Genomic DNA, 72,089 nt, shown 5'->3' with positions numbered 1-72,089 from the left:
GGAATTAGTAATTTGTAAATTATGGCACTCTAACATAACATTGAACGGAGTCTAAAGGAAATGAATCATTGTGACATCTTTGACTTGTAGTAAGATGGCTAGTGTCTTTTTTTTTTTAATTTTTTTTCAGCATTTTATTATGTTTAACCATTCTATACCTCATTGTTATGTAGCATAATCATCAACCAATGGATAAGAGAAGGGAATTGCCATCTCCGTCGATGACCAACATGGACGACGGAAGGCTTAGTTCATTGAGGATTGGTAGAGTTCCTCCTTCTGAGATAACTCCAGAGATGCTGAAAAATTCCCACATGGTTCGTGGACGGAGTTGCTTACGAGATGAGAGTCCAAAGACATGACGAAAGACACATTTCTTTTGACGACAAGGTGCTAATAGATTAACAAAGTTTAGAAAATGAGTTCAATGATTCAATAAGTTCCCCCAATTAGATATTGAATGCCTTTTATAAACAATTTCTTCACTAAATATGCATTCCTAATCTTTTATTCGATACTCAAATTGAACTTCCATGGTCTGCTGGTCGATGAAGAGCTTCAAACAGCTCAAACTGAAGGATGCACCAGACGGGAACCAAGACCTTTCCTCTATGGATCATCCGAGTAATCGAGCAGATATTTAAGCTCAATTCTTCGGCCATGAATGGACGGCCCCTGAACTAGACCGCCATTGCAATGGGGACATTGCCGACACCCCCTCCAGTACAATGGCTCCCGTAGAGAAGTGTAAAGAAGTGGCCGATTTGAATGGGGAGCTGCGGGATACTGTCTGCGGAGGTAATGCCGATGATGGCATTCAGGTACAGAGTAACAATTTTGCTGGCATTGCAGGTCGGATTCGATCTCTGAGTAGGACCATAAACACCGGTCGTATGAGTTGAGTGACTTGTCTGGCGATGAAATTGGGAGCTCCATGGATGATGAGGATGATCAAGACTTCACTCTGGCGAGGAGGAAAAAACGGAAGAATCAGAAAAGAAGTGAAACTAAAAAGGTATAAATTTACCTATAACAATCTCGTTACATGATAACAGAATACTTAATGCAAAGGACAGTCATTTAGGAACAATTAATCGAAACTTAAGTGAACAAAAATTACTCTTTAACTGTTTTCCAAGATACAAGTGTTAGTATAAAAGATGAAAATATAGGAGAGACTTTAACATTACATATTAAAGTACATAGAGATGATCTAATGAAAGATAATAGTGAAATATTTACAATACATTATTCAGGATTTTACAGCTATACAAATAGCAATCTAATTAAGCCTTTTAATAACAAAAATTACATAGAGATACATGAAGATTGTAATATAATAGCCGAAGCAACTTTACCAAACGAAGCCTTACCTGAAATAAAAGAAGATTGGGAAATAAATTTAGAAGAATCCAAAGAATTAGTAGAACCAAGCAACATAGAAAGAAAGACTATTACCTATGGAAGAAATACTATAGGATCTAGTAGTAGAAAAACAATACCCTTTAAGCCTAATAGCCAGTACATAAGCTTACCTAAATACAAAGATAAGACATGGTTAGCTAGAATATCTTTCTATAATGGCCAGAATTGGAATAACGAATATAAAGTCCTAATAGACACAGGAGCATATTACAATCACATAGCAAAAGGAAGTATGACCGATAACCTAGTAGTATATAAAGCAGAGAAACCTTACATATATCAAACTTTTGAAGGAACAATATATAGATGTGAAGAAATAACAGAAGTAACCATCTTAATAGAAGAAACCCAGTTTAAAATAGAAGCATTTATAAATAACAACAACAATGATGGATACAACCTAATTTTAGGAAATAAATTCCTAGGAATGATAAAAGATTACAAAATAAAAGAAGAAGAAATTACAGGAATATTAAATGAAATACCCATTAAGATAACTAGGAATCCAGAATGAAGACCTTTAAAACCCCTAATAGGATATTTATAGAAATCACTTTAAAAGAAAGTAATATTACTACTTGTGCATTAATAGATACAGGAAGCGACATAAGTTTACTACAAAAATCCTTAACAACATGGAATAAAAGAAAAGAACCAATAAAAATGAGTGGAATAGGAGGAAGCCAAGTTACTCAGGATCACAAAGAAAATTTTGAAATAATTTTAGGAAATAAGATTTTAAAAATAACAGAAATATACCCCTTTCCTAATGAAATTAAGCATATAGATATGTTCTTAGGAATGGATTTCATAAACTTATTTCAACTAACAACATTTACAATATATCAAGTAATATTAAAAACAAAATGCAATCATTTTTTAAGAATACCTAGAATATGGAAACCTTACGGAGTGCTGCGAAATCGTGGTGAAATAGACAAACACTTTTTACTAACTTATGAAATTCAAATTTTACAATGTTACCTAAATGATGAAGTACCAAACTTTTTGATTCAAGAAACAATAAAATATCTAAAAGAAACATATGGAGAAAATCCTATAGAACATTGGGATAGGAATAAAATATACGCAGAAATAGTTATAAAAGAAAACTTCAAAGATACAAAAATAAGATCTCCACCTATGATGTATAGTCAGGAAGATAAAGAGGAAATGAACAAACAAATCAAAGAACTAAAAGAATTAGGAGTGATAAGAGATAGTAGTTCACCAGCCTTTTTAGTTAGAAACCATAGCGAACAAAAAAGAGGAAAAGCAAGAATGGTTATAAACTATAAAAGACTTAATCATATTACACAATTTGATGGATACTTTATACCTAATAAAGAAATACTAATAAACCTAGTTAGAGGAAGAAAATATTATAGTAAATTTGATTGTAAGAATGGATTTTGGCAGATAAAATTAAAACCCGAAAGTATACCTTACACAGCATTTAGTGCACCTAGTGGTCATTATGAATGGATAGTTATGCCATTTGGAATTAAGAATGGACCACAAATGTTTCAAAGAAAAATGGATAATATTTTCAAAAATGATAAGAATATAATAGTTTATATAGATGATATTTTGATAGCTACAGAAACATTAGAAGAACATTACCAAGTCTTAAAAAATTTTAGTAAAAAATGCAAAGAACATGGATTAATACTTAGTGAAAAGAAAGCAGAGATTCAGAAAGAAAAAATAGAATTTTTAGGACTAATACTTAATGAACATGGAATAGAACAACAAGAACACATAGGACACAAGTTAATTAATTTTCCAGATCAATTACAAGATAAGAAACAAATTCAACAGTTTTTAGGAATACTAAATTTTAGTGAAGGATTCATAGAAAAATTAGCAGAAAAGGTTAGACCCTTAAGACTTCTTATAAGAAAAACAAATAAATCAGGATGGAAAGAAGAGCATACTAACATAGTTAGAAATCTAAAAGAAGAAGCAAAAAATTTACCAAAGTTAAGAGTACCAGATAAAATGAAAGACAAACTTATTCTAAACACAGATGCAAGTGGTTATTGCTGGGCAGCAATACTTAAAACAGATTTAGGTGAAATTTGTAGATACACCTCTGGAACCTTTAAGCAAGCAGAAATCAACTACACTACCAATGAAAAAGAAACCCTCGCAGTAATACGAGGAATTACTAAATTTACAATTTGGCTAATAGATGTTCCATTTAAAATATTAACTGACAATACGCAGGTAAAAGCATTATTACAAAATAACCAAGGAAATGGACCACAGTATCGGAGGATACATAGATGGCAGTGTTTACTATCTTGTTACAATTTTACTATTGAACATATAAAAGGAACTGATAACTTTTTGGCAGACTTTTTGAGCAGAAATCCAGATGGACATTCCTGAGGATCAAACTCTCATTGATGTTATCATTGAGAAACTCACGGAATTACGAATGGAGAATACGCAATTACGATCAAACATCACACACATTAAACAGCAACTTTCTCTGGCCGAGGAAAAGCTGGTACACTCAGATGATTTATTCATCAAACTACACACACTGATACTTGACAACACATATATCGTGGATCTCTCAGATAAGAGTGAACATGATGAGACTGAGGAGGATAAATCCCCTCTTTCAAAAAATACGCAAACTACGCAATCATCGGAGGATAAAACCCCGAAAGTGGAGGACGAAGTCCCCAAAAAAGTCAGATTTGAGGAGGCTAAAACCCCTCAAGAAAATACGAAAAATACGCAAATACCAAATGTGGATCTAAGACCCGGATCCAGCCATCCTACAAATACCCACAAAATACCAACATCAGAAATGTTTGAGCGTGAACTACCTGATAAGCCTGAAAAAATCCTACTCAAAGAAAGCTATTTCAAAGCCAAAAACTTTATTGAACAATTACCACATGGCCCAACTTTCAGAACCACTAACCAGAGAGGAGTGCACCCAAAAATTACCACCTTTATTGGATGTGAGCCCACATTCATCTCTACCTATTTATATTTTGGATACGTGAGAGAGATATACCTTAGCATTACAAAATTTGAACTTAGCTTTTGGACCGAGTTACAAAAAACCCTTTCACCTTACATATCCAAACTACAAATATGGACTATCAGCCCAGATTTCGAAAATCCACCATTCCATCTAATATGTCCCACTACAGATAAAGCCCATACAGCTCCACCTGAACCACCAAATACTATGCCTAAATTTGACAGTGCAAATGACCAGTACGTTTACTTTAGAAGAGCAATCGGACTCAGAGCGGTACATGAACAGCTAAAACGAATGCATAATCAAGGATACGGAGTAGTTGATGATGGACCGAACTTCATACTTTGTCAGAAAGCTACAGATACTAAACTCAAATCCGGAAAAATTGGGACTATGATTGTGAAAATGAACAATAAAGATTTCCCAAATGAAAGACGGACAATTGAGCTATGGACATCTGCAGAAGAAAAACAAAAGCAAAAAATTGCACAACAAGGAGTTCAAGCCCGGATGATGTAAAGATGACGTAAGCAATGAAGTAAGCAATGACGCAAGAAATGACGTAAGCTATGAAAAGACTGAAGACTAAGTCACAACCACTCAAAAACGCCAAAATCAAGACGCCAAATTCAAGACGCCAAGACGCCAAATTCAAAGACGCCAGTTTCGATATCTATATATAGGTTTGCATATTGTAATGAAGAGGCAGTTCGAATCAACATATGATAGAATCCTCTGTCTAGAATAGAATGAAAGTGTGAGAAACTTCTTAGGGTTCTAGCAAGAACCTCTGTATTTCAATCTCTTTTAGAGTGTTTCAATATATCTTACATATTATCTTTAAATCTGAAAAACTACTTTCCAAATCCAACCTATACTTCACACAGTGAGTGCCTGGAGTTGCTAAGGACAGATCCGCTAAGGCAAGGTGGCCGTCAAGGAAGAGTCCAGAGAAGCAATTGGCCGAAGGTGACCAGAAGCTATAGCAAGGAAGAGGTAACAGTTTGTTTATCAGAGTTTTAGATATATGGAAGCGTGTTGGGCGCTATAGAAAGATTTGTTTTACATGTTCATAGCTAGATTACCCTTATTCATAACAATTGAAATCACCTATCTGAAATTATTTATATGTCATCTTCATCTTCAAAAAATTATACTAGAGGTCCGTATAGAACTAAAATTAACAACCCAAATAGTGAAGACTTTAGGAGTATAGAAGAAATTCATAATTATCTGTTAGAGTTCAGAGAAAATTTCAATAACAGATTTAAGAAAAGCCATTATAAATCCAAGGTTTTAGAAAATATACAAGGACTTATAGATTGCATAAACAAAGCAATAAAAAGGAAAAATTCTAAGAAAGACAACGAACCCTTGGCACAAAGACTAAAAGCTTTAGAATCTGAAAACGAATTACTCAAAGAACGAATAGGTATTCTTGAAGAACAAAACTACAATTATCCAACCAACTCAACTTTTAGTTTAGACGATTTAGACATTTTTGAAGTATAAAAGATCTTCTCTACTTTTGATAATTCCGCATTAAAGTAGACACCCCTAATTGGTATCAGAGCGTTAGGATACTTTAAAAATGATAAACACTATTAGAATAATAAAATTATTAATTAATTGGATGATACAAAAAATCTATCAACAAATATATACAGAAGAAATAAGAATAGAATACACAGAACAAGTAGCTGATTTAAATCAATTTGATACAGAATTTTGGTTTTCAGAATGAACAACTTTCCAAAAATAGATTTTTCAGAAATAGTTACAGAAAATATAAGATTTCCTATAAACTCAGTAGAAAAAATATTAGCAGATCAAATATGGTTAAAACCTTTAAGTGCTTGGGGAAGAAATTATGGAGCATTAAATCAACAAATTAATTGGACGAATGCCTTTTTGTGGCAACAACTTTCTGGAAAAGATATAAAAGTCGAAAATGAAATATCTAGTTTAACTTTAGATAATAGTGGAACTTTAAGCTCTAAATTACCTAATAGATACAAAGAAGTCACAGACTACTTAGCAAAATTAACAAACATAGATCAACAGATTTAGACGAAATCAAAAAGAAAGCGACTGAAATAAATAACAAGGATAAAATTACTCATATAGAGGAACAAACAGCAGGATTACAAAACAAAATCAAGGATATAGAAGATAGACAAAAACAATTGGAAAAGAAAATAGATAAACTATTATTAGCAAACGGCATACCTAGTAAACCTACAATAGAAGAACCAGGAAGAATAAGAGGATAAAATGAAAAATACAGTAGAATTAATTCAAGATTTAGAAAAACAAATAAGTACAGCAACACAACAAATATTAGATGAAATAATAAAAAATAGAATTCGAATAGAAACAATAGAAGAAAGATTAAAAATAATAGAGGAAAAGGTCACTTTGAAACAACCTAGAAAAGAAAGAATGAAAGAAATACAAAAACAACTACGAGTAGAATATAACCCTAGAAACTACGAAAAAGGAAGTCCAGATGATATATTTTTTAGAAAATACATTCAAGAAAAAGATAAAAAATTAGAAGAAGAAAAACTTAAAAATAAAGGAAAAGGAATAATAACTGAAGAAGTAGCTAGTACATCAGAATCAAACGATGAATGAAGAATTAGAAAGATTAGTAGAAGAATTAGGACAGTTAAATATCATAGATAAAAAAGACGAAATAGAAACTTATATGAATAATACAGGAACCACAGGAAAACCCATAAAAGAAGAAGAACCTCAAACTAGTAAAAAACCACATATAAGAGAACCCTTTAATTACGTTAAAAATAGAAATCATTTAAGTATGAATCAAAGAGAATCGCCTTATATACCAGTACCTTACAGAGAACCTTTACCCTACATAGGAGATGGAAATTTCTTAAACATAGATTGTGTAATAGATGTAGAAAAAGTACTTATGGATTGGGAGGATACAACAGCATTATTTTTCATATATAGACAAGAAAATGAATTATCAACAAACGCAAAAGTAGAAATAGTAATATCAATGTTTAAAGGAAACGTAGCTAATTGGTACGAAGGAATATCTAAGGAAACAAGATTACTAATACAGACAAATGCAGCAGCAGAATTTGATAAATCTGATAGAGCAGGAGTAAGATACATAGTAGGTCTAATAGCTAATGAATTCACAGGAAAGTTATTATCAGAAAACAAAGAAAAAGCTCAAAAATTAGAAAAAGAAAGAGCCCGAATAGGATTAGAAAAAATAGGAATATGTAGTATGTGTTACCTTCCAGAATACACTTGTAATTATCAAGAATTATATTACAAACAATATTATAGTACAGAAAATCAAGAAGATTTAGCAAATAAATATATAATGAAACTCCCAGAGCCTTGGGATACTTACTATGTTAATTCATCTTTGACCATTTGTATTCTTCCTCCTAAGTTATCTTGGTAATTTTGTATTCCTATAGTTTTCCATTTATCCATAAAGTAAGTATCCCAAGGCTCTGGGAGTTTCATTATATATTTATTTGCTAAATCTTCTTGATTTTCTGTACTATAATATTGTTTGTAATATAATTCTTGATAATTACAAGTGTATTCTGGAAGGTAACACATACTACATATTCCTATTTTTTCTAATCCTATTCGGGCTCTTTCTTTTTCTAATTTTTGAGCTTTTTCTTTGTTTTCTGATAATAAGGTTCCTGTGAATTCATTAGCTATTAGACCTATTATGTATCTTACTCCTGCTCTATCAGATTTATCAAATTCTGCTGCTGCATTTGTCTGTATTAGTAATCTTGTTTCCTTAGATATTCCTTCGTACCAATTAGCTACGTTTCCTTTAAACATTGATATTACTATTTCTACTTTTGCGTTTGTTGATAATTCATTTTCTTGTCTATATATGAAAAATAATGCTGTTGTATCCTCCCAATCCATAAGTACTTTTTCTACATCTATTACACAATCTATGTTTAAGAAATTTCCATCTCCTATGTAGGGTAAAGGTTCTCTGTAAGGTACTGGTATATAAGGCGATTCTCTTTGATTCATACTTAAATGATTTCTATTTTTAACGTAATTAAAGGGTTCTCTTATATGTGGTTTTTTACTAGTTTGAGGTTCTTCTTCTTTTATGGGTTTTCCTGTGGTTCCTGTATTATTCATGTAAGTTTCTATTTCGTCTTTTTTATCTATGATATTTAACTGTCCTAATTCTTCTACTAATCTTTCTAATTCTTCATTCATCGTTTGATTCTGATGTACTAGCTACTTCTTCAGTTATTATTCCTTTTCCTTTATTTTTAAGTTTTTCTTCTTCTAATTTTTTATCTTTTTCTTGAATGTATTTTCTAAAAAATATATCATCTGGACTTCCTTTTTCGTAGTTTCTAGGGTTATATTCTACTCGTAGTTGTTTTTGTATTTCTTTCATTCTTTCTTTTCTAGGTTGTTTCAAAGTGACCTTTTCCTCTATTATTTTTAATCTTTCTTCTATTGTTTCTATTCGAATTCTATTTTTTATTATTTCATCTAATATTTGTTGTGTTGCTGTACTTATTTGTTTTTCTAAATCTTGAATTAATTCTACTGTATTTTTCATTTTATCCTCTTATTCTTCCTGGTTCTTCTATTGTAGGTTTACTAGGTATGCCGTTTGCTAATAATAGTTTATCTATTTTCTTTTCCAATTGTTTTTGTCTATCTTCTATATCCTTGATTTTGTTTTGTAATCCTGCTGTTTGTTCCTCTATATGAGTAATTTTATCCTTGTTATTTATTTCAGTCGCTTTCTTTTTGATTTCGTCTAAAATCTGTTGATCTATGTTTGTTAATTTTGCTAAGTAGTCTGTGACTTCTTTGTATCTATTAGGTAATTTAGAGCTTAAAGTTCCACTATTATCTAAAGTTAAACTAGATATTTCATTTTCGACTTTTATATCTTTTCCAGAAAGTTGTTGCCACAAAAAGGCATTCGTCCAATTAATTTGTTGATTTAATGCTCCATAATTTCTTCCCCAAGCACTTAAAGGTTTTAACCATATTTGATCTGCTAATATTTTTTCTACTGAGTTTATAGGAAATCTTATATTTTCTGTAACTATTTCTGAAAAATCTATTTTTGGAAAGTTGTTCATTCTGAAAACCAAAATTCTGTATCAAATTGATTTAAATCAGCTACTTGTTCTGTGTATTCTATTCTTATTTCTTCTGTATATATTTGTTGATAGATTTTTTGTATCATCCAATTAATTAATAATTTTATTATTCTAATAGTGTTTATCATTTTTAAAGTATCCTAACGCTCTGATACCAATTAGGGGTGTCTACTTTAATGCGGAATTATCAAAAGTAGAGAAGATCTTTTATACTTCAAAAATGTCTAAATTGTCTAAACTAAAAGTTGAGTTGGTTGGATAATTGTAGTTTTGTTCTTCAAGAATACCTATTCGTTCTTTGAGTAATTCATTTTCAGATTCTAAAGCTTTTAGTCTTTGTGCCAAGGGTTCGTTGTCTTTCTTAGAATTTTTCCTTTTTATTGCTTTGTTTATGCAATCTATAAGTCCTTGTATATTTTCTAAAACCTTGGATTTATAATGGCTTTTCTTAAATCTGTTATTGAAATTTTCTCTGAACTCTAACAGATAATTATGAATTTCTTCTATACTCCTAAAGTCTTCACTATTTGGGTTGTTAATTTTAGTTCTATACGGACCTCTAGTATAATTTTTTGAAGATGAAGATGACATATAAATAATTTCAGATAGGTGATTTCAATTGTTATGAATAAGGGTAATCTAGCTATGAACATGTAAAACAAATCTTTCTATAGCGCCCAACACGCTTCCATATATCTAAAACTCTGATAAACAAACTGTTACCTCTTCCTTGCTATAGCTTCTGGTCACCTTCGGCCAATTGCTTCTCTGGACTCTTCCTTGACGGCCACCTTGCCTTAGCGGATCTGTCCTTAGCAACTCCAGGCACTCACTGTGTGAAGTATAGGTTGGATTTGGAAAGTAGTTTTTCAGATTTAAAGATAATATGTAAGATATATTGAAACACTCTAAAAGAGATTGAAATACAGAGGTTCTTGCTAGAACCCTAAGAAGTTTCTCACACTTTCATTCTATTCTAGACAGAGGATTCTATCATATGTTGATTCGAACTGCCTCTTCATTACAATATGCAAACCTATATATAGATATCGAAACTGGCGTCTTTGAATTTGGCGTCTTGGCGTCTTGAATTTGGCGTCTTGATTTTGGCGTTTTTGAGTGGTTGTGACTTAGTCTTCAGTCTTTTCATAGCTTACGTCATTTCTTGCGTCATTGCTTACTTCATTGCTTACGTCATCTTTACATCATCCGGGCTTGAACTCCTTGTTGTGCAATTTTTTGCTTTTGTTTTTCTTCTGCAGATGTCCATAGCTCAATTGTCCGTCTTTCATTTGGGAAATCTTTATTGTTCATTTTCACAATCATAGTCCCAATTTTTCCGGATTTGAGTTTAGTATCTGTAGCTTTCTGACAAAGTATGAAGTTCGGTCCATCATCAACTACTCCGTATCCTTGATTATGCATTCGTTTTAGCTGTTCATGTACCGCTCTGAGTCCGATTGCTCTTCTAAAGTAAACGTACTGGTCATTTGCACTGTCAAATTTAGGCATAGTATTTGGTGGTTCAGGTGGAGCTGTATGGGCTTTATCTGTAGTGGGACATATTAGATGGAATGGTGGATTTTCGAAATCTGGGCTGATAGTCCATATTTGTAGTTTGGATATGTAAGGTGAAAGGGTTTTTTGTAACTCGGTCCAAAAGCTAAGTTCAAATTTTGTAATACTAAGGTATATCTCTCTCACGTATCCAAAATATAAATAGGTAGAGATGAATGTGGGCTCACATCCAATAAAGGTGGCACTCCTCTCTGGTTAGTGGTTCTGAAAGTTGGGCCATGTGGTAATTGTTCAATAAAGTTTTTGGCTTTGAAATAGCTTTCTTTGAGTAGGATTTTTTTAGGCTTATCAGGTACTTCAGGCTCAAACATTTCTGATGTTGGTATTTTGTGGGTATTTGTAGGATGGCTGGATCCGGGTCTTAGATCCACATTTGGTATTTGCGTATTTTTCGTATTTTCTTGAGGGGTTTTAGCCTCCTCAAATCTGACTTTTTTGGGGACTTCGTCCTCCACTTTCGGGGTTTTATCCTCCGATGATTGCGTAGTTTGCGTATTTTTTGAAAGAGGGGATTTATTCTCCTCAGTCTCATCATGTTCACTCTTATAGATTGCATAAACAAAGCAATAAAAAGGAAAAATTCTAAGAAAGACAACGAACCCTTGGCACAAAGACTAAAAGCTTTAGAATCTGAAAACGAATTACTCAAAGAACGAATAGATATTCTTGAAGAACAAAACTACAATTATCCAACCAACTCAACTTTTAGTTTAGACGATTTAGACATTTTTGAAGTATAAAAGATCTTCTCTACTTTTGATAACAAAATATAATATTTTTTTTAACAAAATATCAAACCTAACTACTATTTAAATATATTCTACATATAATTATATAATTTAGTAACAAATGATCCTATTTCTATTTTAGTATGTTATATAATAAATAATACATTTCTATATTTGGTAAATTAACTAATATAATACATACTTAAAAAAATAAATTAAGTTAATTAACTTTATAATATATAGTATCATACATTATCTAAGACCCGCTCAAAACCCCTTGATTTGTATCTGCCTAAACAAATATTTTTATCTATATTTAAAACTTGTCAACTTTTATAAAATTAGTTTATGTTAATTATAAATAAATACACATATTTTTTTTTTGGTCATTACGTTTACTCGAGTAACAAAAAGTCAGCGTCGCCACAAATGTTGTGGAAGACATCAATTGATCTATGACGAGGATGCCTGGTGCCTTAAGCTGACTCCGCTAATGAACTCAAACGCTTGGGCTTTGTAACAAAAGCCAAGTGGTCAACGTCCGTGGGATGACTTTTTGTTACAATTTTTTTATGCACGACAAAAAAGTAAAATTCTTCTTGTAACGACTCATGTCCGTAACAAAAGATGTGGTACAAAAGTTCTCTGATAGCTCTAACATCTTTTCGTATCGGTTTTTGTTACAGGTACTTGTTTGTGACAAAAATTAAAGTCTATTTGTAACGAAGAATAATCATAACAAATATTGCGTTCTGAATATTCAAGAAATAACTATGACATATCTATGCTGGTTTGATTGTTCCCGCGGGACTGCTGCTGTCTTGGCTGCTCTCGTCCACCATATTTATGAAATAACTATGCCTGTCCGACAGTCCGTCCAAGAAAATATTCAGCGACGGAGGAGGAAGTGAATACCTTCAAAAAAGATTAGTGTTCATTTCTACTTAAGGATAAGAAACAGCGAAACAGACAGACCGTCGAATGTCTGCAGTCAACTCAAGATGAGAGGTGGTTGCTAGCAACGTCTCTGCTTTATCGCAACGATCACTGTCTTTTCAGTCGCAACACTTTCCTCGTAAACACATTTAGAAATATCAAACCAGCCAGCCAAAAAAAAAATTTAAAAATTCACAGGAGAACTATATGAACTACAATCCTCCATTTTTTGTTTCTTCTGTGGAAAAAAGTGAAAAAATTTGAAACTTCTTTCTGAAACAATATAACCCATCACAGAAATAATATATAGTGCGAGGGAGAGTGAGAGAGGGAGCATATATGAAAAAAAACAGAAGTATTGTACTTGTACTTACTACATATTGAGGAGAGGAGTCCTAGGTTTGTTAATGTTGAAACATTGGGATATCATCCTTAGGCTTTGTGTCCACAACAAGATAGGACTGCTGCTGTCTTGGCTGCTCTCGCTTCATGAAATAACTATGCCTGTCCGATGGTCCATCCGAGAAAAAATTCAGATACAGAGGAGGAAGGTAGTAGCTTCAAGAAAATTAGTGTTTGCTTCGACTAAAGGATAAGAAAAACAAAACTTTAAAATTCATAACAACATAAAAATAAAAATATTCTAGATTTCTTTCGGAAACAATACAACCATCACATTCTATTTCTTTCAACAAATTAGCCAAACAATTCACAAACAAAAATGAATGAATTAACTCAATTTGTTTCTTCAAAAACAATTTCACTGCAGACGTACCTTAATACTTCCGGGAGCATTCTCAACCTCTGAGGCCTAAGGATTGGATCAAGTCTGCATTTTTTGGCTGGTGGATGATCTTTTCAAACATGTATTTTTTCTTTCCATGCTTGACCATCGCCTCAAGAATCTTGTCCTCAATCTCCGCCATCGGCTGCTTTTAGATATCTTTCTTATTTGAAGAAGAGCAAAACACTAATTCGGATAGCCGTTTTTTCTCAGCTTGCCGGCAATATTTGTCTGCCTCAGTGGTGCCAGCAGTCATAAGATGGTAGGTATGGACAAACTTGTTTTACCCAATCCTACAAGCTCGACAGATTGCCTACTGCTGGACAGAAGGATTCCAGAGAACGTCGAGCAGAATGATCCTGGAAGCCCCAACCAGACTAATGCCCTCAGAGCAGCACTTGGTCGACGCCAACATGATCTTCGAATCATTTTCTGGATCCTTGAATGCGATGATCACATTCTCGCGTTGCTTCTTCTCTAGCTTTCCTTCCGGCCTCAGAATATCCTTCCCGGCGTTCCACTGGAAGGTTGCGATCAGATGCTCTTCGATCAGGTCCAAGGGCGGAAGGTACTGACTGAAGATGACCACTTTTTCCTTCAGCATCATACTGAGGCGGACAAACTCGATGACAGATTTTTTTTTTGACTCATTCGCTGGGATTGAGCTTCGATGCCTTGACTGCTTGCATTTCATTTTCATCATTTGGCACTTGCAACTTGCATCGTTGGATAAGGTAAGGATGAACAGATACCAAAGAAAATCCAAAATCTGCACTGTTAATTGTTTTCCTTAATCGTTCCCCTTCCAACCTGTCAATCAAATTCTTCTGCAATCCAGTCGATTTCAGGAGGATGACACAGTCTCTTAATCCGGGAAGACTCTTTTGCATGATAGAGCCTCCCCCTCCCTTCCATGAATATATTTTGACCATGCAGATTGCCTCCATGTTCCTACACCTGATACTCATTCCTTGAAAGAGATGATCAACAGCCACCATCTCGTCAGTGATAATTTCCGGATTGTTCAGGTTGTGGAAATTAAACCTGGAATTCCACTCCCTGAACACCGCTTCCTAGTTCTGAAGCAATCCAGCCGGGGCAATGTGTTCTGTAACTTTCCATGTCCCACATAGGAAAAGTGATGAAAAAGTGGGGCATTGACTCACTCCTTTGAGTCTTGTTTTAAATACGACAACATGTCTTTTTCTCTTTAGTAACTAGAGAGTGAAATTGAGATTTGGTGAGTTGTTGTAAGGAAGGTTTTACAATTTTGTCCGTGCAAAAATTGAAATAAATATTTTAGTGGATTATCTCGTTTTGGGATCGTGGATGTAGGTCTGTTTTGAGATTGAACCACGTTAATGTTTTGCTATTTGTTTTTCCCTCTCTTCCCTTGTGTGTTCCCAACAAATCGTATCAGAGCGACATCATTTTTGAGCTAGGTCTTGGTGAAGGGAGGAGAGAAACAACAAGAGGTGTTTCGAGAGAAGTTGACGCCACGCCAGCAGTCCAGGTTGCAGTTCCGTAGCGGGTTTCGAAGACACACCAGATTTCTGCCAGAAAAGTCGGTTCTACCTGATTTGAGATCCTGGTTTTATTTTTGAGCCTTAGTTTATTTGGTTGTTGGAAGTGCTTGTTTATTGGAGAGTTATTAACCACTATGTCTACTACTTTGAAATATGAGGTTCCGCTCTTTGATAGAAAGAGTGATTTTACTATGTGACAAAGCACAACTCAAGACTATTTAGTACAACAAGGTCATGATGTTGCCTTGGAAGATTTAAAGCCAGAAGGTATGAAAAATAGTGGTTGAAGTTTGATCCGAAAAAAGGCTGTTAGCACAATTTGATTGGCACTCATCCCGTAAATAAAGGTTACTTTGTTGACGGAAACATCACCGAAGAGGTTGTGGGATACTTTGGAGAGTAAATTTGCCATGAAGACATTGACTGACTGCCTGATTATGAAGATGGATCTATGCTCTTTGAAGATGGATGAAGGAGGTAATATAATTGACCATACTAACAAGTTTAATGGGCTAGTATGTCAACTGTTGAATGGCAGGAGAGGAAATTAATTAAAGCGGAAGAGCAAGCGTTGCTCTTGTTAGGTTCATTGCCCAAATCCTACAAGCCGTTGGTGCAGTCAATGTTTGTTGGGAAACTACATTGAAATTGAATGAGACGATAACGGTTTTAAAGGAGAATGACAAGATAATGAGAAATGAAGGCGTTTCACAGAAGAGTCAAATACTAGTTGTGGGGAGTTCTGAAAGAGTGAAGAAAATGAAGATTGACCGTGGTGGAAGATCGAAATATCGGCCGAGAGATTACAACTCTATTGAGTGTCGTTATTGTGAAGAGCTTGGTCACATTCAAAATCACTGCCGACTTTTTAAAGAAGACTTGAGAAGTCTGAGAAATTTGAAGGGTAAGTCGAAAGTTGAGAACTCCGCGAGCGTGGTCAGTTATGAATGTGATTTACTTTTTTTAAATACAAATCATGTTGAGAATTCTAATTGGGTGATGGATTCTGCTGCCGATGTCCATATATGTAAAGATCAAGTTTTATTTGATACTTTGCATACAAGGAGAGATTTTGGCTATATCAATGTGAGGAATAAGATGAAATAACGAATTGAAGGCATTGGAAAAGTTCGCTTGAAGTTCTACAATGGTAATGTCAAAACTATTTTTAATGTGAGATTTGTGCCTAGTGTTGGAGCTAATGTTATTTATTTGAGCGAGTTGGCTACACATGGGCATAGATATATTGGCACTAAAAATCCATACAAAGTGCATAAGGGTGATGACAACTTGATTATGCAAGAGAAGAAGAAACAAAACAACATATATTATCTAGATAGATGTGCCTTGCGAGCAAATGTGATGAGAAACAATGATATGAAGAATCAAAAAATCGAGAAGAGAGTTCGTTTTTTTTTACATGGTTGAAATATGTGGGAATATGGGAAGATGGAGGATTTGTTGTGTAACTTCCATGTCCCATATAGGAAAAGTGATGAAAAAGTGGGGGCATTAACCCCTATAAATTGACCCTTTAGGGTCTTGTTTTAAATACGACAACATGCCTTTTTCTCCTTAGTAACTAGAGAGAGAAATTGAGATTTGGTGAGTTTTTGTGAAGAGGGTTTTACAATTTTGTCTGTGCAAAAATTGTAATAAATATTTTAGTTGATTATCCCGTTTTGGAATTGTGGATGTAAGACCTAACCACGTTAAATTATCGTGTTTTGCTGTTTGTTTTTTCCTCTCTTCCCTTGTGTGTTCCCAACACGATGATCATCGACAGACTGTTTGGATACATATTTAGATACGTCTCGAGGAATACGATCAGACGCGTCTTTCCTGTCCCTGGGGCATGAGAAATGATGCATCCGCCCACTCCAGCTGGATTTGAATTCTTTAAATCGGCAATATCGGTATTGCCTGCCAAGTTCTTCCAGAGGAACTTAAATCCTTCTTGCTGGTGTTCGTACATACTTTCCCCTCACACCAGCCATGATGCTCCACACTGAGCCACTATTCCAGCTTCTCATATCAGCTGCATCAGCTTCTGGGAGATTAACGGCGCTGAGATCCAGACCCTCCCCTTTCTCCTTCTTCTTCTTCTTTCCGGAGGCATGATGAGCTTTGATTGCCTGCGAAAGAAAGACGAAGAAATTGTATAAATAAGGGTAGCTGCACAAATATTAAATCAACCTATAATTGCACTGACCTACTTTAAGATAACAAATTAGTACAAAATTAAGGAAGATAGATAAATTAAAAGGAACAATTTTGATGTTCCCAATAGTTGGATGATTTTCTGATTTCAGTTCTTTAAGGAAGAAGTTGATATATACTTACCCACGGAGGAATTACATCATTCGGTTGAATTGCTACATGCTGACACTGACAGTAGATACAAAACCATCCTCGATTGTCTTGTAATATCAATTCATGCAGCCCTAGAGCACATCAGCGCTCCTGAGTCTCTTCCTCCTCCTCATCTTTTACTCCAACAACCTGCAGGCTATGAATTGATCATTAATTTCCATATCGCATTCTGAATAATTATAATAATAGTGCCGATTTAGTTCTCAATCCATGTCAAATCAGTTCTTGTCTATTGTTTGAATATAGAATTAGTCTACACAAGTGCTGGAACTGATTTACTTACCCCACGGCTGGCAGTCGTCGTTCCAATTTTCTCAATAGCACAGCTAAAGTTGAACTCTTTAAACAAGTCGTCCACCTCCTTCGCCCGCTCAGCTCGTCTCTGTTCCTCAACTGTTAGTGGTTGACATTGTCATCAAACCGAAACATCTTTGTAAGAGGAGGGTAGCCTTCAGCTGCATCTGCCGCCCCACTCCCTTCACCGGTATGCATTGATCGAGACGGTTGTCCGAGGGTAGATTCCTCTAGGATTACAGAGATGTCAAATCTTTTAGGCTTCAGATTCTTCGCTTTAGCCCCAGTCATAAACTTTGTCATCTCCTGAAGCCAATATGGCATGTCTTCTCCATCACCGCCATTTTTGCAAATCCGTGTTCGGTCATCATCATTGCCCTCGCCATCGCCACTCACCCTCCTCTGCTTTCTCTTCCTCTGAGGAGCGTTCACTGGCATCTTTCTTTTCGGCGTTCCATTGCAGCGCTGCCCTGAAGCCTTCACTGGCGCATTATCCTTTTCAGTTTCACTTCTTTTTTGATTCTTCCGTTTGTGCCTCCTCGTCGGAGTGAAGTCTTAATCATCCTCATCATCCATGGAGCTCCCAATTTCATCGCCAAACAAGTCACTCAACTCATACGACTGGTGTTTATCGGTCCTACTCAGAGATCGAATCCGACCTGCAATGCCAGCAGAATTGTCACTCTGTACTCGAAAGCCATCATTGGCATTTCCTCCGCAGACAGTATCCTGCAAATCCCCATTCAAATCGGCCACTTCTTTGCACTTCTCTGTGGGAGCCATTGTACTGGAGGGGGTATCGGCACTGTCCCCATTGCAATGGCGGTCTAGTTCAGGGACCGTCCATTCATGGCCGAAGAATTGAGCTTAAATATCTGCTCGATTACTCGGATGATCCATAGAGAACATGTCTTGGTTCCTGTCGGTGCATCCTTCAGTTTGAGCTGTTTGAAGCTCTTCATCGACCTGCAAACCATAGAAGTTCAATTTTGAGTATCGAATAAAAGACTAGGAATGCATATTTAGTGAAGAAATTATTCATAAAAGGCATTCAATATCTAATTGTGGGAAATAATTGAATCATTTAACTCATTTGTAAACTTTGTTAATCTATTAGCACCTTACTGTCAAAAAGAATCGCCATGTCCATGCACGAACTCTGTCCATGCACCATGTGGGAATTTCCAGCATTTCTGGAGTTATCTCAAAATGAGGAACTCTGCCAATCCTCAATGAACTAGCCCTTCCATTGTCCATATTGGTCATCCATGGAAATGAAAATTCCTTTCTCATATCCATTGGTTGATGATTATGCTACATAAGAATGAGGTATATAGATGGTTAAACATAATAAAATGCTTCTAAAAAAAAAAATTAAAAAAAGACACCAGCTATCTTACTACAAGTCATAAATGTCACAATGATTCATAATTACTATAAAATACCAATAAATCCACGCTCCTCAGCTGCCGTGCAAATAGTAACTAGACATTTGGATCTTTAATTTCCTTTAGACTCCATTCAATATGATATGTTAGAGTGCATAATTTACCGGATACTAATTCCTTCTAACAACATGATGATACACATGAAAAAACTTATAATAGGCTCCAATCCCAAAAAATTATATTACACAATACTAGATAAACATCCAACTATAAGCGTTTATATGCAGTATAATATGTAAGAAAGATGAAGTTCTTCCAAAGCAAAATAACATTCAATAAGTGAAAAAAAATATGTCAATGTATAATATGTATATATATCATGTAATAGAGATAGAGTTCCTCTAAAAGAATAATCTAATTAAATATTTATATTACTGTATGACATTTATATTATCTCAGATGGACAATATAATATTGTTGGTTAATTTGTTTGGTTGTTTCAGATTAATCGTGCAAGTTCCGTGTAATTATGAGTCTAAAAATGGGTTATACATTTTTTTTTTGTTTAGTTTTTAGGGCTTTTGGGGCCCTAAACGACCTTATATGGATACAATAATATCGCTGGTTGGTTTGTTTGGTCATTTTGGATGAACCTTGCAAATTTTCTCAAATTTCAATTCTAAAAATGGATTTATATTTTTTGATCGTTTAGGCATTTTAGAACCATACATGAGAAATTATCACTTTGTCTTTTAATTATAACTCTGACAAAATATATTCCACATGTGTCAACTTTTAGCGATTTTCTTCATCCGAAGCACAATTCTACTCTGCGTGCATGAGATTGTATTTGTCGTGAACTTGACGTGAGGAGAGAACGAAAATAACGAAAAGTAACATATGTGGAATATAATTCTCCAGAATGATAATTTAAATACAAGAGTGATAATTTGTCACGTATCATATTGAGTCCATATGATAGGAGTTCTAATTTGTGAAACAAATTCTTCCCCCTCTCTCTACCTCTCCCCAAATCTCCAAATCCCCAAATCGCAGTTCTCACATTTTTTGTTATAGACTGTCGGAACTTTCTCCCTTTCCCTCTCTTGCAGCATGTGTAGAGGTTTGTATATATATATATATATATGTATTTTGTGTATCTAAGTTTCGAGTAGTTATGGAAGCACTTTATCGAGCTACGTATTCTTTTAATCTAAAGGAAAGTTTGCAGCAGGTGTAAGAGAGGTATGTATGTATATATATGTTTATGTGTTTCTATCTTACCCTTCAAGTGGTCACGGATGTATATATTACTGGTAAGTTAGTTTGGTCATTTCCGATGAACTATGAAAATTTCATCTAATTGCGAGTCTAAAAATGAGTTTATATTTCGTTTGATCATTTCGGATAAACCGTGCAAATTTTGTTCAATTCAGATTTTAAAAATGAATTTACATAATATCCCTTTTTTTTTTTTTTTTTTTTTTTTTTTTTTTTGGGTTTAAGATTTTTAGAGCCCTAATCGATCTTGGATGGACAAAAAAATATTGTTGGTTAGTTCGTTTAGTCGTTTCGAATGAACATGTAAATTCCATCCAATTCCAAGTCGAAAATAGTTTTATGTCTTTTTATCGTTAATAGTTTTAAGGGCCCTAAACGACTTCGGATGGACAAAACAATATCATTGGTTCGTTTTCTTATTCGTTTAAGATTAATTATGCGAGTTTTGTGTAATTCTGAATCTAAAAATGAATGTGCATTTTTTGGTATTTAGGATTTTTTTAGGCCTTAAATGACTTCGAATGGACAAAAAATTATCATTGGTTAGTTTCGTATAATTCTGAGTCTAAAGACGGGAGAAAGAGTGACGGATTTGTTGACCAAATGAGAAAACAATATGAATCGGCGGCTGAATATACATAATTATATTATTTAATAATACTCTCACCGTCCCATTATAAATGATACATTTGGTAAGAGTCACTAATTTAAGGTGTTTAATTAGTTAATAATAATATATTATGATATTATTTTATTATTTATTATATAAATGGTATTGTTAGTAATTTTAAAATATAAAATAATATATATGATTAAAAGAAATTTAAAATATGTATTTAAATATTTTAAAATTTACATCTTAATATGGATATCATGAAATTAAAATTTTATATAATATAAATAAAAAATATATGCTTATTTATTTGTAATTTAAATGAACTAATTTTATAAAAATAAAATAACTTTAAATATAAATAAAAATATTTGTTTATTGAAAATAGATCATCAGTTCAAACAAATCTTGGCATTTAATAAATCTATTGATCGACATGGCCAAGAAACTTCAGAACTTCAAAATCAGGCTTTCTTCACTGTCAAGAAGGGATCGAACATCCTTTATGAGAAGAATATGCATGTACAAGACCAGCACACGAAGCTCACATATATATATAATATATATGTATATATACATATTTCATAAGTTAAATAAGTTAAACAAATAATTATAAATTAAAACAACTATGTTTTGTTCTTTCTATTATTTTATCCCATAAGTTTTTCCAAAAAAAAAAATGAATATAATTCTCTATACTTCGTATAAAAAAAATTAATTTCCAACAATTTCACAAAATAAATATACCCTAATTATTTTATAAAAATAAATTATAACTTACATGATAAATATTTTATAAAGTTAAAATTATAATCCGTTATAATTATATCATTTTTTTTTTATCCACTAAATTTATGCACTAAATAAATTTGTGCACCCCACAATTTCATTATTTATTTGTCACTATTTTTTCTATTTATTACATCACTTTAGTTTTGACTTAGGAGTGCTCGTTCGGATATATCCGATCCGATCCGATTTTTCGGATAGTAAAAAATTCAATCCATTTATGAATCGAAAATTCTCAAGTTACGAATATCCAAATTTTTGAATAAGATCAACTGATCATCCAAAAAATTAAAAACTATATTTAAAAATATCAATTAAAATATTCTTCATTACATAATAGAGAGGCATAAAATTTAAAAGATTGTCTTAAAACTTAAAACTTAATAGTTAATATAATTTCATACAAATTATATTAACCAAAATAAAATTTCTAGTTTCGCAAGCATTGAGAAAAGTTGAACATATTGATAAATTTAATATATATATATATATATTCTGAATTAACGCCACAAGTAGTACACATGACTCAAAAATAGATTGAACGTGTAGGACATTGTTTAGTATTTATTCTAAAATCTAGATTTTATATCTATAAATGCTAAATAATTTTCAGTTCTTTGCTCATTCGGTGCTACGATTACAAGAAAATATCATTTTTGTAACGAAATTTTTTAGTATCTAAATCCATTTTTTTTTAACTAATGACATTAGAGACGGAATTATGGATGAAATTATGTTAATTGCGTGAACTTTAGGGACAAAATTCCATTAAAAATATATTATTTTTTGGCAGTGGTACCGGACCCATGCCTTTGCCAACTTCCGCGCCATTGTCGGATAATTTTTCCAATTAGGGGATCCTTATTTTTGTTTCGGCCCAAGACCATCGAAAGCCAGGAATTGACCCTAGAAGTCGGGTTGAAAGATTGATGTTCCTCACCCATTCACAATAGGACCTTTCTTATTTTGTTGGTGAACTATAACAATATATGCATTGCCTTAAAAAAAGAAAATACAAAATGGGTGCTATATTACTTGACCAAATTTAAGAATTATGAAATTTGTTTCCATAAAGCTAAGCTAATGATTTTAATTAGGTATGATAGTGGGTTCGAGGAGACTCGAGATCCAATCTATTTATTTGTGATTGGGTCTAATTATTCAGATATCGAATCAGATATTTTGTATTCTTATCGAGTTCGAGTCGGGTCTTAAGTCTAAGGGTGGACTCTATCCAGACCTAGACAATATAAATTATATTAAAAATATTTTATGAGTTTAATTTTTTTATATTATTTCATTATAATATTTTTGAATAAAATACATAAATTTTAATATATGTTGATCATGATCCAAGTTTAAGTTAGAATTTAAGAATCGTACAAAATTTTGTTGGAAATTTTAGCTGATTGAAGCTTAATCTAACAAGTTCCTCAATAAATCTCATGAGTTGGCCACTACTTAGCCCAACCACCGACTCGGCCTTAATAATGGGAGAGTTTACCGGTGTGCACTTTCATAACAGCGGCGGGATTTCTATCTAAAAACAAAAAGGGTCTGACGCACTGTGCGGTTCCTCCGGCTGCTCGTGCCCTATAGTTGTTTAATTATTTTATATTTAATTAATATAATAATTATATTTATACTATATAATAGTATATTATATTTATATATGTATATATGTATTTTATTAAATATAGTATTTAAATTTTGTTATATAAATTTTTATTTAATACTTATTTATTGCTTTTATAAAAATATCATTTTAAATATATTATTTTATATTAATTAATTTATATTTCTTATGTTCCGACTCAAAGTAATATTTTTATAATTTTCGTTCATTTTATTCTAAAATATCTATTTTTTATTTTAGTAAAAGTAATCATATACTAAAATATTTTTTAACTTTTATTTAAATTACAAATATACTACTACATATACAATTAATTTTATGGGTAAAAATATCAAAACCTTGTGAATAAATACTCTCTAAGTTAATTTTGACATATGGACATTATGTTTTTCTTATCCTGCAGCAAGTCTTTTAATTTCGAGTAATCTTAAATTTGAAAATTTGTATTTTTAATGTGATAACTTATAAAAGAAAAATATATATATTTTCGTTAAAATCGTAAAGTTCAAATAGTAGAAATACACTAAAAAAATCACATCATAATACCTTTGATTTTAGGCAACCTCGGATGAGAATAGTGTCCGGTGGCGACAACCACCGCGTCGTAAACTTCCTTGACGGCCTTCTCCACCTTACTCCTCACAGCCCACTTCATCTCCTTCTCGACCGCCGCCGCCGGATAATCGAGCATCTCGACATTCTCAAACCTTGTGTAGAACCGGATCATTTCCCTCAACCCGAACCAGTCGCAAAAGTCTTGCAAGTACAACAACACTTCACGGTGGCCCGGGAACTGCCTCCCGTCACGGCCTTCCGTCGCCGAAAACGCGAAATCGGTGAACCTCATGATCTCCCTCGGCAACGCCAACCGTAATGACGTGTAGATACTGCTGTGGACCTTCAAGAATGTGTCGGGCATCGGGTCCTCGTCTTGCACGTCAGCATCGTAGAGCCATTGCCTGCCGACATCGTGGCTCTGCTCGAGCACGACGACGGTTCGGCCCTCCTTGCGGAGCTCCCGGGCTGCAACGAGCCTGGCTGGTCCCGTGCAATATTAATTTATGTGTATTGTATGTGTAAATGTGTAAGATTCTTTTAATTTTTCTCTTTGATTTTATGTATAAAATAATTATATGTGTAATAATATATTTGTAATTTAAGTAAAAATTAAAGATATTTTAGTTTTAGTGTATGATTACTTTTTTTTTAAAATAGAAAAAAAAATACTTATCATTAACACGATACTTATCATTTATCGGGGTTGAAGATTGTACAATATTATCATCTATTAAATGTATTTGAAAGACCAACATATTAATAATAATTAAAACAATAATAAAGATCGTTTCAAATTATACTATTATTTGAAATAGTATACAAATATATTAGATTATGATTATAATAAACAATATATGATTTTTAAAATCAAATCATTTCTAAAATTAAAACTAAGTATATATATATATACAAAACTTTAATTTTATCCATATTTTTGTTATTTATTATTTCAATAAATTTGAATTTTATTAGATTAATAACAACTTTTAATTAATTATTCAAATTTATTATTTAAAAAATAAAATAAAACTTCAAAATTACTTGAGGGCACCAATTAAAATGCCATGTCAAATATATATGATACTAGCCTATTACCCGTGTTATGCACAGGTAATTATAGAATTTATGATATTAATTTAATTTTTATATTTTAAATAATAAATTTTATTTTGATAATAAAATTTTGTATGAAAATGGCCAAAAATTAATTTATATAAAAAATAAACTATAAAAAAAATACGGTAATTAAATCAAATCAAATAAAAATATTAAGTAAGCGAATCAAAAATTTCATAAATATATATTATAATTTAAACTCAAACATAATAGAGATAAAAAAAATAATAATTAGTAGAAAATAGGATAACACAATAGATAATTTTAAAAAATACATATACAATAATAGTGAAGTATTAGAACATTATACTCGAAACTGAATAAATTTGAAAATAAATATATAATAAGAATACAAAGAATATATTAGTAGAAAATTAAAATTAACTTAATAAAATTATTATACATAATAAAATAAATAAATAAAAAGACAAAAAATATTATACCTGATTTTTTTTCTTTCTACTTCTCTTCTTTTTCTTCTATTTCTTTTTCTTCTCATTCTCTTTTTTTTAAGATGTTTTTGCATCATAATATGGAATAAAAAAATTGATTAGTAAAATTTTTCATATAATTTAAGATTTATAAGTAAACAAAAACAAATTTATTATAAAATTATTACTATATAAGGAATTATAAAAACTTATATGCATAAATAATATATAAAAGAAATAATGATATTTTTTCATGTAGAAAATCATTCACTTCCTATAACAAATTATAGGAGTAAATAAAATACGAAAAAAGATAATCACATGAAAACCCTTAAAAAAGGTAAAGACATAGTAAAATAAAAAATCATGCGTTGTCCAAACCAAAAAATAGAAAATTCATTATAACATATCAACATACTCAATCATCGTTAAATCAACCAATAAAAATCACATATTTAAAAAAAATAAAGATAAAAAAACAAACCTTAAAATTTTGTCATTATGATCGAACTACATGTATCTAACCAATAATCCCAACATTTGAAAAAGCAACGAATTACGAACACTTCTTGAAAATTTCTGATTGGTCGGGATCACCGTTTTTCCGAACCTGCGCAATGTTGGACGAAAATCTCATAATAATTTTTGTTAGAGCAATTTTGACTTAATCTCTTAGGTATATATAGATATACAAAACCCTAATTTTATACTATTTTGTTATTTATTATCTTAAAAATTCCAAAATTACGAGAGTGCACGAATTAAAATGTCTTGTGGTATATATATGATTAATAGTAATATGATATGATGATTAATATGATATGATATGATTAATATGATAATATGATATATGTTATATATATATATACACGAGATAATACGATAAAATCCATATAAAGACAATATGAATTTTCTAAATCACATAAATTCATATATTTTTTTAAATTCAATAAAATTCAAAATGAATACACACCTAAAATTTGGTGATTGAAAATAGCCATTTTTTTTTTAATTAAAACCGCCTAATATATTTTCGAATTATCGCCAGGTGTTTTTTTTTTTTTTTTTAAAGGTGAGATCGAATGCTATATATAAGAGTTTCTTCTGTTGTTCTTCTTGTACAGTATTCATCATTGTTACTTAATCCATTTTCTTCTACGATTTTATTCATTGCAAGAAACTTCAGCTGCATCTGATTTCTAAATTTTTGGGGTTTCTTGGCTGCTTCGATCAAGATCTTACTGCAAGAAGAAGGCATGGAAATCGAGAATGAAAATAGTGATTTCAAGAAGCCAAGATATGTTTGGACCGATGATTGCCATAAGAGGTTCCTTGAAGCAATCGAAAAGATAGGAGGAATCAAGAGTATATATATATATATATTCTTTGTTCATTACGATCATTACCTTATCGTTTTATTATCCATGTTGGCCGACAACACTTTCTTTTGTTTGCAGAAGCTACCCCGAATAAAATTTACCAACTGATGGGAGACCCTTCGATCACAATGGCGAATATTTCGAGTCATCTCCAGAAATACAGTTTAGGCGTGCCAAATCCAAACAATAGAAACTACTCTGATGCTACAGCTCAGGAAATTGTTGGTTGCAGCGACGACGTTCAAGAATCCATGACACAGCATCATCACGAGACCCATTATGCTCAACAAGAGCAAGGCCTACCGACTAGGCAGAGTCAGAAAAGTTATTTTTCATTGAACTTAGAGAATGCAGAGTCACGCCGAAGTTATTTGGTGCAAATTGAATCGATGCTATCGTTCTTTGAACAGTCTTTTAGCTGGTCCTTCCACGACAACCTTTCTTGTGCTCCACAACTTGCGAACAACCTGAATAATGATTTTCCAATGGACTTACCGAGTAATATGTTGGATCGGATTATGCCAGCCGGCGATAATCTTCAATTGGATCAGAATATGGATACGGGAGAATTTCAGAATGATGCAGAACCTTCAGGTACATTTACCAAATAAACTGATTTATTGTGCATAGAATTACAGTGTATAAAATATACCATAAAGTCTAGTTTCAATATAAAAATAAAAATTATTTCAAGTTTTTTCAGTTTATTGAATTTTATTTCTTATTCACTACCTAAAAAGGCCATGTGTAAATGTTCAAGATCATGAAAGTTTTCGAAATTAAAGTTTACTCAGCTTTTAAGCTTGTTAAAAATAAGTAATCGTCTTGTACTTTCCTCTAAAGTTTTCAGTGACTTCTTAGAGTGTTGAGTGGTCCCTTGTGATATGGTTTTTACTTCTTTCACTGGCAGTGAGAAATGCTTTCGGAAGGGATCGACATGAACAATAGAATATCAGCCGTCGTCTCTCTACTATGTAATTACGAACTGGATTGGTGCTTGGGAAATCTTCGAAGTCCTAAATATGAATTGTAGCAATCTTCTTTTCATCATTTAATTCTTGAAGAACATTGGAATAGAAAAACATTGTCGGCGCCGACGGATTCCATTCTTTCTCTTCATTTGTTTGTCGTTGAAGAACATTGGAATAGAAAAATTTTGTGAAATTCATCGTGAAAAATTGCAAAGGACTTTCTCATTCAAAACATATCTTCGAAGGATTATTATTTTGCACAAATAAAAAAGAAAAAAAAAATCGCAAAGCCCGGCCTTTATGGTTAAATGATATAACAAATTGTGGTACTTTCACCGTCTTTGTAATTATTTATAGAGTTGTCAAAACAGGTTAGCGAATAAGTCAATCTACTATAATACACAATTTCGTAGATTTTGGCGAGCCAATGGGTTTAATTTATTTGGCAGCTCTATAAGTACTATTAAGATAGTTTTATGCCATTTATTTGAATTTTTACATTACTAACCAAGTTTTAATTTAATCGAAAGTCAAATCATTAATTTTCAAGTTTTGGACAATAAAATTCAAGATTAGAGTTGTCAAATTAAATTGACGAGTGAGCCAATTGGCGGGGCTTGATGAGGCGAGCCGTGAGTACAGACATTTGAGATAGTTTTATCCTATCTTGACAGTTGACTTCTTACAATCTTTGCAAAGTTCGTAGTCTTATCCAAAACCAAATCACCATATATCAATCGATTTTGGACGATTAAATTAAATATTAGAATTTTCGAGATAAATTGAGATTCAACAAACCACAACACACTATTTAGAACATTGTAGTGGATGAGAACTACCGGATAATTAAGCCTAACCCTCCTTTAAAGCAGGGCAAGGCGCACAAACCAAACGAGCTTAGCCCATTTTGACGATTCTAGATATTTATTATTTGTGAGTACTTTTGTTCTTCTCGAATGTAATATTTTTATTTTTCAAAAACTTATGATATATAAACTAAATATAATTCAATTGTTTTATTAAATTCATCTATAAAATTAAATTTCTGTAAACATATATGTAAGTCATGTTAAATTGAAATAGTTTTTAAATGAATATTGTCAAAGTTTCAAATTTAAAATATAGGATAAAATAAATTCAATATGTTAGAAGAAGGTATTGGAAATAAATTCGTATAAAAGGTCACTCTGCGCTTACAATTCCCCGTCACATTATTTAAATTATCTTCAAATAATTCTACCCGTCGTTCGATGCAAATTGTACTTCAAGGCAGCCCAAACGGCTTGTTTTGAGTCAAATTAAGCTGCAGGCTTACTCTTGTGGTGTCCTTCCGTCAATTCCTAAGATTCATTTAGATATAATAAAAATTTATAACAAAAAGATATATTTATATATAATTAATAAAATATACACTAGAATATTTGATCAAATTCATTAACAACTAAAATTTTAAAAATAATTTTAGATCTTGGTGTACATAAGATTTTTTTATTTTTTTATTTTTTGTCAATTTAACATTTCTAAAATTAAGGAATGTTTGGCCGTTAGTTGTTCCGTAATTAAATTAGTTAAATATATTAGTTATTTATACTAGTGTGTTTATATGTTAAAAGACATTTAATATTCTATTTTTATAATATTTAATTGCATTCTTTTAATGGCTAAATTTTTTTAAACTTTTTGTTATTAGTTATCAGATAATGTGGAAGTGTTATTAGAATTTTTTTTTCCATTATTTTTTAAATGTTTTATAAGAAAATATAATATCATTTTATTTAAAAATATTTGTAATTGTTTATTGAAAATAGCGTAAAATATAAAATAACAAATTCTTTTGTATGTATATATATTTTATTATGTTAATTATTGTTTAATTTATTATTTCACTGTACTTATAATTTTCATTAAATTTATTTTATTATATTCATGTTTAATATAAAAGTTATGTAATAAAAAAACTATAAATAAAATAGATTAATAATATTTTTTTATTTTACATTAGATTTTAATAAATCTATATACTTTACAAATAACATAATGTACATGTAAAAAATTAATAATTTCAATTACTTCAAATTTGTAAAATAAAATCATAAGTTAGTAAAATTATTTGAAAATAATTACTAAAAAATTAATATGTAATGAGAGAGATGACTAGTGTTTAACTACAAATAAGAAAAATATCAGAGTGAAAATCTTGGGTAATATAATTTTTAGATATGAACCAAACAGTGTCTGAGTTAACTTCCAACACCCTAATCACTTAAAAAAAAAAAAATTAATATATTTGTAACGGAATTTCGTTCCTAAAGTTCACGTAGCTAACGTAATTTCATTGCTAATGTCATTAGTAATGGAAAAAGTAGATTTAAAGACAAAAAAATCTTGTTATAAAAATAATTTTTTGTTGTAGTGAATATTGAATTTGATCATTGTTCATAGTCTTATATGATCTTACATAGATTCAACTACGTGTCTAAATTAATCTTAGGTAAGGGATCGATGACCTGGTGATGTGGGGTAAACTCGTGATCATGAGTTCATGGTTTCAAATCTCGAACGCTTCAGATCACAGTTCGCCTAGTGTGATTTATCTTATCTATTTTAATTTGCAGACTATTAGGCTAAATTAACCATCAATATGGTAGCTGCCAAAGAAGAAAATAAAAACAGTTGATGAATAAATTGGTTGAGCAGAGTTTCTTGTTATCACATAAACAAGCTCAACGAAACAGCACCGCCACCAAGAAGCAAAGGATGATTTGGATTCAAGATTTGAGAGAATTTTTCATCGAAGCATTCAGCCAGATCAAAAAAAAACAAGTGTGTGTTCTTCTTGTTCATCAATTTTTCGATTTGAGGGTAACTGACTGCAGCTTCTATTTCGATTCTTGTCATAGAAGAAGCTATTCCGCAAACAAGAGCATCGCAGCTTCTTCTAACGATCAACTTGTGCGCCGCTCGACGAGAATTGATCTATACATTAGATAAATGATAATTTATATATTTCACTGGGTAGACAGAACCTATAGAATTATCTGTCATTGTTTCTTTCTTGCAAATAAATAGAGGAAGTTCTCTTGAAGAATATTGAGCTGTTAGTTAGTTAGCTATCATTAGAAAATTTCGTATATGTGTTTTGATTGAGGAGATGAAACAATATTTCAGTCTATTGTCTTCCAGAATAAACCATCAAATAGGCAACAACTATATTTTATACTTATTTTGTCACTATTTTGTTTATTAATCAATCTTTTTTATTTTTATGATTTTAATTCCTAAATGGATATTACATTGAATTTTTATTTTGCATAAGGAAATACATCAAATCAAGTAATCATTTTTACCAAAAAGGAAACATATAAAAGAAAAAACTAAAATACTATTAAACTAAGAATTTTATATTTCACCAATACAATCGACATATTACATCTCTTTCATATCAAACTCGTTGCTAAGCTGTGATTTTAGTTTAACAATACATACATGTTATATGAGACAATTAATATATCATCGACATAAAACAAGTAACAAAATTAGCAATCAGAAAACTTGCACAATCATAAATTTTGCACACCAAATTTTCTTTCTAGAAAACAACAAAGCCCTTAGGTTGCTCCCTATAATTTTCTTTCTCAAGGTCACTGTGAAGGAAGACTTTTTATACGTCAAGTTGCGCCAACTTCAAATCAAACATAACAATAATAAATATCGAGCAAAACATAAATAGAAGTATGTCAAACAACATGAGATAAAATTTCAATGAAGTCTATACCTTCAAGTTGACTGAATGTCTTAAAGTGTGTTTGTTTGTGGGTTTTAATTTTTGGATTTGAATTTTTGATAGTAAAAAGTTAAATTTAAATAGTTATTTGATGTGATATAAATAGAGATTGATGTGATGTTTTGAATGTAAAATAAATTTCTAGTATAATATAAAAAAAGAAAAATAATTATTTGATGTGATATTATTGGAGGAAAAAAAAATCTGAATAGTAAAAACTATTAGTAAAACTCACAAAAGAACACAACTTTATTGACCAGATTTGCTTTGCAGCGAAGTTTTTCAACCTCAGAAATGCCTTTTTTCTTTCCCGAATATCCGCTTGCAATATAGTGGATGTCTACCCTTCTGAGGTTCAATAAGATCTCTGTTGATATGCCTTAGAATCTAGGGATATGATTTGAATATTAGATATTATATCTTAGATTTAGATATATGATTTGAATATTATTGGCATAGGCTTATGCTAGAAATAGACACGTATTCCAATTTTAACAAGCTGCCAAGTGTCTCGACTCTATAATCTGTAAACTAGCCGTCCTAAATAAAATTTGTTATTCGTTTCTGCCCGTGGACATAGCCAACACGTTGTTGGTGAACCACGTAAATCTGTGTTTTCTTTATGTTTTATGTTTGTTATTCGATCATCAACCTTAATCCATCACAACAATCCCAAGTGCCATCTTATGGGGACTTTGTATTTTCTCTTCCATTACTACAAACCATTTAGGAGATTCGGTAGAAGAAATTGCTTCATCGTAGATTTTTGGTTCACCAGCACATTGAACACACACTGAATTCTAGTTCCACGGACAATGCATATGCCACGAAAGAATCTTTTTTAAGGGTGTGTTTGTTTGGGGGATTGGATTTTGGAATTAGATTTTTGAGGATTTTAAAGTATGGATTTGTAGTTGTGTTTGTTTGGGGGATTGAATTTTGTAGTGATTATGTTGGAAGTAATTATTATTTTATTGAGAGAGATGATAGGTTGATGTGATAGTTTGAATTAAATGGTATTGAGATATAATTGAATAATATTTTTGAAATAGTTGAAATGAAAGTTTGATGTGATGTTTAAAAAAATATAAATATTGTATATTTCTACAATCGAAATGCCAAACACCGATGTTGTGTATATATTACCTCAACCTACCACCTCCGTGTATCTTCAATCACGTGAATGGACTTGACGGATTACTTTGCAGAGAATCTCCACAGCTATTTTCAGCCTACAGGGTAGGCTAGTAGGGTTTGGATTTTGATTTTTAAATTTCTACAGTAATTATACAGTAAACATTAATTCCAATCCACCAACCGAACACACCCTTAAAATCTTGAAAGAGAAATTTTTTTTATCAGTCTCTTGTGTTCATAATGTTAAAACCAATTTTTTTTTTCTACAATATATAGTAGAATTAGGAAAGCTATTTGCTAATGCTAGCATCATCTGCATTGCATTGCAAGTTAATATCACCCTTCAAGAATGTTTCATCTACATCCACATCATTTGCATTGCAAGCTTAATTCAACAAACATTTGTGATGAAATTGTTTAAAAATGTTTGTTGTTACAATCCTTAGTGAATTTCATCAATATATATGTTTTCCATTTTAATTCATATGGAATTCATGTATGCGTTTTTATTTACTGATAATTCATATATTATTTTTTAGTTCCATTATTTATTAATTTTTTTGGGTCTTTCGTTTAGACTGTAGTATGAATCTTTAGGTTTTTTGCCAACTCCAAGTAGTGGGATTCTTGATGAGTACTCAAACCGTAAATGTACAACTGCATGGGTTTCATGATCGGATGTTTTTAATGAATATGTCTTCTGGAAGCAATAATTGTGCGACTGTGATCGATTCGGTGGGCATTTCTTTTGATTTTTCAAATTCTAGCGAGGGTGACTAAATGAATCTGTTGTATTTCATATGGGATAGGATTGTGGTGATTAATTGTGATTTTTGTCGGTTAATCTTAATATTATTGTAATCCAGATATTTATTTTCAACATAATTCGGTATAATCGGTATATATTGCGAAAATTTCGGTATATTGAAATATTCGATATAAAGGTATATACCAGTACCGTGTGAAAACTTCCGGTATAGTACTGGTATTTTCACTACACCAAAAAGTTCGTTACAATATACGGTATCATTCGATATGTTCGGTATATGGTACCGAACCATCCCTAGTGTTATACATTATAACACCATGCGATGTGCAGAACTCATTGAAGTCACCACTACAAAACTCCAAGTCATGTTCATCTTTAAGAAACTTGACATTCTTACCGGTAAGATTTTCTATAAATGCCTTCCACTTATTGAAAAGGGGTTCAAATCTTCTGTTCCAATTTCGTCTGTGTCCTCTGTTCCATCCAATCTAATAAAACCACCTATAACAATACTTTCTATTTAATTAATCAATTAATTAAAATAAACTTTTATTTAATCTATTCATTTAAATGACTATTATATCCTTAAAAAAAATAACCGTTATAAGTGTCTATTTATCTTTCTTTCTCTTTCATTTGTAAAATCTGGTAGATGTCCGATCTGTTGCTATCATTCATTGTTGCCTCTTGCTGTTTTTTTGCTGTCTTCGAAGTTTTTTCTGGTGCGTCGACATCTACCTCTTCTTCCTCGGTACCATTTTATTCTCACTTAAAATTTTTATATTTAGTTGCTTTTTGTTTCTTCTAATCAAATCAAACATTAAAAATATTTTGAATCGAACGTGAAAAAATAAAAAATCTCAAATTAATTACAATTTGAATTTCTATTACAAAAAATATTGCTTTTATAGTAATTTATATGATTCTCATGTTATTTAGAATTCTTCTTTTTTAAAATAATAATAATAATAATAATAATAATAATAATAATATTAGACTAATTATTTTATTTTTTTATAGGATTTTCTGTATAGTTGTATCAGATGTCATAAACAAATTTATCTGATGCAAATGAAGAAAAAAATCAAGTATTTTATTTTTTTAATATTTATATTCATTGTATTTTTTATTTTAACTGAACTGCTTTATAATTTATTTTAAATTAAATTTAATATTTGTTGTAGGAAATTCCTGTTATCAACAAAGAAAGTGATGATCTCATTATTATCGGTGGTTTTAATTCTCATTATTTGCATATATTCATCTCAAAAGAACGATTCCTCGAATAGGTATGGAATTTGATAATGAAAAATTGGCTGGGGAATTTTATTATGCATATGCTAAACAAGTTGGATTTGGTGTTAGAAAAAGCACATTTTATAAAAAAAAAAATGGTAAACTAGTTGATATAATATTTTGTTGTTGTGCTGAAGGTAAACGAAAAACCTGATAAGCTAGATATTTATGATAAAAATTTGTGTGCCGAAACTAGATTTGGGTGTTCGGGAAATCTCATGATTATATGATCAAACAAGCAGGTGGTTGTGATAATTTAGGATTTACTTTACAAGATTATAGAAATTATTTGCGTTAAAAAAGAACTAATGATATGAAAATTGGAGATACGGGGGAGTACGTAAATATTTAGAAGAGATGCATGTAAAAGATCCAAATTTTTTTCACTCAATTCAAGTTGATGAGGATGATGCAATAACTAATATATTTTGGACAAATGGGAGAATGAAAGCTGATTATGTTGTATTTGGAGATGTTATATCTTTTGATACAACTTATGAGAAGAATTCACAAAATCGTCCTCTTGCATTGTTTGTTGGTGTGAAGCACCACAAACAAACTGTTATTTTTTTATTGCGCACTTTTATAGGACGAAACTACTACATTATTTGATTTATTTTCTTGTAACATGTCAGGTAAAAAATCAACAACTATTTTGACCGATGAAGATGCAGCAATGACCAAAGCTTATCTTGTAAATGGCCAGAGACACACCACAGGTTATGTAATTGGCCTATATATCAAAATGCTGCTAAACAATTAGGTGGAATTGTTGATAAATTTAAAGATTTTGCATATGATTTTAGTAAGTGTGTATATGATTTTGAAGAAGAAGATAATTTTTCAATTGAATGGAATAACATGCTTGAAAAATATAATCTTCAAAATAATGATTGGTTAAAAAGATTATCCAATAAAAAAGAAAAATGGGCATTGGTTTATGGTCGTCAATATTTTTGTGCTGACATCACTACGACACGAAGAAGTGAAAGTATGAATAGCGTGGTTAAAAGGTACGTCAATTACAAAAATAGCTTACGTCAATTCTTTGAATAGTTTCAAATTTTTCTTGATAATCGTCATTATGAGGAGTTGAAATATGATTTTAGAGCAAATATAAGTACTCCTGCATTATCTTTTCCTACTCAATTGTTAAAATATGCAGTAGATATCTATACTCCTAAAGTATTTAAAATATTTCAAAAAGAATTGTGCAAAGCTTATGATTTTAGTTTTAATGTTTTTAGTATAATTAAAGGTGTTTTAATTTATCATTTTACATCTTTTGGAAAATCAAAATATCATGTTATGAACTATGACTCTTTGCATAGCACAATACATTGTAGTTGTAGAAATTTTGAATTTTTTGGAATACTGTGTTCTCATGCTTTGAAAGTTTTTAATGTACATAATATTATTAAGATTCCAAATTCATATATATTAAGACGATGGACTAGAAAAGCGAAGGTTGGAGATTTTTATAATGTATTGACATTTTAGGATGATTAAAAATGTTGCCAAAAATCTGGTATAAGGATTTATGTAATATTTCTAATCAACTTGTTACAAGAGCATCTGAAACAAAAGAAACATACGAAATAGTAAGAGATGGATTCAAGGAAATGTTTGAAATAGTTAATGAAAAGTTGCAAAGTATTAATATTTTTTCCGATAACTCTAGCTTACAGAAATTGAAGGAAAAGGAAAATTTTACAGCTGAGGAAACCAGAGTAAAGGTTACTTGAATAAAAGTTAGAACAAAAGTTGTTTCAGGAAAAAGATTTAAAAGTGACTAAAAAAAGCTTCCAGAAAGAAGAGAAAGCCATCCACCCAAAGCTCAAATGCAACAAAAAATATATTAATTTCTGATATTTCGATCCCTTCACATGTATAATTTTATATTTTTATGATTTTTAATTTTTAATTTTATTATTGAATTAAATACTATTTTTTTCAGACTGCAAACGAAATGGTTTATCAAAAACATGGATCTGAAATGTTTCGTCAAAATCATCAGCCGCAATAGGTTAGTTTACATTGTATTTGGATAAACATATTTGTAATACTTTAATTTTTATTATATTATAAATTTTATATTGCAGTATCAAAACTATGTGCAAAATCAAATAAATCAAATTATGTCATTTGATTTTTCCGACGGACTACAATATCCGATTAAATTCACCGAATTGCTTCAGGTATTTATTTATTTATTATTTATTTGTAATATATATCATGGTAGTAGATTTTATTATATTAATTTTTACTTTTTTTATATATAAATATTCAGGTTCAAACAAATCAACGTTCAAACCACTTGGACGGTGAAGACCTAGTGCCATTTAAATGACCGTTTTATTTTTATAATGACATTTGATTTTTATATTTCATATTTTGATTATACTGTACATAAGTGTAGGATCTAAAACATATTTAAAATTTTTATATTTGAATTATTTTTCTATATTTTTTTTATTTTTCTATCATATAATATTTTCTTTTGAGCGAAATTAATTATTTAATTTGACTTGATTTTGATGATGTTTTCTTCGTGAATAAAAATAAAGTATAACATTTGTAACACATATGTCCTACAAATTTTGAAAAAAATATAATTTTTTTTTTATATGTTCTACAATTGTTTAAAAATTTTGAAAAATAAATATTGTGTTTTATGTATATTTTATTTTGTAAAACAAAGATTTTATTTTAATTTTTACAATTCTATATCAACAAAATACTAGGTTTTAAAATAAGGTATAATAGTAATTTAAATGAATTGATAAAATAAAGTCTAATTTTAGTAGATTAATTAAATAAATAGTACTATCATAAATGACTTTATCTGATTGGATGGAACAGATGACACAGAGGAAATAGGAATAGAGGACTTGAACCCTGTTGAAATTGTCAAATTCTCTATCCTTTCACTTCAATAAATGCACCCAAGTTTTTCAAGAAAAGTCTGTCAATCAATGTTATAGGATACTTCTTCCCGGTAAATAATACCTTCAATGGTTAAAAAGTTTATAGGTATACTGCACAAACTAAAATTGATGTTAAATAAGGTATACTTTATATGGAATTTGATGGTGAGAAATTGCAATTTGATATTTCTGATTCTATAAAATACCTTGAAAAATATAATGCATTGTGTAGTGTGAATGTTATTGACAAAAATATCGGAGGAGTATTGGGATTGTATAATGAATTTATTATAATGCATTGTGTAGTGTGAATGTTACTGACAAAAATATTGGAGGAGTATTGGGATTGTATGATGAATTTATTCTATATATAAAATCAAAGCTCCATTCAAATCAGTTGGAGCCTGTTCAATTAAATGATGATATGAGTCGTGCAGAGAAATTTTTTTGTAAGTAATTATCATTTTAAACATGAAAGCAAAAGACAAAACGTTAAAGAAAAACGCTTCTCATGAGGCAACTCAAGTTTTCTAATTTGTTTTTTTGGTTTTATTTTTAAACATCGCCTTAGATAGATGGGATTGATGAGAAGAACTTGAAATTTTTTTGAAATAATCTTTATCCTTTTTACCCTTATGCGATTTCTCTCTGGGTCTGTTATGCACGGTGTTTTCCCTGTTCTTTCTTTTATATTTGCTTTAATTTTGTAACAATTGGACTTTTGGCCCTTTTAATTAATCAAAATCAATAGAATACAATCAAAATCAACTCAATATCGCAAATAATATGACTGATGCGGCTAATCCGGATCGCTGCATCTTCTTCCCCTCCGATCCACTTCACCAATCGCAACGCCCAGCGCCGCCTTCTCTCCAGCCAGCACAGTCGCCGGCAGTTCGCCTCTGTGCCGACAACGAAAACCTCCAGCCGCGCCTCGTCAACCCTTGCCTTCCTCTTCTCTCTTCCTCTTCTTAACCCTTGATAACGTCTGATTTAGCATATTCTGCATAAGGTTTTGTTGCTCGCGCAACATATTTTGCAAAGCCAGATTCTGCTTATTGTTCAATTGTTGATTTAATCGGCAGGTGCTTGTGGTGTTTCCTCTGCATTTGGCATGACAGGTGGTGAGACGGTTTCTCCCGCCGGTGCTGAAGATGCTTGAGGCTGTGAGCCTGCCATGTGGATCATTCCGATGATTCGGCCGGACCTCAGTCGTATGAAATTCTCTGTTGACGTAAGATCAGCAATCTTGCCTCTCTCCCACTGTGGTCGCCAAACTGTTGATGTATTTTTTCAACAATAAAAAGTAAAATTCGAAAATGGGAGATTATCTTCGAATTTATAAAATTAGTGCATGAGATTAGGAATCCCTAATACATAAATAAAATAGGAAAATAAAAATACATACGGGAAAATAAAATGGTGATCCCCAAAGGCAATTCTTTTGAATTTGATGTCGATTGAATATTGTTTCTTAGGTCAAAAACAGACCTATTTAAAACTCTTTAAGGAAATGGTTTGAACCGCCGCCTGGTCGGTTACAATAACCGCTGTCAACCGCCCAGAAAGTTCTCTTCTGTCGACACGTATATTAACCGACTCACCAAGTCGTGCCTTCAAAACCGCTCACCAGTTGAAACTTCCCTCCACTGTCCAGAAACCACTCTTTCGCTCGTCCTGCACATCTGCTGCGTCCTTGCCCGACCTGATCATGTCCGACCTCAATGTTATCAGATAATCCATTTGCTCTGACCATGGTTATCTATTTAGTGAATATTAGTAAATTAATAGTCGTAAATTATGATATTATTTTATTATTTTTTATATGAAAAAATAATGTTGGTACTCTTAAGCTATGAATTGATATAGTATATGATTAGATTTTTCTTAAAAATTTGTGTTTAAATCTTTTTAATATTATATTTCCATAAAATGAATACTATTTAATAGATAATAAGATTTTATATAATATAAATAAATAAAAAATATATATATTTAATTATAATTAATATAAACTAATTTTATTATAAAAAAATAGAAAAATGTAAATAAAAATATTCATTTATTAAGAAGATAAAAATAAAAGGTTCCGAGTAATCATACATATAAAATGTATGAACTTAATTAAATAATTTATATTTATTAAATATATTTAATGCAATCATTTTTGTAACAAAATTTTTTTGTCTCTAAATCTACTTTTTCCGTTACTAATGACATTAGAGACGAAATTAGGAACAGAATTACGTTAATTACGTGAATTTTTATGGACGAAATTCCGTTATAAATATATTATTTTTTTTTGTAGTGATTTAGAATTGATAAATTTACTAAAAGTATAGAAATAAATAATATGTCTTAAAACATAATAAAAAGAAAAACGATTCATTTGTCCTCTGTCCGACAGAGTACTATTGATTTACATAATGTTTTTATTATAAACATATATATATATTTTTTTGCAATATTAATAATTGAGCCCAAAACTTTCTATATAATCAATATCTTGTTTGATTAACAATAAAAATGTCACTAATAAAATATACTGAAAAAAGTAATGAAAATTATATTATATTTTGATTTTTTTTCAGAAATTAATAGCTATCTTGCCTATTTCTTTGTTTGGATTTGACTCTCACTTAATATATTTTTCCAAAAATGCTTAAAAAATTAATATATTATACATATACATTATTTTTATATTAAAATTTTGCTTCAAACTATTTCACAACAGAAACACACTTGAAAACGTAGTCATTATCACATTTTAAAAAAAAATAAAATTCTTTGATATTATATTAACATGTATTTTTATTTCAAAATATATAAATTAAATAGTTGTATAATTTGATATAAATAGGTGTTAGATGTGATATTTTGAATATAAAATTGATTTTTACTATAATATAAAAAATAGGTGTTTAATTTTATATTTTTGGGGAAAATTTTTTGAATAAATAGTAGAATTTTATCAAAATCCTACAAACGAATACACCCTAAATACAAAACTCAAAACACAAGTTGCTAAATAACACAGCAATTCTTTTGTCTTTTTTTACTTTTTAATATTTTAAAAAAATATTTAAATATGAGATTCTATACAAAAACTCATTCTCTTTCCGTCTCTTAAATTTGTGTTCGAAAAATTTTCAGCACAAGTTTCATTAGTGATACGATATTTTTAAAGAAATGATTTTTAATAAATTAATAACAGCCCGTTAGAATATTATTATATTTTTTATATAATGAATAATATTAATAGTTTTAAATAAATTAAATATATATGATTAAAAAATTAGAATATGTATTTAAATATTTTAAAAATTATATAGCAATAGAAAATATATGCAATATGGATATCACTTTGCAGACAATAAAATTTTATAAAAGATATAAAGTTTTAAATATAAATAAAAAGAGTAAATTGCAAAAAATATCTCATACTTATACTCTATTATCATTTTTGTCCTGTATTTATCTCCTAGCAAAATATATATCACATGTTTACAAAGGTCCATATTTATGTTCTTTTCTTGCGCGTGAAATTCACACCATGCCGTTACACGCAATCACTCGCGGCCACGCGCAGTCAAATGATAGAAATAACGACTTTTGCAAACATATGAGATATATTTTACCAGCGAGATAAATACATGACAAAAGTGATAATAGGGTATACGTGTGAGATATTTTTTGCAATTTCCCCTAGATAAAAATATTTTTTTTGAAGAGAAATATAAATAAAAAAAGTTTTGATTTAGTCCAAAATGTATATTATATGTTATATAGCTAATTAAATTATATTTATATTTATTAAATATATTTTAATTTAGTAAATTTTAGCCAAAATAAGAAAATGTTAATTATTATGGGACATGTAAAAATAAAAAAAATATCCATTATTGTGAAACACAAAGTATAATTATTTACAAAATATTTTAAGAGAAATATAAATAAAAAAATGAGTACAATTTTAAGAGGTAGAGAAAGTATTGAATACGGTGCTTTTCAATCAAAAAATAATAAATTGATTAGTATCAGCTAATTGGTCTTATTTACAAGTTTTAGGTATTGTATAATTAGTAAATAATTAATATTTAATAAAAATAATTAAATATTAAAATTAAAATAACTAAATAGTTTAATAAAAAAATGAATTTTAAAATGCGATTAAAGTGTATAATTATATTTTCAAAAAATAAAAAATAAATTATGTGGAATGAACGAAAATAAAAAGAATAGACAAATTAAGTTTGACAAAGAGCTCGAACCAAAAGTATTCTTTTATTTTTTTTATTTTTTAAGAACTCTAAAATAATATAATATTGGTCGTTATTGAATAAAGTACAAAATAATGTACTTTTTCCTTCCGCCAATTTTATACGCACTTTCTGAATTTGCAATTGAAATATGTATAAAATTGACCGACAAAAAGAGTATCTAACATTAATTTTATTAAGTCGAAGACAATTCAAAACACATTTAAGTGCCTAAACAATTTTCCATTTCAAAACTATTGAATCTAATAACTAAATCATGAGGTAGACAAATTAAAAGATTTGATCTTTAATGCATTTTTGTTTGCATTAATAGTAATTATTTGAAATTTACCTTACCATCGATCTCTTAAAATCGAACATTTGACACGTGAACTTAAATACTTAACACATTTAATATGCATCTTAATATCTTTACGACGACGTCGTTTAATATATAGTAAAAAAAATCACATATTAATATAACATAATTCAATACATCCGATATTTTGCTAAATAAATTTGATTTCACAACAAATTATATTAGATAAATATACATCCTCGTTGCTTCACGGAACATATCACCTCTCCGGTTTCTTCTTCTTTTTATTTCCCTTTCTTCTTCCTTTTTCTCTTCTTGCCCTCTTTTTTTCTCTGTCTTTGTTTTCGAGTTTTTCGTCCTTTCAAGCTTTTGTCTTCATCATTTTCGGCCGTCGTTTTTCATTTTTTCTAGGTCACGTTCTTCTCTGATTGCACTGTAAGATCCCTTTTTCCTTTCCTTCCTTCTTTTCTTCTTTGGCTACCGCCTCACTTTTTTTTCTTTTTTTTTTTTTTTTTTTTTTTTTTTTTATCATCTAGACGATTTTGCAGTGGATATGAAGATATTGGGTTAATTGTGTCTATAGTCGTAGAATTTTGACGGTGGGGCAGTGAGCGGTGCATTGGTGCGACGGTGTTTGGCGTTATTCACTTTTACGGTGGTTGGACAGGTAAAACATAAATGTAAAAAATAAGATCATTATACTATATATTATCTCCGTAATCGAATAATAGGTTGGTTCATTTACTTTGAACAACGATTTTGATATAGTTTGAATTTTTGTCTTTTATAGTAAAAAATAATAAGAAATAACAAGTTTTTCATTAAAAAAAAATTAACTTTTTTATAACATAGTGAGTATATATAAATTTTATAAATTTATAATAGTAACTGGGGCTCACATCGAATTATTTAAAATAATAATAATAATAATACTCTCTTATTTTACTAAAAATATGTTCAAACCCTTTGACATGGTTTTAATGTGGATATATATGTTTTTACTTTTTCTCTTTTAATTTAAAAATTATACTATTAAATATTCCCTCCCTCCACAAATAAATGTTTACTTTTTTATTTGGGAACGTGAAACAACTATGTTCTTTTTTTTTTTTTTTTCTTAAGCACAAATTTTTTATTTTTACCATTAATTTATTTAGTACTTTTAATCTCTACTATACAATTAAGGATAAATTTGTCAATTCATAACAAAAAGACAATTACCTACAAAATCGTACAAATGTATTTTAGGATAATAAAAATTGGACGAAGGGAGTATAAAATTAGTATATCTTTAAAAATAAGCACGTTTATACAAATACAAATGAGGAGAAAGAAAAAAAAAAGTCCTAAACAAATATATATACTATACAATTTTAATAAATATTGGATGTATTTGTTTTGTAAAAAATAATTTATAAATAATGAATATATACGATGTATTAAGTTTATTTTATTCTTTTGAAAAAGCCATATATATATTTGACAAAAAATAATAATAATAATAATAATAATAATAATTTAAATTATTCAAAAAGAGTAAAAATCACACCGTTAGAAATAAAATCCATCGTCATCCGTCCTAAAATCCTATCTGTCATGATATAATTACATTTTCCAACTTTATTTTTTGTATTATTCAATAATTACATGATAATTTTGCAATTAAAGCATAACTAATATTCAGATAAATAGGTAGTATTCATTGTTCTAGAACATTTCTAGGATTTTTGTTATTAGTTAATATTTTTTATTTTTTTTTATAATTTCTTATATTGATATAAACCTTAAATATTTTGTTAAAAAAATAATATATTTTTATTATAAAATATAATAAATGTTTTTTTTTAAAAAAAACTGAAAATAGTTTAAAAATAAAAGAATAAATTCATATTCTTTTAATATTCAATTTTAAAATTTTTATTTATATATATTTATTGAAAATTGGAGACCCAAACGCGGCGTTAATGCCAAAGTTTGTTTTATTTTGCCAAACCATGCAATTTCTATTTTATTTTTATTTTTATTTTTATTTTTATGTGAAAAATATGCATACATTTATACGTATGTGTATATATATATATAATACCATCCTTTGCTCTTTAATTGTGTGTTTCAGTGTTGAGTCAGATTGCTCTCTCTCTCCTTTCTATTTATTTCTCTCTCTTTCCCTCTCTCTCTCTCTCTAAAAAGCAATATTGGTAGAAGGGAGGAAGGTGGGCTGTGCTCTTCTTCGTCGACTCCTTCTGCATATCTCAGGTCAATTGCGTATATATATATGTATGTATGTATTTGTGCGGTGAAAAGATACATTTTTACATGAATGGGTGAAGCTAGAAATGATAAATTGGAGATTTTTCCAAATCAATTGTGGTGTGGAGTGGTTTTTTGTTGCCCAATTTTGATTGAACTGAATTGAAATGATTTTGTTCTGCGTTGTTGAAGCGAGGTGAATTGTACTTGTTTGACATGATAGAATCTCCGTTGAAGATGTTTATATTCGTCTGGATATGCTGATGAATTGGGAAATTGAAATCCTGACCTTAATTCTCTGATTACTGTTTTCCTTTCTGAGTTTCCTGTTTCCATTTCCGTTTTTCCTTTTCTCAAAGCTGCTGAGGAGTTAATCTGTGGGTGTGCGATAAGGTGCATTTGTTGATTTGAGTAAAGTTAGCTAACAGGGTTTGGAGGATTAGGAAATTTGGGTGAGATTTATGCGTAGTTTGTTGAGGAAATGGTAACTGCTCTTTGAGGAATTGAAATTTTCAGCATTAACTGCGTCAGATTTTAGCTTGTGGGGAAATGCAGTGTTGTGGTATATAATTTAGTTTTATTTTTGGCTGAAGTTTGTTCTTGAAATTTTTTGCAGGAAGAGTTGAGAGAGAAGGGGATTGATTTGGAAAGCCTTGGGGGTTGGGGGTTCCATGGAGTACTCGATTCGGTTCGGTAATTCAGCAGTTGTTTGGACTGAAATGTGAAGACTGCTGTAAAGATTTCTGTGTAGATTAGTGGATATGAATTTGGGGAGGGGGCTTTCGATTCCCCAGGAGAATGGAGTCATACAGAATGGGGATATTTGGGTTCCGACAACACTAGGAAATCCGATCCTGGTGAGGCCGAACAATGGCCATCCTCAAATGCTGAATAATCCAAGACAGGAAACTTGGTTGGATTTGTTAGGGATCTACGGTGGAGTCCTAAATGATTCGGCCGATGTTCTATCTCAAAAGTTCGTTCCAAACAGTCAAGTTGCTACTTGTAACAGGATGCAGCAGCCCTCGAATTCTGTGAGGCAGAAAACTGTGCTGTTGAACAGTACACAGGTCATTCCAAGCGACTCCTATGGCAACATACCTCAGTCTTACAATCGAAATCTCCTGAATGATGAATTCGGCAGGTTTCCGAGGTTTGGAAACTTGGATCCGAGAATACCTACCTCTGTCCAAACTTTCAGTGAAGTTGTACCTCAAGGGATTAATTCTATTGCGGAACTGATGAGCAGGGCAAATTCAACATATGTGCCTATCTCGAATTCAACGCCAAGTAGAAGCAGCTATGTGATGAGCCGACCAGCTGTTGCTTGTCCGAATTCTCTAACTGAATCTAGCCAGATGAGTTACCGTCCAGTTGGTGTCAAAGTCCACCGTAATCAAATGTACTCTTCAGACTATGGCGTTGGCGGTTACAACCTACAAGTAATGTCAAACGGTGAGTAATTAATATTCTGACTTCGATCGTTGATTGCATTTAATATTGTCGGTGAAATGTCAAACGGTGAGTATGTCATATGTGTCAGATCGATCTTTTTCGATTACTCCTATCCATTTCTATTTATTAGTTAGGTGCAAACTGTTGAGTAGATTATAGGTGGGGCGGATACTTTAACTTGATCGTTAGCATTTAAGTTATGAGTTAAAAGTCGAACATCGATTGAACTTGATCATCTGCATTTCATTTCTCAAGTGAGAGTACTATATGTGAGGCGAATATTTCTCCAGTTTGTGTGAGATAATCTTCAGGTCTGTGGCCCTTTGTGTCATGTTATTTTTTCTTCTATTTCTCTTCTAAATAATCTTTTTTATACTTTCTGTTTTTTGCTTCTATTTATTAGTGAGGTGCAAACTGTTGAGTAGATTATAGGTGGGACGGATACTTGAACTCGATCCTTAGCATTTAAGTTATCAGTTAAAGGTTGAACATTGAGTGTCTTTATGTAAGAGAAAATTATTGAACTTGATCATCTGCATTTCATTTCTCAAGTGAGGCCAATATTTCTCCAGTTTGTGTGAGATAATCTTCAGGTCTGTGGCCCTTTATGTCATGTTATTTTTTCTCCTATTCTCTTCTAAATAATTTTTTTTATACTTCGTGTTTTTTGCTTCTTTCAATACTATTGATGTTTGAACTTATGAACTTGAATTCCTTTGTGCATGGAAATGCTTTACTAATACTTCCTTGGAATGCAATACTAACTTCTTGACTATATTGCTGGACTTTTATAGGCAGAAATTTAGTTCCTTATGGGCACAACTATAACCTAAATTTATCACTGAGACCACAATTCGTGGAATCGTCAAGCTCTGCCCGGCCCCTTCTGTTAGGCCCGCAGACACCAAGCCAGCAAATGAGATCAAATAATTACGAGGTCAGTCAAGTACCGATTTCGCTGACAGGAGAAACCTGCAGTAAAGAAATGCATAAGAAGGATGTCACTGCACTTTCTCTACCAACTGAAACTCTGGTGAGGGAGCAGGGTGAATCTTTGCTTGTTAATCTGGATACACCAACTGAAGCCGTGTTGACATCCCCAGCTGAGAAGAGCAATTCTGATGGTGGAATTGATCTCAACAAGACGCCACAGCAAAAGACACCGAAGAGACGTAAACATCGACCAAAAGTTGTAGTTGAAGGGAAGCCGAAAAGGACTCCCAAAGCTGCTGCCACACCAGCAAGTGACACTCCCAATGGAAAACCAAAAAGGAAGTATGTTCGCAAAAATGGTAATAAAACCTCCACTCCTCCAACTGAGATGAAGAATGTTGTGGAAGTATCTGAGGCAGGGCCGGCTAAAAAATCATGCAAGAGAACGTTGAACTTTGAGATGGATAGTGGAGCCGAAAAGGAAAGTCACAGCAAAGATATTGATTGCCAGGCACAGAATAATGAGAGGAGCAAGCTTTCTTTCAATTTGAATTTGGATTCTACGAATGAATTGCCACAGTTGAACAGGCCATTGACATCTGCTATGAGGGAAGGGCACCTGAACTCACGTACGGAAGAGTTACAACAGATTAAGACAGTAAACAATTTTGTCCACTCGAATAAAGTTGTTCCTCAAGACTCCATTCCATTGGAAAATACAGCTCCAGTTCCTGCTGTACTGAAGGATCATACATTGAATATCATTGCAAGGTCTATGAACGCGAGAAATGCACGTATAAACCAAGCTAATGGGCCAGATAGTCTCAATCATGTGCATCAACATATCAGTGGAAGCATTGGTCAGCTTGTCACACAAGCAAATTTTATTGAGCCTGACTTACACAGTAGAAGACAAGCACTGCTCAAGACTCTACCTCAATTTCGAAATATCGTGAATGTCAATGGGGAGCAAGGATCCAAGAGAGGACAAATGGGTGCTGAGCTTAGGCAGCTAGATACTGCAAGCTACATGAATTCACAACTATATTCCTATGGAGTTTCTAAGGCAGGTCAATACAACAATGGAAGCAGCAACATATTGCAAAACTCTATAGGAAAGGGGAAGATGCAGATTGGGGATAAGTTTCATGGAGCCTCTTCCAGCTTGTCTTCTGGCCTTATAAGTATTAAAGATTCTTCGGGGCAAATGGAAGGTATATGGAACAACAACAGGCCTGCTCGAAGCCATGCAATTCATCAGAATGGTGGCCTCACCAGTTTTAATGGCAAAGGGTTGAGCTTATCAAGAAATTCAAATGACAAACCAGAGAGTAGTGATTGGTGCATCAGCTACCAGGAAATGATGAGGGATTTTCAACAGCAACATGGTTCGTCTCATTCTCAGCAGTGCATACAACAAACAATTCAGAAGTCATCCACACATACCAGTGAGCAGAACTGCAACCCTGCATCTGCATCTCAAAAAGACTCTGAATTCACTACAAAAAAGGCAGTCAAGAGGCAGTCCGTTGGGCGTCCCAAGAAAGTGCAGCCGGTTGATAATTTACATCAGCAACAATCACAGAAATCTTCCAAGAAAGGCCGAGGTAACACATCTTTTGCATAACAACTTAATAAAATAGTTATATTTTTGTTTGTAACATAAAATCTAAATGCAGAGTCGCAAAAGGAGCAGAAGACTTCATGTTCACTTGATGATATCACATGCCGTATGAAGGAGCTTCATATCAGTGAAACATCTTTGAATGATAGAAATGCACTTGTACCGTACAAAGGAGATGGTGCCATTGTTGAATACGATCCAGTGAAGAAAAAACGACCACGACCTAGAGTGGACCTAGATCCGGAGACTAACAGGCTATGGAACCTTTTAATGGGAAAGGAAGGAAGTGAGAGTGCAGAAACATTGGACCCTGATAAACAAAAATGGTGGGATGAAGAAAGAAAAGTCTTCCGTGGTCGGGTGGACTCATTCATTGCACGGATGCATCTGGTTCAAGGTAATAATTTCTTGAAACTGAAATCCTTATAATTCCAGATACATAAATCATATATGATAATGTTGAATCATGAATGATCCAAGTCGCTGTTTTTAGCTCTTTCTCTTAATATAAATCATTTTCACATATCTCATTAGTTGTTTTCAAAATTAATTTTAATAAATTTTGGGCATGCAAAACTAATGTTGGTTTCATTTGGGCATTAAAAATTATATTGGTTATATTACTCAAATATTTGAAATTCTACGTACATAGCCATTATATTTGATATAGGATTTATCTGTTTGTATTGAGTATTGCTAGCTCTTGGTTGTTTGGCTGGTGCATATTGCTCTATCCTCAAGTTATCCAGTCAGTGTTACTATACTGAGATGGTTATAAAGCTTTGAGTTGTTATAAGATAGTATAAATAGCAACCTATAAACAGATGCACAAAATAAAATCTGAAGCAACATATTTGATGTGTGAACGAGAGACTGTGTGGTTGACAACTTGATGTGCTTGTAAAGTGGTAGGGTGTGATACTCAACTCATTTATTGCCCTCCTGCCTTTGAATCATGTTCTCAAGTGTGAGGTTTTGAAAATCTTTGTTGGAAACCTGAAAAGCTTCACCTAATGAGCATTCATAGCATTATCAGACAAGCTTCATAAGTGCATGAACTTAGGTTTGAATTGCTAATCCTCTTTTCTGTCATAATTTTTGTTTAGTTATGTTTGTGTGTGTTCGATTTGATAGATTCATATCTAATATCCATATCCATATTTTCCTACAGTGTGTATGTTGGTCATGCTTCAGGTAATGATTTCCTTATATAGTATTCGGTATTCTAGTATATTTATAACAGTGGTCAAGATTGACCAATGGCATTTGTTTTCCTCATCAAGGCAATGAATAAATCCTGAACGATCACTGCAGGTGACAGGCGGTTCTCCAAGTGGAAAGGATCAGTTGTTGACTCTGTTATAGGAGTGTTTCTCACCCAAAACGTCTCAGACCATCTTTCAAGGTACATTCAATTATCTTAGAACTAAGACTTGCATTATGTAATAACAAAGGGAAATCATATGGTTATAACTTATCCCCTTTCTTGCAGCTCTGCATTTATGTCTATTGCAGCCAAGTTCCCTATCAAATCAACAACTTTCGGACAAGCATTCTGTGGAAATGAGGCCAGTTCATCTGTTGCACAGGTCCAGATAACATTTCCAGATGGAACAACTTATCATGACAAAATTACTAAGGAAGTATCTTACAACTATGACTTGACAACATACCTGCAATCTTCTGAATGCCGTGGGAAAAATGTCTTGAGTGAAAACGGAACCTGTTTGATGAATGATCAGAGCAAGAGGTCAGAGGATGACATAATATCATCACAGAGCTCTTCAGAATCTTTTATTCTTCAAGCTTCTGAAGACATAAGATCCAGCTCAGGATCAAACTCAGAAGCTGAAGATGGGTTAAATTTTGGCAGAAACCTTGGTTATTTGAGTGTTCCTGAGCAGCCTGAAGGAATTGCGGCATTGCAGCAACATCAATCTCAGGTCATGGCTGGTTCATTTCCAGCCATGAGCCCAATGATTGGCCATCAAAACCTAGAAAACTCTTCTTACATGCAAAATATTGGAACTGCCAGCAGCAGCAATGAAGACTATTATCCATTCATTCCCAGAGCTCCATCTCATGGAAGCTCAGTTCGACAGTCCTCAAATAAGTACTGGACAAACATGTTGATGGGTGAGGAATGCTTGGGAGATGATTTTATTCCATTATCAGAAAAAGAAAGCTCATCTGCCTGGGCTTCAAATTTTCATGTTAGCAATGGCAAAGGTATAGAACCAGTGCAAGGACAGCATGCGGGGTTAATGGCCGCACAAAATGGAAGCTCACAATTTCAACTACCACCAACAAACCATGCTAGTCAAAACAACTTCCATGAAATGCCAACTGATTTTTCTACAGATGGATCTCAGAGTAGAAATTGCCAACAATTCAGCAACTCTAAGAAAGGAAAGCAGGTGGAAGCTCAGCAGGATAGTACATTTCGGATGAAACCCGTAGGACCTGCTCAAGCATCCAATAAAGAGCCTAGTGGTAAATAAACACAACTGAACGTTCTCATATCAACTCATTTACAGTTAGAGCTTTATACACACTTGTATTTTTTGCAGATAACTCGAAAGGCACTGGTATAACATGTGTTACAACTGAGAAGGAACAAGTTCAATCTTACGGAAAATCATCCCCTGCAGCTAACTCCGCAACCTCAAATGCAAGAAAGCGCAAGGCTGAGAAGGGAAAGGAGGTGGCATTTGATTGGGATATCTTAAGAAAGCAATTGTTATCAAGTGCTGGAATTAGGGAAAGAAGCAGAGAAACAATGGACTCTATAGACTATGAAGCGGTACGAAATGCTGAAGTTCATGAAATTTCTGAGACAATCAGAGCAAGGGGTATGAATAACATGCTAGCAGAACGAATGAAGGTATCCCGAAAGATCGTATTTGAAAAATTTGCAAATCACTCCCTATATCAAATGGCCTACTCATCAAGGCATTTTCATGTGTGTCGTGCAGGATTTTCTGAACCGGCTGGTTCAAGATCATGGAAGTGTTGACTTAGAATGGTTGCGTGATGTTCCTCCTGACAAAGCCAAGTGAGCTTCCACATGAACTATATTTTTTTGTATAGGATATTTAGTGTAATTTAATAATTATGTTATGATTTTTATGACAATTATTATTTATACCATTCTGCTTAACATGCTATTTCAAAAAGGGAGTATCTGTTGAGCATACGAGGGCTGGGGCTCAAAAGTGTGGAGTGCGTACGCCTTTTGACTCTACATCATCTTGCTTTTCCTGTAAGTGCACTTCAACTGCAAAAATCAAGAAATCTTTTCAAGAGTTAAAAAGTTCAGCATTGACTTTTCATTTTGGTTAGGTTGATACCAATGTTGGACGCATTGCCGTTCGACTTGGTTGGGTTCCTCTTCAGCCCCTTCCGGAGTCACTCCAATTGCATCTCCTTGAACTGTAAGTGTATTGTAAAAAATCAATGATAAGGTTTGTGAACTTTTGCAGATATTAATTTTGCTCCTGTGCAGTTACCCCGTGCTGGAGTCAATCCAGAAGTACCTCTGGCCTAGGCTCTGCAAATTGGATCAGGAAACACTGTAAAGTTTTCCTCATCAAAATTACTTATGTAACAACATACCTAAATTTTTCAAAGCTCACCATGCGAACTTATTAATATTTTGTGGCAATGCAGGTATGAGCTGCACTACCAAATGATTACCTTCGGCAAGGTATGCTGTTGTTATTATGTACTAAGCATTACTCCCATTAAGCTAACGTGAAGAATATTTCAAATTCTGGTTTCTGTTTTTGGTACAGGTTTTCTGCACTAAGAAACAACCAAATTGTAATGCTTGTCCAATGAGGGCAGAATGCCGTCATTTTGCAAGTGCTTTTGCAAGGTGAGCTATAAGTTTATAATAATATTTGTTTATAATTGATAATTAAAGCTAGAGTGTTTCATGTACTATATGCTCAATATGGCAATGATGATGAACGTATGCATTATGTACAGTGCAAGACTAGCACTTCCAGCACCAGGAGAGAATCAAGTAGTCGTTTCAGAAGCTGCATCAACTTCTACTAAAAGCTCTACTGTAATACAAAATCCTTTGCCGCTGCTTTCAATTGTGGGTTCCGTCGAAGGGGAAATTGGATTGGGAAGAAGTTCCGAACCATTAATTGAAGAACCTACTACCCCAGAAATATCGATAGAAGATTTAGAAAGAGACATTGAGGATGCATTTTATGAGGATCCAGATGAAATCCCTGAAATAAAACTGAGTGTAGAACAATTTACTTCAAACCTGGAGCACATTATTCAAGAGAAGTTGGAGCTGGGAGAAGCCGATATGTCGAAAGCCCTTGTTGCTTTGAGTCCAGAACTCGCTTCTATGCAAATCCCCAAACTAAAGAATATCAATCGACTGAGGACAGAGCACCAAGTGTAAGTTATTAATTTAGTACATCAAATCAGATGGATATAGAAGTGTATTAAGAAAATGAATTGAAGTTATTGAAAACTGATGACTTATCTTGGTGTAGGTATGAGCTCCCTGATTCACATCCACTGCTGAAAGGGGTTAGCTATTTTATTTTCGAGCTATTATGATTCCGAATGTTCGAAACTTGATTTTCTTTAACATCAGTGTTTCTAATTTTAGATGGATCGGCGAGAACCTGATGATCCAAGTCCATACCTTCTGGCCATATGGGCTCCTGGTGAGTTATACAATCTAATTTCACTTGATGTGGTCTAAAATACCTCATTTTTTTCTCCATAATCCGCGTAGGATGCTAAAGGTATCTATGAACCTCTAGGTTTGCAAAAAAAGTAGAACAGTGTGCAGAGCCAGTACTTCCCTTGTTTTTCCTACTCATAAACTTTCTTAAGGAAAAATATAACCTGTAAAACATAACATTATAATGTTACAATGAAGAGACACATTCTGACAGACCATGCGTAATTCTAACCAGGTGAGACTCCAGATTCAATTCAACCACCTGAAAGGACATGTAGCTCTCAGGAACAAGGTGGTATGTGTAGCAGAAAGACATGCTTTCCATGCTGCAGTGCAAGAGAAGCACAGACCCAAACAGTCAGGGGCACAATTCTGGTGAGAACAAATCGAACATAATCATCGGCATTGCAAGCAAATATATGTTTTTACTTCTTTCAATTCTTCTTTATTGGCTGCAACGTCTACCTCTCTGCAGATACCTTGCAGAACGGCAATGAGAGGGAGCTTTCCCCTAAATGGGACATACTTTCAGGTTAATGAGGTAATTAAATTCGTACTGTTAGCCGTTTTGTGTGCACCACCTATTTATGCAAAAGCTAGGCTTCGTTTAGACAGACACTTTTAAAAGTTTTAGCACTATTCATCCTTATTAACCTTTTTTCGAAAACATCCTATCAAATATATATTCTCTCACAAAAATCTCTATCTAAACGGAGCCTAAAATGCTCGGGAATGTAATGTATATTGTTCTTTGCAGGTTTTTGCAGATGACGAATCCAGTACCAATCCTATAACCGTTCCGAGAAGCTGGATATGGAACTTACCAAGGAGGACAGTATTCTTTGGGACATCTGTCACATCAATTTTTAGAGGTAACCAAAAATACTTACACAAGTTTATTGCTGAATTACAATCGGAAAACTGAAATACAACCTCTCAATGCTAGGCTTATCGACTGAAGGTATCCAATATTGCTTCTGGAAAGGTATCCATTGTCCATACATTCTAGCTTCTCCATTGACATGCTTTTCGTACAACAACATTACCGTTACACTTTGGAGCATTTCCTCATATTTTCACATCCTTATTGCAGGATTTGTGTGTGTTAGAGGATTTGAACAGAAAACTCGTGCACCGAGGCCTCTGAAGTCTAGATTCCACCTACCTCCAAGCAAGGTGGTCAAGAAAGATGAATAAAGATATGATTCGTTGCAGGAAAATCGCAAGCTCGGGGTACTATTCTGAATCCTGCCATTCAAAACAGAAAGATACTGCAGAACTAGGATAGCAGTAGAATCCTAACATTTTTCTTTTCTTTATTTATTTTCCATCCAAAAAAGGGGAAAAAAAACATTCATTTGGTTCTCCTCTTCCCTGAAGTTTCCGGTCTACCTGTTCTTCAAGCAGCTATTTATCGATTGCCCTGTGGCATGACATTATATTATCTGCTGCTCAAAGTTCAGGGTATTCTCATAAAGGGATTCCTTTAGATTGAAGAAATCCAATTCTTTATTGGCCGTTGCCTGTTTTTTCTAGTATTTTTTTTGTTTTTCGACATAACTTATGGTTCGAGAATGTCATTTTTCGACGATAAATGCTTTCTTTAACTGGGAAGGGCAATAAAAGAATAATGTGACTGCAATTTTTATTTCTTGTTTGGTTTTTTTGGGTGTATGCTTGTGTTGCTTTGTTGTTCTTAATGTTGCTTTTTTGTTGAAATGTTTTGAAAGGTGATTATAGCGATGGTTATCTTTGTTACTGGTGTGCATGTTTGGATTTTTTTAGTTAGATTTCGTGGATATGTGGAAGGGTTTAGCATGAAATGAATTGATTTATGAAGTATTAATGCCTATATTTGTATTTGTTTGTGTTTGTGAGTGTGTTTTTTAGATAATATATATATTTTTATGTTAGTTCCTATAATAATATAAAAAATAGAGTATTTTATATTGAATTGTGATTTTTATGAATAGATATAATATATATTATATTTTTTTAATGATGTTTATAGGAAATCATATCGATGAAAAAATTGTTTTTTTTTTTTTTTTTTTGAGGAGATGATTTGTACAAATATTTATATATTTTCATGCATATTTGGATATTTAGTTAGATTGATGGATATATACAAGGGTTTACCGGTTTAGCATGAAATGAATTGATTTATGAGATATGAATGTCTCTTTCTGTATTTGTTTTTGTTTTACATATATATATATATATATATATTTTTATCTTTGCTGAAATAGTTATTAGGGGAAAGGATTTGAATAAAAAAATTTTATAGTCACTCCATCTACTAGGTATCCATTTTACTATATTTTTTTTTTTTGTCTACATACAATTTTTTTTTTAGTATTTATAGATTCATCTATATATTATAAATATGATTTTATTTATGCTTATTTAGATCAATATTTTCAAATTAATTTGATACCATCATAGGGTAAAATAGTTTTTATGTACCAAAATTATATATTACAAATTATTCATACAATATTTATTAAATTCTTTTTTCAAATTAAAAAGTAAATATTTACTTCCCACTGAGACATAATATATTTTTATATGTAAAAATACATAATTTTTTTTTTTGAAAATTTTGATATTATTCATTTATAGTAATATATATTTTCTTTATCTTACAAAATATTTTATCAAATACTATCTATTCTTATATCTCAAAAGTCTATGTAAATAGAACCGGAGTCTATATTATAGTCATTTGCGCTATAGTTTATTGGGGTTTGTTCAATTTGTGTTCTTTAATTAATATGTTTTTTTTTTTTATGTTAGATATGTTAGTAATATAAAAATAAATGAACGATTGAATTTTTGTGAGTGAAATCATGCTTATTATGTATATTGTGCTGGTATAAGTATATATTATATTTTAAAAATAATATTATAGAAAATCGGTCCCTGGAAAAACTAAGTGAAGACGTTGGTTACATAGTATTTTTATTTCATTTTTTTCAAATATTATTTGCCGGGATTTTCCCTCATAAAAATTTCGTTGTAAATAAGGATTCCATCATTTTTTTTTAGGCTTGTATAGTTCGAGTTTGGTCTCATTGTGCGCTGTCTCTGATCCAATGTCTTACCTTTGAACCTTTCATCATCAACGTTGTCTCCTTCTTATTGTTCGATTTTTCTCGTGCTTATCCTTTGAGGCATATACCTTTTGCCTTCTGCATCATCTTCTTCCTCTTCGTTGCATGTCTGACTTTCTTGAGAAAATCCTCGTTACTTTCCACGTACTAACTTGTTGATACTACTAGCACGTCTACCACTTGGAGCATGCAAGAAAATTTTGGATAACGTACATACAAATTTAACTATATGTATTTGTATTGAAAACTTATTGTATTATGTATGTTTATTTTAGATTTTGTTTTAATTAGAGAAATATGTTTGCTAATAATTAAATATTAAATTGTTACATGGAGTAAAAATTTTATGTATCGAATCTTGATAAAATGTTGATGTAATTGTATTATGAAGATTTGTTGTCTTCGATGTATTATTAATACAACGTTTTGTTATTATCACTTCAGATTAAGTGGCTTTATAACACTAGCGGAGCCAAAGCATTGAAGTTTGGGGGCTTTTCTTAATAATAAAAAGTAAAATATTAGAAATATTGAAAATAGTTTTTACATCCGGTGCGACAATTGTAGTGTTGGGTCGTCATATTTTGAAATCTCTGTAAAATACTTTTGATTTCACATTTTACAAAAATAATTTTTTCAATATAAGATACTAGACAATTCGCAAAAAACTTATCTCCCATTGTGTTACGCAAATCAGTCTTTATAATCTTTATAGCATAAAATGATCTTTACGGGCAAGACCAATGCTAATACTATAACACACCTTAAGTCGATATATCAAATGAAAAATAGTATCAACTTTAAACTCAACCATCTTCTTTGCAAGACTTTCAATATCAGAAAGATTTGAGAAATCCGATTTTCTTCACACATAATAAATGTATGATCGAAATTGTAATCTCAATTCCATTAGATTCTCCCCGGTAAAATCATCTAAGTACAACTCAGCCATGTGGAATATCTGTTCAAGATCAAAGCTAGCAAATGAATTACTAGGATCAAGGCAAGCTATGCACATAATCAGCTCAGAATTCAACTAAAAAAATTGGACATTCATTTCTTGAGAAATAATATCAACAAACTATATTAATAATAAAATAAAATAATACTATAAAATAGCAATTGAATATCGTTATAAAATGAACAAGAATTTAATTACCTATAAAAATATGTCTACACGAAAATAGTGAATATAAGTCTTTCCCTTTTTCACCCAATGTTCTTCTTGCCAGACCCGGTATAACAACTTCCATAGTGGGCACGAAAATCTCATTTTTAAAACAAAATTCAGTTACTTCTTTCAAAAACTTATCCCAACCATTATTTCTAAATTCCCCCAATTCATCTTTCAGTAACTGTATCAAGCGAACAACAAGATATATGTTTTGATTCTTTTGTTGTAAAGTTTGTGACAAAACATTTGTCATTCTTAACAAACGCATCATCAAATAACCAATGAATACAAATTCTAAGCTCTTCATCTTATCAATCAAACTAACCGTTTTATAGATCGACTCTTTGGATCATCACCATCCTCAAATACTGCATGAATCACTTCTTTCACCACATCCCATAATTGAAAAAATTTGAAGAATTGTCTTGAAGTTTGAGCCCTAACGAGTGTCACCGGCTCGATTTAAGACCATTTCTTGTTTATTTTGTTTTCCTTTCAAAACATCACCTTCCTCTGTACGTTTGACACGAGCATCATGTTGTTGTTGTCTCAAATTATTTCTTATTTTACATGAAGCTCCGGCAACATTAACAATCAGAGAAAGGTACTCAAAGAAATTTAAGACATACCCATTTTTGCTCACGCTAGCAACAACTAATTGAAGTTGGTGAAAAACAATGGATATAGTGTGCATGCCCATTTTCCTTTAAAATAAGTACCTTAAGTCCATTGAACTCACCATTGTAGCCTTGACATTTTAGTTTTGATAATGACAACCTATTCTTTGCAAAAAAATTCATCAATGGCATTTTTGAAAGATTGCGAACAAGTATCACTAATATGTACCACACCAAAAAATCGTTCAATCACTTCTCCATCATCATTCACAAATCTCAAAATTATCGACATTTGCTCATTTACCGAACTATCTCGCCCCTCATCAATTAAAACAGAGAAATATTTATCTCCAATTTCATTCAAAATCACATTTCTCACCTCTGTAGCACATGCATTGATAATTTGCTTTTGAATATTTGAAGAAGTCAGTTGATTGTTGGCAGGAGCATTTGAATTCATTACACTATTTACCTTTTTATTTCGCTCACAATATCAACTAATGAGTTCAAGAAAGTTGCCTCGATGCACTGTGATAACTTGTTATGTCCACGAAAAGCTAAGCCTTGTTCCATAAGATATCTAATTATATTAACAACAGCAGTCAACCGGGTGTGATAAACAATCTCATTTCACTATTTTTTTACACAAATACATAATCCACATTATGCTTTTGATCTTTATATCCAAAGTATTTAGTTCTAACATAATTATGTTAACCATTTCCACCACCCTCGGGCTCCTTGAATTTTGAATAGCCTTTTTCCAATTACTAAATCCAATTTTAGTGAATGCATCATCTCTGTGTTTATGGCCTTCACCAAACAAATAGCACCAAAGACAAAATGCAGCATCTTTTAACACACTATTCTAACCATTCTAACCAGATAAAACTTTTGAACCATACCTTTTGAAATTTTCTTTTACCCTCACCATATTGACTAAGCGGAAAATCATGTCCTAATGGTTGACAAGGTTCATTGACCAAATATCATCGCCTCAATTCATCTTTGATTTCAACGGGATAACTTTTAATTGGTTTTCGAATACCAGGATCACTAATAATATCATTGTCTTCATCTCATTCCGCCAACTTATTTTATGTAATCTCATTAACATTGATACTAGAATTTGGCTCGATAGAACTTGAAGTCGCATATTTTGATTTAGAACTTTTTTAAAGAAAATATCTTTTCATTTTACCATAATTAAAAAAAGACATAACAAATAAAAATTTATATTTAAACAAATAAAGACATACTATATAATTTTATAAAAATATTAACTCTAAAATTATACTTACAAATTCGCACTCAACAAGAGACGAGAGCAGAAGATTGAGACAAAAGTCAGAGATTGTAGCACTAGTGCAAAACTAAAAATTAGATTTAGAAAATTAAATACTCCCTCCGTCCCGTTGGAAGAGTGGCGTTTGCTTTTTGCACGTAGATTTTTTAATATTAGTATTATATTGGATTGTAGTAAAGAAAAATAAAAATCCCTATTAATATGATGTAATATAAAAGTAATGACATTTGTGTAATATATTGTAAGTCGAAAGAGTATTTATTATGTTAAGTAGGTAGTACAATTACTAAATTAGAAAATGATAACTAGGACGGACGAAAATGAAAATTGGTAACATTTTCAATGGGACGGAGAGAGTAGTATATTTAGATTAAAATAAAAAGAATTAGATTAATTTTTTTTTTGCCTAAATAAAAAAGTTGTTCCGATAGAAATACAAATATAACTAATACGCAGTACCTTCAAGCTTAGTCATTTTCTTCATGTCGATTTTCCGATCTATATGGCCGAGAAAATAAAAAAAAAAAAAAAAAATAGAATGCCGAGAAGGAAGAACTGAAGGACGAAGTGACGAACAGAAGAAAAAATGAATTGGAGGTATGTTGCGTAAAGGCATAATATTTATTGTATATTTTTATACAATAATAATAATATTTTTATTTATAAATATATGAATTTAAAAAATAATTTCCTATTCAAACCCAGAATAGGAATTTAGGATATGACCAATTCGACTTTTCAATTCTTTCTTTCGTCTTCTTTTTGTATTTCTTTTACAGGGTTCTTCTTCTTCATTTCCATCCCACGCAGCCAGGACGCCTATCAATATTCGACGAAATTGGGGGGCAAACTACGGGTGGGATATAATTTTAGGTAAAGAAAGATTCCTAAATTTTTTGTTCGGGGGCAACGGACCCTCGGGTCCCTTGGTGCCTGGTTGGTGTCTCAGTTAGGGATGGGAATAGACTGGGCGCCTGTCAAGTCCTACGGCTGGTCTACATAAGTCTAGCTTGGCTTGATTTATTTACTAAAAGTTCAAGTCCTACTGCTCTCCATAAGGCTTAGCCTGATCTGATTTATTTATTAAAAGTTCAGGTCAAATTCTTTTTATAATTATATATTAAAAATAATTTTTTATTTAATAATAATATTCATTAAATAATTTTAATTATAAATTTATTATAAAAAATAGAATTTTTTAACTTTTGTATATATTAAATAATTTTAGAAGTATATTGATTTTTTCCGGCGGTCATTATTCCTACTTCTGCAGCTATCGGTTTGCACTTTTACCCGCTTAGCTCAGAGGTTAGAGCATCGCATTTGTAACGTGACTGCTGCGGGTCAAGCCGTAGAAGGTATAGCAAGACAGGAATCCCAATTTGGATTTGATATGGAGAAAAGAACTTCCTATAACTAGAATTTCGATAACTCGAAAAAGAACTTTCAAGTTCAGGCCGAATATAATGATTCTATTGCATGTATTTTGGAAGAGTTTTTTTTATTGAACGTGTTCATTCATTTTCACTGGGAAAGCTTGAACTCAGTTCCTACAGTGATGAATATGAGCACAATTGAGTCGCGATAGTTAGCTCTCGGTCTTCCGGTGGGGATCTATTCACTCTATCAATAACCGAGCCGGCCTTAGTGAGATTATATGAGCAAATGCCTGATCCAAAATATGTCGATGGAGCCTTTAGGAACAGCCTTTCTACTATTTTAGCGATGCATATGTAGAAAGCCTTTTTTGTTTTTCTTCTTTCTTTTCTATACACAGAATTTTTGTGAATCCATAGAACTTTCGTTCTTCCATTTCTTGGTTAAAAGACTCGCTTTCGCTACGGCTCCGGTGGGTTCCCTTAACCAAGCCACCGTTGAGCGACGGCCCTTCCACTCGGCACCGTCGGATCTTTTACAAGATCAATTCGGGGGCATATATGATTCTTGGGCTCCGGGAGGGGGAGATGTAAGAAAAATTACCAACTTGACTTTGATAGCGAGATCTCGAATCAACTTATTGGTCTTATGGTATATTTCAGCGTCCTGTAGTAAGAGGAGTAGTTATGAACCCTGTAGAGCATCCCCACGCTACTCGGGGGAGAGCGTAAGCTAGTGATGCTTTCGGCTGTTCTTATATCTCCATGAATCTAGGAACTTTTGCCCGGGTAGAGACCAAAGATCTTGAGCAACCGAGCCGTTTTTTCTTCTGCAGTACCTCGACGTGACATGAGCGTGAAAGGGGTGTTCTGAGAAATATTTACCATCTGAAAAGAGGAGAAAACGGAACAAATTAGAATTCGCAATTTTCTACGACGTCTAAACGATTTTGCGAACGTATTCCCCAGGCGGGATACTTAAAGCAGAAGGGAAGAACTTGCATCAGTATCTCAATTCAAACATGAGGCAAATACCACCGTTTTTTGTTTTGGATCTTCCAATTTGGTTAACCCGAAAAATGAGATAGATCCGTTACTTGAACGAAACTGGATCTTGTGGAATCCGTTGAATTAACTGAACAAGCAGACACAAAAGGAATTCGCCGGTCGTGACCAAGAAACACCGGTTTTGCTTGGTGGGCCGGAAATGCCCGACTATCGCAAATATTCACTTCTGGCATACCATATTTCAATGGGTAAATATGCAGTTACGAATAATCCAGCCAAAGTAATAGGAATTAGACCTTACACGACGAGGTCGATTTTTTATTTCTAATTAAATTTTCAGATAAATAAATAAATAAATAAATAAAAATGTTATATAATTTTTTAAATAAACTTGTAGGCTACACATACTTTTAAAAAAAAAATTCAGACTTACATGCCAGACTTAGGCCAGATATTCTTAAAACAGACCTATTTAGCCAAAGTCAGGTCTGTCCTAGCCTATTTCCATCCCTAGTATCAGTGTTTTGAGCTACTACCAAAAATTTAATTTTTTGCATAGGAAATAGCTTCAAAAATTTAAACTAAGCTCCGGAATATTTTTAATTAGTTTTGGAATTTGTTTTAGATTGATACTTGAGGGTAAAAACTTGTTGCTATATTGAATAGTCTCGGAATCTTCGATGTTAATCTGAATAGTCTTGGAATTTTCGAAATTAAGTCCGAAGCTAATATACCTATAAGCGCGTGAAATAATTTTGTTAATTGCTTCAAAATTTTCCGAGAAACTTATTAAATTTTTAAAAAAAAATTAATGAAAACTTTTCTCCGGCAGCTGCCGTCGCCGCCACCTTCGCCGAAAAAGCCACTGCCACCTCCACCGGACAAAAAGAAGGAGAAGACTTCGTTTCCGCCGCTGGCCCCCCACCGCCGTTGCCATCGGAGAAGAAGACGAAGGAGGCAGCTCCACCGCCCGCTGCTGCAGCTACCGCCGCCACCAGAGAAGAAGAACCAGAAAGGAGGAGGCTCCGCCGCAGCCGCGCCTGCCCTTGCTGCCACCGCCGCCTTCGCCGGAAAAAAAGGAGGAGGAGAAAGGTCCGTTGGTCCGCCGCCGTCATTGTCGCCGCGTCGTCGTCTTTGGGGCCGCCTCCATCATTGCCGCCATAGCCGAAGAAGAGGAGGCGAAGGGTCCGCCGGCCCACTGCCATCGCCGCCGCGTTGCCGTCGTCACAGCCGCCGCTATCGTCGCTCCTGTCGCTAGAGATGAAGGAGGAGAACCGTTGTCGTCACAGCCGCCGTTGCCGGAGAAGAAAGAGGGGAAGATCCGCCGGCCGGTCGCCTTCACTGGCCGCCCGAAAAGAAGATGGCGGAGGGGAGGAGGAGGAGAAGAAAGAGTTTTGGGGTTAAGAAAATTTTTTGAATTTGGAGAGGGAGCAGAAGGTACATAAAGATAGATAATACCGATGGATTGGTTGATTTGGGGTCGGTTGTCCTGTGCCATTTTTTTATGTTGCATTGTAGCAACTTAAAAAATGGCGTTGCTTTCTTTTGATTTTTTAATTTTTAAAATTTTTAATTTTTAAATTTTAATTTTTAAATTTATTTTTTATTTTTCTAAATTTTTAAAAATTTTATTTTAAATTATAAAAGTAAAAAGTTGTTAAAAATAATAGAAAAAATTGAATATTTGAAGAATAATAATGAAAAATAAATTTATTTTAGAATTAAAAATTGAATAAATAAAATTGATAGGCTGAAGATAAAAAAATGAAAGAAATGGTGAAGAAGATGGGGAAGAGGATTCCTTATCCACTGCTCCGGGACTATACTAAGCCAACTTAGCCATCGAGCCAAACAAATCCGTAGGCCTATTGACCATGAATCTCTAGGCTGACCAAGATATTGGATCGTTCGCACATTCTCCATTTTGGACTGCACCAGCCCGGCGCTGATTTTTGGATTGTGGGTTACAATACCCTTGAAGGATTTTTAAGGTTTTGATTATCATGAAGATGAATTTGATCTTCAATATAGCTTTAATTGTTTTTTTTTTTTGAAAATTTTGAAGGTATTTGATTTTTATAGAAGTATATTTGATGCAACATAATAATTTTTGTCAATCGTATCTCTTTTGATTTGGGCCGAACACACAGTTAACTTTGAAATGAAGTTTCCAATTGTTATTGGCCCAAATTCAATAACGCAGAATTAAAAATACATAACACGCCATTGATTTTAGATTTATAAGAAAATGTACAAAAAAGAAGCAAAAATTACTTCTAAATTGTCCTCAAACAATTCATTCAACTATTCCATTCACAACTTATCAATAATAATTACAAAAATTAAATTAAAATAAATTAAAGAATAAAGAATATTTCATTCACACAATAAGATTGTTACAAGTTCAACATGTAACAATTATTTATCAACAAACTTACATATTCATGTATACCCAAAAACAAACAAAAATCAATGTCAATCTATAACTATGTACACAAAATCAATTCAAAAAATTTGAATAAATCATAAAAATTTTGTTGCAAAGAAGGATTCTATCACTTTTTTAGCCTTGTTTGCTTTGAGTTTGATCTTCTTGGCTCGACTTCGTTGCGTCGTCTGATCCAACGACGATCACATTCGGGGTCTTAACTTTGAACCTTTCGAGTCTCAATCCGTCGACATCATCATCGATTCCTCGTTGTTTGATTCCTCTCATGCTTACGCTTCGAGGCATACTCTTTGCCTTCTTCATCATCTTCTTCCTCTTCGTTGCACGTCCGACTTTCGTGAACAACTCCTCGTGATTTCCGTGAAAAATTTCTCTGAAAAAATCACGGCGTTCTGTGTAGATTTCTTCGAACATCTCTAGCAAGATGAGAAGCCTTGAATCGACCCTTTTTCCGGACTTCCAACGAAGATAGTCGGAAGTCTTTGGTTGATCATCAACAGAGTTCTTCTCCATGCTATCGATCTTTTAAGGAAAAAATATAAAGATCGGGTTTTTCTCTCTTTTTTTTTTTTTTATTGTGGAAAGAAAATATTCTTCTTGGTTAGATGAAAGAATGAATGACTAAATTGAAAGCTTATTACACCACATGTATATGTGTATGTATATATATATATATATGTATAGTCTTGATTGACAAGGAAGAAATTTCAAGGAAAATTGGTTAGTTGACTAAGTAATAAAAAGACTTAGTAAAAGGAAGCTAAACATATTAGCTAAGCGCGCCCCAAAGTTATTATACAGTAAAAATAATTATAAATTAAAATTAAAATAATTAAATAATTTAATTAAAATTATAAAAATTATAAAATTTAAAATATAATTAAAGTATATAATTATATTTTTAAAAAATAAAATGACAAATTATTTGGGATTGGTGAAAATAGAAAATATAGACAAATTATGTTGGATGGATCAAAATAATACATACTTGTCAACATACTATTATATTTGACTCTCACTGTCTAGACAAATAGGTATATAATTATATTTTGGGTGGATATGATTCCGATGACTATTAATAAGACAAATATAATATATATACATAATATAAATAATATAGTATATTTTTTATTTTATAATAAAAAATTAAAAATTCAACATAAAATATTATATTTTATATTATTGCACAATTTCTTAAATCTACATAAAAAATAACACCTCAAACACTAAACAAACACCATAAGATAATTTGATGTAAATTTGTGCGTCTTTTTACAAAATTTTTCAAATTTTATTATTTGAATTTTGCATTTTTTAAATATATATCACAAAAAAATTTATTAAATATTATTTTAATATCAAACCAAAATTAAAGAAATACACAGGTGGCCATAGATAATAAATATATTTTATTTGGATGAATAAAATTAAAAAAAATGCAAAAATATATTTTTGAGGTGAATTGAGGAGTATTATTTATTTTTGAAATTATATGAGTTTGGTCGCAAGTTGGGAAGTTTAGTTGGACGATCAGATTTGCTCGATGAGATGTTGTTGAATAATTATGTAATACTAATTTTGATTAAAATTAAAATATATTTAAAAGATGGTTTGAACGGTCAAAAATGCATAAATTAAAACTGTACCAAATTCTTTGTACTTTTAAAATTGTGTAAAAATCCATCGTAATTTCACAAACTTTGCGTTTAACCCCCTTAGCTGTCTTCATTTAACGGTGTTTAATCTACACGTATTAAATACGAATAAATTTTGGAATCTCTATATTTAAACTTCTGAAATTACAAAATATTCATTACTCTTATATTTAGTCTCAAATAAAAGTAAAAAATTGTAGTATCAGAGGAAAATAATTATTTCCGAGCATAATTTATTGTTCCTTGAAGCTAGATATATAAATAAAATTATTGTATTTGTAATTTCAAGAGTTCAGAAATAGAGATTTTGAAACTTATTTTCAATTTGAGCGCATGCAGGTCAACATCGTTAAATAATAACTGTCGATGGACTTAGATACAACGTTTATGAAATCATTAGTGAATCTGACGCAGTTTTGTAAATACGAGGCATTTGACGTAATTTCGTAAAACCACGAGTGAATTGTACAATTTTGCCTATAATTTATTTAATATAACTATTAATATAAATTTTTAAATAAAATTGATTTGGTTCAATTAACCCAAAATAATATTAAAAATTAAAATTAAACTAGACCGAACAAATATATATTATATATAAATATATGCATTTATATTTTAACTAATTTTTCTTGATTAACTTAAATTTAGTTTGATTTGTCAATTCAACTGTTGGATTTGAATATTTTGTTCACTCTTTTCCATATGTATAGAATATATAGTATAATTTACTAATAATGATAATAATAATTATATCCTAAAAGAAAAATAAAAATAAACAAAAGCGTAAAATACATTTTTGGTCCCTTATTTGTCAAATTAATTTAATTTTATTCTTTTATCATTGTTTCAATAAAAAATAAAAAGTATAATTATTACTACTTTTGTCGCGTGAAAATATTAAATTTTTATTTTAATAAAAAATCATAAATAAAAAATAAATAAAAAATACACAATATTAAAACTCATCCTTAAAAATTATGAGCCTATTTTTATTTCTATTTTTATGACGAAAGTAGTGTATAATTTTCATCCGAAACTATCATTCTTATTCATTATTTATATTGATTTATATTATTATTATTTTTTCACCATACAAATATTTTCTTTCAAACAATATTTTCAAAAAAGATTATTTAATTTAAAAACCATTTGTTTAAAACAATATAATTGCTAGATACTTGCTTGTCTTAATTAAATCGTTGACATAAGAAAACAATATATATACATATATATTTATATTTGTGTGGATATGAGTATGGTAATAAATATAGGGTAAAATTGCTTATAACCCCCTGTAGTTTCAAAATTCAGCGTAAAATCATCTCCTTATATTTTAAAAATTGCATGGTACTCCCTTATACTTTAAAAAATATTACATGAAACTCCACCACCATGAAATTTCTTCCTTGTGTGATAAGAAGATTATTTTTTATCTATATGTTTTGCATGAAAGGGGGTTTTATGCAACATTTTTTAAAGTATAAGTGAACGTCATGCAATTTTTTAAAGTAAAATGGGAATTTATACTGAGTTCTGAAACCACAAAGTGGTTTCATGCAATATTTTTTAAAGTATAAGGGGGCGTCACGCAATTTTTAAAATAGAGTGTGAATTTACGCTGAGTTTCGAAACCACAAGAGAATTATGAGCAATTTTGCCTAAATATAGTGACATGGGATAATAATTTTTGTAAAACAATTTTTTTAAGGATATCGTTTTTATACGACAATATATATAACTAGTATATCGATTAATTTTTCGAGAAAATAATAATTAAAAATTAATCCTTAATTATATTAATTGATAATGAATCAAAATTTTTATTTTAAAAATTGAGGAACTAAAATTGATCCAAAATATATAAAAAACAGATCAATTGTACAAAAGAACATATACTCCATCCGTCTCAATTCAAAGTACTTTTTTTTTACTGTTTTCGTCTGTCTCATTGCAAAGTATCAATTTCCTATTTTGTAAAAAGCACTTCTATATTAATATCAAAGTATCTTTAACGTTTACTTAAATTACAAACATATTATTACACATACAATTACTTTATACAAAAAGTCAATTGATAAAAATGTCAAAAACTCTTACATACTTTCACTAATTAATAAAATATTATTATTTTTAAATCTAAGTACAAACCTCCAAATGATCTATTTAAAAAAAGACCAGGGAGTATTACTCTAAACAAAAGTTGTTTAGATTTGTATTTTTCTTTTTTTATTAAATTTTAAGTTAAATATTATTTCGATATAATATTTTATGAAATAAAGTAATATATTTTTAATATAACTATATATTTAATGGGAAAATTTTATGTCTAAAATTAATGCAAACTGAACAAATCTATTTTGCACAAAATATTAAGAGAATATTTAAATACATTTTTTTATGATATAACTATGAATAATATTTTATCTTAGTATATAAAAACGTGTTTAGCGTAACAATTTTTATGATATTGTTGTGATTAAGACTTAATAGTCGATGGTGTGTTTGAGTCCGTAGTTGATTGCTTGCACGTATCAAATTGTATTTGTCCTATTTTATTATTATTATTATTATTATTATTATTATTTAATTGAGATTCCTTTATAAATATATATATACTTCATCCATCTCAATTTAACACGATTTTTTGGTATTTTTGTGGTAAATTAAAAAAAATAACAGTATTTTATTAGTTAGTGGAAGTGTGTAAAAGATTTTTGACATTTTTGTCATTTGATTTTATCATAAAGTAATTGTATATGTAATGATTTTTAATACTTTAACAGTATTTTGATATTAGTATATAATCATTTTTTTTAAAAAAAAGGAAATAGATATTTTGAAATGGAACATACAATAATAGTAAAAATGATATTTTAAATTGGGACGGAGATAGTATATATTATGAATGTCCTTTTAGGGTGTGTTTGTTTGGGGGTTTGGATTTTGAGTTGGGATTTGAATAGTAAAAAATTTGAATTTGAATAGTTGTATGATTTGATATAAATACGTGTTGATGTGATGTTTTGAATGTAAAATTGATTTTTAGTATAATATAAAAAATAAAAAATAGGTATTTGATTTGATATTTTTGGAGGAAAAAAATGAAATGAATAGTAGAAATCTAATCCAATCCTCCAAACAAACACACCTTTAATTTTTTTCTTTTCGCGGTTTCTTTTGTTTTTGTTTTGTTTTCTTTTGTATATCTGAATTTACATCTTTATATATTTTAAGTACAATACTATTTGTAACATTTTTTTTATCAAAATAGTATTAAAATTAAAATTAAAAAAAATCAATTTCAAATCTAAACTAAACAAACCCCAAGCTTGTGTAATTTTTTTTTTTTTAAAAAAAAAAAGAAAATTCCATAATAACTTTTTGTTTTAAATTAAAATAAGTATAAAATACTTTTTTAGTAAAAAATAATGTTTGATTGCAAATACACACTTTAATTATATAAGTTTTATACAATATAAAAAAATAGAATATTTTAAATAACATTATTTGGATAAAATAAATAACAATAATAATTAATTAATTAATTTTTCATTTATGATTTTTTTATAAAAATAAAAAAAGTAATAGTTTGTCTCCAATTAATAGTTGCTTTTAATATTTTAAAAAGTATAGAATAAAGAAATCAACTGATAATCCTGATCCTATTGAGAATAATAGTGAAAGTGAGAAATCAAATAAAAAAAAAATAGAGCTAAAACCATATAAATATATATATATATATAACAATAAATAATAATAATAATAATACATCAAAGCTACACGTCGTCATTGTTTTGACTTTTAAAATCCTCCAACAATGACCATTGACCACTCACGACTGCTCTTTCTCCATGCCATTTTTCATTCCATTCACTATCTATATATATAATAATAATAATAATAATAATAATAATAATACGCATTTATATATAATATGCTCACTATTTCTAAATTTAATGTACCTTTTAAGGCAAGACAATGGCATGATTTTGTAAGTAGGAGTGCATAAGATTAGTGGCGGAGCCAGAATTGTTCTACCAAGGAGGCTAAAGGTTTCGGTAAGGCTGAAAAATCAAATATTTTTATTATTTTGAACGAAATATATCGTATATATATACTAACGTATTCAATCAATATAAAAATATTAAATTGATAAAAGTCAATCAAATCCGAACAAAAAAGTAATTTATATAACCAACAATATAGTCGACATAATGGCGGATCGACGACTCGGGGGGCTCAGGACCCCTCAAGCCCCTATGTGGCTCCGCCACTGCATACAATTTTTTATTGAACCCAAAAACTCTATACAAAAGATAAGGAAATGGAAAACAAAATGGAAAGGGGAACAAAACACACATACAAAAAGCATAAAAAGAAAAAAGAAAGAAAAAAAAAAAAAGGGTTAACGGAGAATATGAGTGAGAAAGTCATTATAGGTTGTGTTTTTCGTGGATTTTAACGTATGTTTTTACTATTGAAATTTTTTTTTCGCTCCAAAAATATCAAATCAAATAATTAATTTTTTTTTATATTATACTATAAATTTATTTTACATTCAAAACATCACATCAACATTTATAAATATCACTTCAAATAATTATTCAAATTCAACTTTTTACCATTCATAAATCCAACCCAAAACCCTAAAACCCACAAACAAACACACTGTTTTTTCAACTTTACACAATTTCCATCCATACATGATGTTCAAATTTATTTGAATAATCAATTTGCATGTCGAACTCTACATTATTGAACAAAGGATACGAAAACAATCAAAATATTTTTGCCCAAATTTTGAATTTTCTCTAACGGCCTATGAGGATGCTCGTGAGAGTTTTCTAGAGTACTCCAGAAAGTTCTTGAAATAAATTTTTTGTGTCAATGGATTGGTAAGGAAAATGAGAATAAACAATGACAATGAACAAAAAGGCCACTAAAAAGAAACTTGAACTATTAGGCAATAATCATAAATAAAACATGAAAAGAGCAAGAAAAAAAATAGGGAATTGGAACAAACATAATCTAAACAAAATTAAACAAAACAAAGGAAATTTGGGCAGAATCTAGACAAGTGTGTTGCCCTCTTTGCCTTCCCTCCAACCATTTTTTTTTTCCTTTTTTCTCTCGTTAGTACACTTCATTTAGAAATTCATGATTGATCTTCTTCAATCAATTCCTAGCAAGGGCTAGAAATAATTTCATCTTGGACTTGGTCAACATCACTTCCTCCTACTTACACTTTTAGGCCTAACAGAGGGACATTTGATCTAAAGAAAATCCATTAAGATTTTATAATAACATAGGCGAAATAGTTTAAGAAACAATTTGAGTTATTAGATAACGTTAGAATAATAAATTGAAATTCTATTTTTTCAATTATAAGAATTCGTATATATTTATAACGACAATACAAATAATCTAAATAATGCGAGAACTCTATAAATTTCTTAAATAAGATAATTGTTGGGAATTTTTGACGTATGAGGCCTAACCCGGCAAGTTCCTCGATAAATAATTAATTGTTCCATTCATTAGCCCGGTCCACCGAATTCGACTCAAATCCTTTAACCCAAACCCAATTTTCAAACCCATATGTCAAACTCTAAGTCCATATGTTAGTTTGGTTATAACTGTGTGTGATTTTTTAGTTTGGGGAAGCTAATAAGTGTTAGATTAGATGGTGGGTTTGGGGTGTGTTGAGTCGAAACACTCTATCCATCTGTGAACCGTGAGAGAGAGAGGGTGAGAGTGAGAGAGAGGAGAGAAGAGAAGCCGAGAGATTCTGGTGAGTTTTTCGGCGAGTGAAAAGCCCTTTCCGATGGTCGATTCTAGTGGGTGTCGAGGGTTGAAGTGAAGAGCCGACCTCCACCTTAAGGCATGGTTACCATAGGCCATCCAGCACCATAGGGCTGAGCCGAAAACCTTCGTCCCTTCGCCGGT

At 31.4% G+C, this 72,089-nt stretch overlaps 2 protein-coding genes across 2 annotated transcripts; both read left to right on the top strand.

Annotated features, from left to right (window-relative positions):
• The first annotated feature begins 26,878 nt into the window (after positions 1-26,878).
• On the top strand, positions 26,879-39,047 carry LOC127251235 (myb family transcription factor PHL8-like). The gene is made up of 3 exons (XM_051274847.1): positions 26,879-26,987; positions 27,080-27,595; positions 38,971-39,047. Exons 1-3 carry the CDS (start codon positions 26,879-26,881, stop codon positions 39,045-39,047), a joined length of 702 nt encoding a protein of 233 aa, XP_051130804.1.
• A 5,532-nt stretch (positions 39,048-44,579) lies between these two features.
• LOC127251214 (transcriptional activator DEMETER-like) lies at positions 44,580-55,084 on the top strand. Its single transcript, XM_051274821.1, has 21 exons — positions 44,580-44,719; positions 45,330-46,168; positions 46,963-48,708; positions 48,781-49,122; positions 50,040-50,130; positions 50,218-51,218; positions 51,296-51,609; positions 51,701-51,780; positions 51,903-51,987; positions 52,068-52,159; positions 52,231-52,299; positions 52,395-52,431; positions 52,520-52,602; positions 52,716-53,147; positions 53,246-53,282; positions 53,365-53,422; positions 53,678-53,817; positions 53,918-53,983; positions 54,200-54,314; positions 54,389-54,427; positions 54,536-55,084. The coding sequence occupies exons 2-21, from the start codon at positions 45,475-45,477 to the stop codon at positions 54,637-54,639; spliced, it is 5,625 nt and encodes a 1,874-aa protein (XP_051130778.1). The 5' UTR covers positions 44,580-44,719; positions 45,330-45,474; the 3' UTR covers positions 54,640-55,084.
• Positions 55,085-72,089: the final 17,005 nt, after the last annotated feature.

The sequence above is a fragment of the Andrographis paniculata genome, unplaced genomic scaffold (assembly GCF_009805555.1).
Source record: "Andrographis paniculata isolate CXL003 unplaced genomic scaffold, ASM980555v1 Contig43END, whole genome shotgun sequence".
Lineage (NCBI taxonomy): Eukaryota > Viridiplantae > Streptophyta > Magnoliopsida > Lamiales > Acanthaceae > Andrographis > Andrographis paniculata.
The sequence above is the reverse complement of the archived record's forward strand: the minus strand, read 5'-3'. Positions and strand labels throughout refer to the sequence as shown.

What these genes read in the sequence shown, in the direction of transcription:
- LOC127251235 (XM_051274847.1), top strand. Translation starts at nt 26,879, where the DNA reads ATGGAAATCGAGAATGAAAATAGTGATTTCAAGAAGCCAAGATATGTT. An exon ending in AAAGATAGGAGGAATCAAGA is followed by an intron (nt 26,988 to 27,079) that starts GTATATATATAT and finishes TTTTGTTTGCAG; the next exon opens with AAGCTACCCCGAATAAAATT. An exon ending in GAATGATGCAGAACCTTCAG is followed by an intron (nt 27,596 to 38,970) that starts GTACATTTACCA and finishes TTTAATCGGCAG; the next exon opens with GTGCTTGTGGTGTTTCCTCT.
- LOC127251214 (XM_051274821.1), top strand. Translation starts at nt 45,475, where the DNA reads ATGAATTTGGGGAGGGGGCTTTCGATTCCCCAGGAGAATGGAGTCATA. An exon ending in GTCTCAGACCATCTTTCAAG is followed by an intron (nt 50,131 to 50,217) that starts GTACATTCAATT and finishes CCTTTCTTGCAG; the next exon opens with CTCTGCATTTATGTCTATTG. An exon ending in CAGTCAGGGGCACAATTCTG is followed by an intron (nt 53,818 to 53,917) that starts GTGAGAACAAAT and finishes ACCTCTCTGCAG; the next exon opens with ATACCTTGCAGAACGGCAAT.